Here is a 66,422-nt window from a genome sequence, read left to right as displayed (position 1 = left end):
CATGTCATACAGACGTGGGTGTGTAACCCATTGTATGTGGCGGTTATTTAACTCAGTATTGCGACCGCTACATTTTTAAAAAGGGGGATGCTGTCAAACCTGGCAACCAGCGCACCTTCTTATTCAGTTCCATCACTGAAAGCGGGCCGACCATCTGCTCTTCTTTGTGCAAAAAAATCCCCTACATGGGCGTTTTGTGTTGATATGCTAATTTGGGCGTCTTTATAATAAATGTGGCTTAGAAATTAATTTTAATTAAATTTATTTTAAAAGACCTGTGGGTCCTATTTAAGGCGGCTGCGAGCATATGCTGACATATCCGCTGCTGTGTCTGCATTCATAGTTAAACCCAACACCCTTAAGAGGTTTAAGATTCAAAAACGAGGTACTTTTCACGTCTAACCCCCCCGTGTAAATCCACAGTGGTTTATTTTAAAGGACCTATAGACTGAGATTTCCTCAGGTTGTTGGATGATGCGACATGGATCTACAACATGGGTGCATGTCCAGACTGAGCGATGACAGAACCTGCTGAATATCAGGCTATGATGCAAATCAGTGCAAAGACTAAAACGCCACTGGGTGATGTCATCACCGTGCGCCGCTACAGTCAAAGATGAAGCGACTAAAGGGAAAGAACTGCAACTATATAAACCGTGTACACATGTGAGTGCTGTGGAGTCATGGAAGATGAACTAGAGACTGTTATATTATATGCATCTAGGGGGAGTTTTAGCCTATATTTCACTGTACTTTGCTCATGTACATTAGTTCAATAAATCTAAAGTAAGTGATCAGAAGTTGCTCTGTTAGAAGGGAGTCCAAAGTTTTGATGCTACCTGATGAGATTTAACAAAATTACTGTTTTACAAGACAAGTGACAGCTGGATGTTGCGACAAGCGGAGCTAATTTACGGTGACTCTGCCGTCTGTTGTGTGCCCGGACTTTCAAGTCTGTTCTTTACATCAGTTAACCCCTGTTTAAAAATTATCTAAACTCAATACAAAACGAATTTCTTGCATTATGGCTGGAAAATGTGTTCTGCTGTACACATAGGCTGTCCAGCACCCGGGATAATTTGACTTACGTCTCAGAACTTGTACTATTGGCTAAGGGATACACCTGACTAGTTTGCCGTTAGGATTTCATCAACAGTAAAATGCCTGAGTTTGGAATCTTTTCCCTCAATTCGATCATCTTTGCTCTGGTGGTAAACTATGAGGCTAAAGCTAATAATCTCGCCGTTACAATGGTGATATTTCAATGTATGACAAAAATCCAAAATCGAGGAGGAGGATACGTCTGTCAGGCCGTGAATCGGAAAAATAAACCAGCTACTGGCAAGTTTTGTACATAGTTCTATAAAAAGGTTTTAGGTTAGTATTTTTATCTCAACGTGTCGCGTTTAACTTGCGTCATTTCATGCTGAATTCCTATTGGTTGTTTATTGATTGTAACTGGCTCTTCGGAATTATGTGTACAGTGGGTAGACCACGTTGGATCTTCATGAAAAGGGCTGAGGATATTGAGTCTGGATGTTTGTTTGCTGATGAAATTACTTTGCTAGTACATAACGATGCAAAGCTAATTTGTGCAATTTATCTAATTCTGTCATGATGTTTAATGTTTTATGTCCAAACATGACCCCCTCCGTGATTACCAATCAACCTGTTAACTGTGGGATTCTCAAAAATGAGTATCATTCTTTATGTAGAGATCAATGTACTGATGAAAAAAAAAAAAAAAAAGATTTTTACTCTGTCCCCTTTGCTATTTAAGATCTGATGACTACAATAAGACAACAGCAAGTTTTAAGAAGTTTTAACATTGCAAAAACTTTTCACATGTCCATTCCTTCTGTTCCCTGTTAATTACTCATTGCATCATATATCCTGGCCCACTGGTGAAAAACATCACACCAAATGGGCTTTTAATCCACTGTATTTCCATGGATCTGTGCTGTTGATTGATGAAGTATCTATTGTTAAACCCCATATGAAACCTTAACCGACTGCAAATCTACTTGGACATTCTTTCAGGATTCTTGACCAGTGACAGATGAGGATGTCAGTGTGGTTCATCTTGGACGTGTGACTCAAGGGCCTTTCTGCACACAGAGGTTGGATAACTGCATGAAGACAAGGCCCTGGTCCTACAGGGGAAGTGTGTTATGCCGCAGCTGATGAAACCCTACATTCAGCATGTGCCGCCACTCAGCATCATTTTGGGATACATAAACTTCAGGAGGCTCAAGTGTCTACATATGAAAGTTTATCTCCCATCAGTGCTACAGTAACAGCATGTTTCATACATATACCTAGATGCTGATGAGCAGAAGATACTGATCACATCCAGCACAACCCAATGACACTGACTTCTCTCTCTAGAGACGAAATCTTGTTTCAGCATTTGGTTCCAACCACAACTTTTTTTATTACTCTTCTGCTGCACTTAATTTTCCATCACAATTTTGTAATCTGTTAAACAGTATGAGTGATGTGAGGCATACATGATTATAAAATGTATTATATATTGTGTATATGTATTTAAATGCACTTACACCCTATTGTAATACATGACAAAGCTTTAAATTGATCAACATGTGATGGCTGGTTAATAGTTTTGCTTCTACTTTATTAAAGAAGCTGTAGTTGGTAACCATGATGTAACTTACTTTAGGGCAGTGTTTCTCAAACTGAGGGGCAGGTCCTGTTTTGTTTTGTTTTTTTCTTTTCTTCAGGTTAGAACATGTAGCATGTGGAACTATTTTAGTGTTGGAGCACCCTAGACTCATTTTACGGACGTACAACAAGCAAATCTACTGCCATGGTGATCTGTCACTAGACTAGACAAAGAGTTTAGATTTGGAGAATAGACAAGGACTTGACTGGAAAAGAAAAATGCACAATGTTTCTGTTTTTGCACAGTTTGTACAGTTTGCACTTTAATGTTCTGAAATGTGCAATGGAAATGGGCTCATTGCAGCTACTGATATTATTAAAATGTTCATTTTTGTCACCAAAATTTGTCTTTCTTAAAAAAAAAAACAAAAAAAAAAAAAGGAATTTTATTGTCATAGTTTTAAGATAATTGTGCATTTCCTATTTTTATTTGGAAAAATATTGTCTCAGGGAGCAGTCTTCAGTTTATTTGTATTGTTCAAACAAAAATCAAAGTTATTTTTAATTTGACAAAAAATGACTCAAGGAAAAGCAAAAAGTATTGTTACAATGTTGATGTTTCTTTCAATAAAAGTTATAATTGCACCACTGTTACAATGTTGTTGGGGTTGAGGGGGGCCTGGAGATTTTTCGTCCTCCAAAGGGACAAAAAAAGATTGACAACCACTGCTTTACGGGAACACAGATGCTCTGAGTTTGCCTGGGACTGTGTCATCAGGTTTCCATGAGCTGCCGTTCAGAAGCACAGCAGGATCTTCGTGATGCAAGGACGCTGTTGTTGAGACTGGTTTGAGCTTCTGTGTCAGGTGCCTTGAGCATCTATGTGCTTGGATTCAGGGATGATGGCATACCTCCTGTGAATGCCTACAGTGTAGATTTCCATCTAGTAAAGATTCCAGTGAAAATATACACACAGTTTTAAGCTTTTCTGCAGTTTCTCTGCTAATGCAAAGTTCAACTGTGCCTTTGTCTGTTCAGGATATGTTGACCTGACTTATAGTTACTCAGCTGAACCAAAGTGGGTCTGCCTTAACCTCCCAAGACCCAGGAAAATAAAAGTTTTGGATTTTTTTTACATTAAATAATTACTTTGATTGGAAACAGCATGATGCAACAGTTTTGTTTTCTGTTTTTTTATTTTTTCAGATTAACAGAGGACAAAAATGCATAGTTGGGTCTCTGTGCATATTTAGAAACCACCAAACGTGATTAAAGTGTGTTTGAAATTTGTAATGTTTATGTTGTTTTCCTTTCTTACTGTAATTAGATTTGATTTAGTAACATTTTCAGTAACAATTTAACTGGACATTTTACTCAGAGTGAGTTTCATTTTCCTGTGACAATTACCGCACGATTGAGAATTAAGAATGTTTTATTAATTTATCATGAAACAAACTGAAAGTGACATGTAACAAAATCACATTTCTGTGTTTAACCCATCACTAGGAATAATGAGCAGCCATGTCAGGCACCTGCTGAAACTATAGCACAAAGGCCCATCGGCCAAGAGTTTCAAACAACTGACAAACCTTTTTCATTCAAAGAAACTATGGCAGTGATGGGATTTGAATCCTTTTGGACCATGGAATGTTCAAAGACTGAAAGATTTTTTTTTTATTCAAATTTTTATTCAGAACAGTCTCATAACATTACACAGGGCATCATTGGAACAAAGTACACCATTCTCTTTTTTATTTGAAAGAGAAAAAAAAGTATGTCAGTATTGCTCAGTGAAAGGAGAAAAAAACGTTAAAGCTGCAAGCGGCATTGAAAGGCCCTCACCAAGGGCATGTCCTGTACAAGTATGTCCATCATTCAGCAGGTGGCGCTTTAGCACCAAATTTTAATGTCTTCTGATGAATGGGTGTAGGCCTACGACGACGTATTAGGGCCACATAAGAAAATAAAAACACTTGTCACTACGAGAATAAAGTCATATTTTAAAAAAAAAACTCATTATTTAACAAGAATAAAGTTGTTATTTAACGAGAATAAAGTCGTAGTTTTGAAAAATTCATTATTTAACAAGAATAAAGTTGTTGTTTAACAAGAATAAAGTTGTTGTTTAACAAGAATAAAGTTGTTATTTAATGAGAATAAAGTCATTATTTAACGAGAATAAAGTCATTATATAATGGGAATGAAGTCGTACCCACTCATTGAATAATGTAGAACTTAGAACATTTTGTGAAGTTATACTTTCATTTGGGAGTTAGGCACAAAGGCCAAATACTGAGTCTATCCTCCCATCAACACTTTATCATTAGTCTGAGGACTTTGAAGCGAGTTTGAACACATTTGGGTTTGTTGTAAGAACCAAACTGATTTGTAGCAAATTGCCTCTTTTGTGGAGGAGAAACTGATGAAGTGGTCTGCTGTAGGGCTATCAGCGGAAACACCAGAGAGCTGTACAGGGAGGGTTTGTTGTTTCTGAAGAAACTGTGAGGATGCTACTGCGAGTTTTTGAGTCCAACAGAAGGGAAAGTTGCTGCTTTGCTTGTTGCCTTCGCTGTAAAACAAAAAACTGTCAAATTTTCAAAATATTACGACTTTAATCTCATAAAATAACGACTTTATTCTCATTAAATAATGACTTTATTCTCGTTAATTAACAACTTTATTCTTGTTGATTAACGACTTTATTCTCGTAAAATAATGATTTTTTTAAAACTACGACTTTATTCTCATTAACGACTTTATTCTCGTTGAATAATAACTTTATTCTCGTAGGGACAAGCATTTTTATTTTCTTATGTGGCCCTAATACACCATCAGAGTAGGCCTGGGAGATTGACAACTGACTCAAATTTGAGCCAAATTGGTGTTCGTATGTCCAAACTGATGCAATTTTCGAGAAGGTAAATTTTTGGGGGGCGCTATAGTGTGAAATTTCAATATCTTCTGACAAATGGGTGTAGGCGTGGGAGATTGATAAGTGATTCAAATTTGAGCCAAATCGGTGTTTGTATGTCTGAACTGATGCAATGTTTACTTGGCTTGGTCATCGTACTTTGCAGAACAATAACATGAAGAGTAATAAAGATTATATATGCAAACAAACATATTTACATTTACTTACACACACTCACATTTATCTACATGTATTGTTGTGGATGTGTCCATGAAGCACACACATGCAAAAAAAAGGGTGTAATATAAATAAATTAAATAAATTAAATAAGTAAATATATGGATAGTAATAACAATGATAATAACAAGCTTGACATATAGCCAACCACACTGTTAGGAAATAAGACAAAGAAAATTATATGTAAATACATACATATGTATACATACATAGTAGTATGAATAATCTTAATACAAAGATAAAAAAAAAAAAATGAAAGTGGGTTGAAGGAGCCTTAGTTTTTTTGTTTTTTATCATTGTCAGTTCACTAGATACACAGGACATACAGAGAACTGAGATCCAGTTTCTCTCTCACCTTGCTATTAAATGCCATACAGTTAAAGAAACTAAGTAAAGGTTTATACACTTTTTTGTACAAAAGTTTTTTTTTTTTACTAATTTAAACTCTATTTTAGTTGTGTTTTTTCAGTGCTTGTTTATTATGTTGCACAGACAGCATAGTTAAAAAAAAAAAAAAAAAAAAAAACGGAGTAAAATTCCTTGTGTTATTTTGAAGATACTTGTCGAATAAAGGTGATTATGATTATGATTCTAAACACAGAATAAGAAAAATAAGTGGTATAAAAGACAATTTATATATTGGAATAGAATATAAAAGATATAAATCAAAGTCATTCACAATAGAGGTGTCAGTGTAATACAGTAACTGTTAGAGGTGTGGAGGTGTTTAATAACAAAACAGCAGCAGATGTGACAAAAAGTGCAGAAAATGTCAATTGTTTTGGGTATTTTTCTTTCAGGAAGTGTTCCTGACCATGTGCTTGAGCCAATCCAAATGAAATGGCAGTATCAGCAGTATGTGGTCTGCAGGGGGCGCATCCAGACCTGTTATTCCGTGTTTTCCAGCCTGTTTCCACTCAGACACAAAAGGAAGTGTGCCTTGCTTCACGGCTGCAGGCAGAGATGGCGTCCTGCTCCCGGTGAATAAGCAGAAAAACAGAGGGAGGGGGGAAGGATGCGGGGAGAGGATGATGAGAGGCTGCATCACTCAGAGCATCACATGGCACAAGATGACTTTCTCCGGCGGTGATGCCAGGGTTTTGTGGATTTTTCCGGATGCGTGTTGTTCTGTTTTCCATGCGTTGTGAAGCTGCGCTGTGAGGAGGAGGCGGCGGTGGGGGTTTGTTGTCTGCCTCAGCTGCTCATCCGACGCAGGGCGGAGAGGGCAGAGGGAGGGACGCGGAGAGGGGCGATGGCCGCCGGGGGAGCAGGATGCGGGGATACGGTGGAGCAGTGCCGGGCCGAGGTGGAGCGCCTGTCCCGGGAACTGGCGGAGGCGAACCGGGAGAAGATCCGGGCGGCGGAGTGCGGGCTGGTGGTTCTGGAGGAGAACCAGAGTCTGAAGCAGCAGTACGCGGACCTGGAGGCCGAGCAGGAGGCGCTGAGGCTGGAGCTGGAGCAGCTGCAGGAGGTGGGCTCAGCATGGGTATGACCAGCAGCATCCTCCCAAAAAGTCCAGTGTTAGTTATGACACCATTGCACAAGTCATTTTTGAGTCTGAGTGGATGCACTTCATGACAAAACATAAACTCATTTTCATCACTTACAGACATTCACTCATGTAGAGACAAGGCTACTGTGTTACTATACACCTACAATATAAAGATGCTTCTACATAGGCTTCTGAGTCCTGTAATCCACCCCATAACCCCAAAGGCTGCTTTCAGAGCTCAGGTCCAGGTACTATAAACCAGGGGTCTCAAACTCATTTTCTTTCAGGGGCCACATTCAGCCAGATTTGATCTCAAGTGGGCCGGATCAGTACAATAATAGCATAATAACCTGTAAATAATGAAAACTCCAAATTTTAGTTGAAGTTTTAGTGCAAAAAAAATCCATGAATAACCTGAAAAAAATGAAATTTCTCAAGAAAAATAAGTGCAATTTTAACAATATTATGCCTCAACTTATCATTTATGCGTGTGCATTATGGATCTGATCTACAAAAACAGTAAACACAGAGGAACAGGCAGAAAATTGTTAAAACTGGGCTTAAATTTCTTTAGACATTTTCAGTTGTTCATATTTGTTCAAGTTATTCACATTTTATTGTTACAGGATAGGTTGTAAATGTAAATATCTTCATAATTTAATGTTATTTTTTGCACAAAAACAAAGACAAAACATTTTAAGTTGTCATTATTTATAGGCATAGTGTAATATTTTTTTCACATTAAACCATGAAGAAAATACAGTCATTATTTTATGTAGGTTTTTATGCTATTATTTTACTGTAGATTATTTTAGTCTGTATGTGGAACCTGAACTAAAATAACTGAATAAGGCTGAACTCTAAACTAAAATTCAACAGCCTTGACTGTGGAATTTTTGCACTTTGCAAATTCATCCCACAGCCCGCATTGGAACCTTTAGCAGGCCGCATTTGGCCCTCGGGCCGCATGTTTGAGACCCCTGCTATAAACTGAGACCAGAGGAGGAGCCAGATGTAAACATCTGGGGCATCCAGGAGACATGGACTGCCATAGGTATAACATTTACAGCTATTTAAAACATGTGCAAGATATAATTATGTCCAAACTTTTGTGACATAAATGATTTACTTAATGAAAACGACCTAATTACAACAAACATATTATGTGTATTAAGTGATACAACCAAATTTCTGTCTGTATTCACAATTATGAAAAATATTCACCTTTTTTTGGCTGATTTACTTAGTCACACATTATGTACCAATAAATATTTGTATCTAACACTGATGATTTGTTGAACCACTGTGCATGCAGAGGTGTTAGGGCCCGGTCATCACAACTGCTGCTTGATTTTTAATTGAGATCATACCCACAAGGTTCTAAAATCAAATGTTAGATTGTCAAACTAAATGACAGCAAACATTCAGCTCATTTATCTCTGTGGCAATAGTCTACCAACCCCCTAGCATATAGTAAATAATCTGAAATAGCCATGAGAGCCTGCTGCTTGTTGTGCACTATTTGCAGCATGTGTGATCATCTGTATGACACTGAAAAATTAGACATTACATGGAGTTAAGGTGTCCATGCTAGAGCACCCTCACAGTAGGGATCGTCTTCTTGTTTGAACACAAAATGTTTCATCTGCTCTTTTGCCGAATCTTCACCATGTGGCATCCAACCCAGGACATAATCAACATTCATAGACTTAAGATTTCTTTTTCTTATATCTGTATGGGATTGTATTTCCTCCCAGGCCTCAGGAGTTGATTTACTTGAGCTGAGTCTGATAATCAATCCTAGCCAATGAGCTGTGTCAGGCTCACTTGTGATCAACTCATTTTTCTGATCGATATGCATCAGAGAACAGCATTTTCCAGCATGTAGGGTGATGTATGACTCCGCTCATTCCCCAGTTTGTTAGCTGTAGTACATACTGGAGCTGGACTCCGGCGCTGACCGTGCAGTTATGTGTTGAAGGTCAGTGTGTGTGTGTGTGTGTGTGTGTGTGTGTGTGTGTGTGTGTGTGTGTGTGTGAGTGATTTTGAGGAGTCAGTCCTTAGTGCCAGTTCATACATATGATGTGTCAACAATGTGCTATTTTTAACAGACAAGTCAACTATGGACTCTATTATTGACAGGACACCGGTCTGTAGGAGTAAACAGTAGCAGGAGGGGTGGGGTTGGGGGTGCGTCCAATACTGTGACTCTTGGAATGATCCCAGTACAACTGTAGTGCTGCACTGTTGGACACTTTACAACTGTTGGACACTTTAAAAGTCAGCTGGAGCTGCTTAGAACTTGCTGCATTTTCAGAGATTGATCTCAAGATTTCAATCACAAGCTGAAATGGACATCAGGCATTGGTTTGTGGACTGTTTTTAGTTTGGCAGTGTGGCCGGTACCAACTAGGCTTTTAAACAGGACGTATTTGGACAAGTGGGTGAAGCTGGCAAAGAGCAAGTAGAAACATTCCTCCAAACAGTGATTGCAATGGTTTAATACTGTCAGGATTAACACCACCAAGTAATTTCAGTGACTAGATGAACGTCAACACATACAGTTGTGTTTGATAATGCTGTTGTCTTCCCATAATGTATTAACTCACTCATTAGGTCTAGCTGGCCTCATTAGCAGACTAGCTGACAGACCATATGATCCAGTAAGTTTTGCTAACATGCTGGGTATTATAATTTAGCATCAGAACACTCCATGACAGAATCTTCTGGTTTTCTGAGTGTAGCTTCTCAACCACTACTACAGTAGAGCTGTCTGCCTGAAGACAAGAGCTGAGTTCAAACAGATGCCTCTACTATCTTTGCTTCATAATGTGTTCATGCCATCTCTTAATAACCAGCAGTTATGGTCAAATATGTGTTTCAGTTACAACAACTTTGAGCATTGGCTTCCAAAATCTAATCCATTCATCACTGAGTCCAAGTGAACATTTGTGCCAAATGTGCAGAAGTTCCCTTTAGGTGTTCCTTACTCGATGCGTTTCTAAGAAATGACAGAAATGGCAGTCACAGCCACTTTGACCCATGACCTTTGGCCACCAAAATCTTTTCAGTTTATCTTTTTGCCCAAGTGAAGGCTTGTGCCAATATTCTTTTAACCCACAAAGACCCAGCGCTACTTTTGTGTCTGTTCCCAACAGAAATTGGCTCTATATCTAATCTTTCTTAAATGATTTATCACCATTTATTTATAATATTATCCTCTGTGTTTTTTTATTTTATCAGTACAAATCATATATTTTTTCCTGTATTTAATTTACTGATCATGAAGATATTTATAAAAGATCAGATTAAAGTTGAGGGTTATTTTTTCAAAACAGAGAAAACTGCAGAAAACTAACTTTTTCAGTCAAATATATCATTAACAGAATATAACCCAAGCATTTCCATCCACTGTCATTGATTCAACTCCTTGGGTTTTACTGGTGAATCAGTGTTGTAGAAGATGATGGTGTTTCTACGTTCACTACAGAGCCTTTGAACGTCCAAATGGGTCATATGTGGTGACCATAAAAAGATGATAAACTGCATTTTACTCCAATTATTTACATGTATTGTGTGGATTAGTGGATCAACAGGTATTAAACAGTTTAGATCAGTAGATGCTTTTGGTCGATGATGGATGTTTGGGTCTTTATGGGTTAAACTGTGCTGTAGGTATCATGGTTTAAATATTATGTGAATTAATGAGCAGACACTCACACCTTATAGATACACTGTGGATCCATCTGAAAATATGATTTAGTTAATGAACAGAAGCAGTCATAGCCGACACAACAAAAACTCACACTCACCCATTTGTTAGTCTCAGTGGCCACTCATTCAGGATTTTCTATGACATATTTGTTATTTGTTCCATGCTGTAAATTTTTTTTGTTTTTGCTGTTAAGTTGGGTATACTGTATTTGGGGATTGACTCGGTTTTGGAACCAGCCTCATGTGGCCATTCAGCACACTGCAGTTTTTGACACTTGCACATTGGCTTTATATTTAAACTCAGAGGTTTCCTCTTGTGTCCATAAGTGATGATCGTCCTCACTTTAGTAAATTCTTTGCATGTCTCTTTAATGTGAAGGCCTATCAGCAGTTTGATTTTCCCTTCGACAACATAATTTTCTGTTTCCTACCATAATATATCATATTAGTCATTAATATTCATGTAAACCCAATCTTTAATCAGACTAATGTGTTGGGTTAATTGGCTAATTAATTATAAGTCAAGCTTCATTAGCTCTAGTCTCAGTCTTTGTCTCTTGCCCTGTCACTGCAGTCTTATACTTAAACAGGTAAAATCATGAGGACAGTGGTACTGATAATACAAAAAACAATCGACACAGCTTGTTTCACTTGTTGGTATGGTTTATACTCTAATACTTTAAAATATCCATGCATAAGCTTAGTAACATGTCAGCTTCTTTTCTGAGTAGATGTTGTGCTTTTTTACTCATTACATCTGCAGCACATGAATAGACTAGCATAGTGTGAATCACATGTAACACAACACAGTGAGCTTGCATTTTAGGATTTTTTTTAGCTTCTGGTCCCAGCACAGTGCTGTGAAACATAAAGGTTTCAATTGACTTTTTAATAATATAGATAAGTTCATCTACAACTACCTTTTTACCAAAGCAGCAGGCCACATATTCATATATTGTACTATAAAGTCCATCAGTAATTTTTCAGTCCGACCATCTTTCCTTACTGTATCCCTCTGTGTTGTGGCAGTAATTTGCCTGAGTTGAAAACATAAAGTATAATATGACATATATGAGCTCAGGAGAAATGCTACACAAAGGACACATTGATGTACCCATAGTTAATTAAAGGTTCAATGTAGAAGATTTGTACAGGCTTTTGTTCTTACCTGAAGTTTATATTAGGGTCTGTGTTGTCCTGGGAGTCATTAGCTGATTGCATCTTTAGCCTAACACTATGTGGTTTTGCATATGTTGCAGCTGTAAAGGAGTAGAACAGAGACGCTGAAAACCTCGAGAAGGAGTGTAGTGATTTTTGCAGAAAAACCGACCCAGGTCCTCCACAGAGACAGCGGTGTTTTGTGGTTTGTATCATGGATGTTAGCTTAACTATAGAGTTACTAATAACCAGTTCTAAACACAAAACATAATTCAACCCAAACGTCACATTGCCTACAAGGCCATGTGAATCTTCCATATTGCACCTTTAATATTTGTTATGATTCATCATTAACGCTCATAATTACAGAGGTTAAGTGAACAGTTCTTTTTAGAGGATCCCCTCTATCCTCTCCCTTCCATGAGCTGCATTCATCTGCACACACATCATCTTCATCTATTCTCCATTTCTGCCCTGCTAACTCAATACCTCTCATTTCATCTCATGGCAGTTCATTGGACTGCTATCGATCCTCTCTGTTCAGGGGCATGCTGCTATGGGAAAATGGTTACACCAGTAAGACGGCTAATGCTTCACTAAATTAAGTCATTTGCAGTTTCAAAGAAAGCCTAATGCCACTGCTGTTGAAGAGGTCACAGCTGACTGTTCTGTCCTAAATGACATTAAGTTGGTTTCCACCTGTTTATCATTTAAGAGAAGGAACTGAAACTAATGATTACAAATAGTATGACGTTTCTCCAACCAAGACTTTCCTTAATGGTAAAAATATTAGTGTTATAAGACATTGGCTGGACACTTCTTTAAGTGCTGACCCACTTCTTTTTTTAATGGCCAGCATTTTAGCCAATATAAACATGTTGACAGTCTTGAACCTTTGATTTGATTGATACACTGAATTTCACCATTTATGAAGGCTGTATAGAGAGAAACATTTAACTCCTTTATTTAAACTGTATGGGAAAGGTATGCATAATTAAGGAAGTGGCCACTTGAGGGGACAAGGAGGTGAATGCCACCTATTAGAGCTGCACAATATATCGTTTGAGCATCGTCATAGCGATGTGTGTGTGCGCAATAGTTGCATCGCAGGTCCTGCAATGTAGGAGGCAAATTAACTCAATGTGTTTTCATCTAATTTCAACCTGGGTACCTGACACACACTGCATGCAGCAATTCACCAATCACAATCGTTCTTAATCAGTTTGCTGAAGTAGACCACGCCCCTGCACATGGAGTGAGTCGCTGGTAATAACATTGAAAAAAGAGCAACGAACATGAGAAAATCACCAAAAATGAAGTAACAGTAAAGTAAAGTAGGTAGTAAACAGTAAAGGTTGTAAATGAATGTATACAGCATAAATTCAGAATGTAAATAGCAACGTGTGCAAATGTGTTCAAAATATATGCCTGTGTCAAATCTTATATTTCATAATGATCAAATACTATAATGATTTTGAATGTTATTTATTATAAAAAAAACAGCAGAAAGATGTGTATTAAATATAGTAATGAAACATATCGTCCCTTGAGAATCAGCTGGTTCTATGTCCACTTTTTGCAGAAATGGAGTTAAGCATATCAGGACACTCTAAAACTATTTAAGTGTATGTCCCAAAGTTCTCAGCTCCAAGCTAAACATCTACACACACTCACACCTAGAAACATTTAGTTCTATGTCCTGAGTGGCGCTCGTTTCAAATCAGGTAGTTCTATGTCTAAGAGGAGCCAATCAGGGGCCATACCTGGATCATGTGACATTCGCTCAAAAAAGATGTATGCTCAGAAAATACATGGAGGGGGTCTCAAATTGACTGAGACATGTTTACTTTATGCCGTTGATACCTAAGTAAGGCATTTTGATACTAGGAAAAGTTTGAAATGATTGCTCTGAACAGGGCTTTCGTGTAAATAGTTTTGTTTAATGTTTGATCAAAGTAGTTCAGTGTTCAAATTTGGCATTTTTAGACGGGCAAGGCTGTCCCGGAGTCAGGTCTGAGAAGGTGGCTCATTGATAAACTTGTGTATTTGATAGTCATTTTATATTTGAGTGTATAAGGCATTTTGACACAAAATTTGGCATTTCTGGATAAGTTTTATTTTTCATACTTTCATTCTGTCATACTAGATTTTGGTCAAGTGGCCAATATTGTCTCGGCCTCAGGTTCAAATGAGAATTTGGCTCATTTACAGACTTGTCATTGATTTGATATAATTGTTTTATCTGTGAATGTATATTTAATTTTGATGCAATTTTTTGCATTTTATACACCTTTTTTTCTAATTTTTATTTTTTAGATTCTGGTTATAGATTCTGGTCAAGTGGGCAATGTTGTCTGGTGTCAGGTTCAAATGAGAATGTGGCTTATTCATCGACTTTTATCTATGAGTGTACGAAGAATTTTCAATACTCATCAATCCTCAGTCTTAAAAAAGTAGTTCATGGTGTTACACATCATTTGCCTACATTCCACAACTAATTCTCCTGCCTTTGAGGATTGAAGTATGGCTGGAACATGGTTGTTTGCCATGAAAACTGAGTTAATACAATTTACTCAGGTACTCCAGGTGTCCTAATACATTTATTCACCATTCTACCTTTAATGAAAAAGGATACATACTCATTTTAGTTGTCAACCTTAAATACATGTGGATTGAAAAACACTAGCAAAGGATGGTTTTTTATGTTGCATTTTCTAACATCAGTATAAAATACATGTAATCACTGACTAAAACGTTCTTAGTTTATTCATAACTTTTTTAAAAACAACTCTGGTGGACATAGAACTTCCTGATTTCGATCGTAAGTGACACCTGTAAAGGCACCAGGTCCTATGTTGGACATAGAACATGTTGACCAGGGGCAACTTACATACCTTGGAATCAGAAAGTTCTATGCCCATTTTTGACTTCTGTCTCTAAGCCTATGGAGATTTAGAACATGTTAACAATATGTTTAGGGTACCTTCCACAGTCAACACTATTCCACACAAAAAGATGATTGATAACTCTCCAAATATCAGAGATCAGACAGGTGAAATGTTTAAACTCTGTTTTCTCAAAATGAGGAAAAGTAGACATAGAACCAGCTGATTCTCAAGGGACGATATGTCGCCAAAGACTGATTATTTTATCAGTATCTTAATAAAATCTTTGATTATTATTCTGGTGTATCATCTCACTCACTTTTTTGGATTCTCACTCCATTACCATGAATTAATGTCTTTTAAAACTAAAATAAAAATAATATCCGTTTCATTTTCGGATATAATATACTCTCATATATTAAGAAAAGTGTGGTATCCTAAATATTTGGACTTCCCTTGAGGAACAGCACTTTTTGGTATTTTTTCCAAACCTTGAATAACTGCTGTGTATTTTTCCTCACTCTGTTACTTTGCAAATGATGATAAATTCATGTTTTCATTAAATATTTGGCTATTATTCCTTAATGGCATGTTAAAGTACTTGCTTAGACTATTTGAGCTATTATGGTTGCTGATAAATTAATTTTTAAAAACAGATTTGGAATGATTAGTATTGCTGCACAGTGCTTTCTCACTCCGTTATTCGCTTGGCCAGGCCCTGTACCCAGTGGAACCTTATTTCAGAAAAAGAAAATTACATTACAGTAAGTGGTAAGAGACAAGTTATTTTATGATCCTGCTTAATTATGCCTTCATGTACACATGCAATGTTTGTCAATTAAAAACATAATTTTACAAGTTAAGTTTCAGTTTGTGGTAAAAGTGTTGAAGTATCAGACTGTGAAAATATGTAAATATGATGACTACACACCAGAAACTCAGAGGTAACATCATCATAACTTTCTCTCTCCACAATCTGTTCAGAGCTGTTAAAGATGTCTTTGCAGCTTCAACGTGACCAGTTAGTCAGACAGGAAGAAGCCACATTTTTACACATTCATTCAACAAATCAGTTACCAGCACAGACAGGGTAGTGACCAGTCTGCAGTATATATTACTGCACATAAGTCACAAATGAATTTATATTTTGTGAAAAAATACATGTCCTCTAAGATCCTGGTGAAGATTTGAAGCATAAAGCTCAGCAATTCAGTTTTACAAACCAGGTGATTTTCAAGGACACTTTCTTGAATAAAAACATGAGGTAAACCGTATTTATTGATATTTCAGTGTGAACTCTCTATGAACTGCACAAACAGAGCAGATACATCAGCTGTTTGTCTTAGAGCACAAAATGAATAAAATGAGACTGAGCGCATATCTTAGGTTATATAATCTTTATAAATGATTCACTGTAGCATACTTTCAGTGCTGATGTGAACTCTGTGAACTGTGGCTGACTGAGACATTACTGTTTCATGGACAACTCCAGTCCCCTGGACAACAGAAGCGACTATCTGTGTGTCTCTATATTTATCTCCACCCCAAACAGATGAGTCTGTGACCAAGTTATAATAGCTATGTGCCTGTAGCAATGTTTGTACTTTTGTTATTTTTAAGAAATATGTAAAAAAAAAATTCTCTAGTATTATTTTTATTAAACAAGTTAAAGAAAATATGCAAATTATGCAGCAAGACATGTGAAAAACATATTGTGTGGCCATAGAGGGAATAATGTCATTATCAGAGGAGCTTGTAAATATTTAAAACTATCTTTAAAACTCTGAGACTGTTTACCATCATTACATCATATTTACCACACCTTGACACATTTAATCACTCTCAGATCACATATCTATCAAAGCCCAGTGATTTACAATATTTAAAGTATGTGCCTAAATATGACAGTGATGATGAGAAAAGTAAAGTTCAAGTTTTGTTCTTTCCACTAAACCTGCCTAAATTCTATTTTAGATTTTGTTCATCTGAGTCTCTTCCCCCTCTGATTTATGTGATTTTAAGTAGCACCAATATCTCAAGTCCTCTGTTGGAGCGCCTCCTGAATATCAATCTCTTAGTGTCAGCGTTCTGTTGACAAAAGCGTGGTGTAATACCATAGGGATAAATATCAGTTGTCACAGGTGCTTTGTCTTGACACATATCGAGTGTGTTTTAGAGCAGATTTTGACTTCCATTTGAAGACACTGAAGTAGTTTTGAAGCTAAGCCTCACACATCAGTATCTTTATCTTTAACAGACATTAAAATATATGAAGCACTGAGTTACGTTAGGGTTAAAGGTTTAATCAATACAGGTCCTGACAACTAAATCTTTTATTTTTTTCCTAAACTAATGGTTTAAAAATATGGGTTGCTGATTTCTGATCACAGCCAGAGGTGCTGCAGGTCTTTTCCTCCACAGAGAGCTATGTGGAAGTGGTGAGTGAGAGGGGAGTGACGCGAGGGGTGGTGATGAAAAATGCAGTGAGTGCATCACATGCCGCCGTCAAAGCTAAAAACGGAACGGAGCCAGGCGACCCCCAGGGATGCTCCATTATTCCTCTGTGACGTCACACAGCCAATAGGACGCCTCCTGCTGAAGTTGACACTGGACACTCACATCAAGTGAGCTTTCACCGACGTTTAGGGTGAAGTGGGTGTATAATTGAGCCTCTGTCAATATGGGAAAAGAAAATCATGAAGGCAGCAAAAAACGGTCATTGCTTTGTAATTGTTAATCAAGGAGAGGTTCATAGCTGAGGTGGAACAGATTGTTATGATGTGGATGTGATGGTGCTCTATATTTGCACCACATGCTTTGTCTGGTCTCTACCACTGCGTTCAGACGCTTAAGAGCAGACTGCATGTCTGAAAGATGCATGTCTGCAGACGTATGTGTATGTGCTCACACTGGGAGGACGTGCTACATTATTCATTAAGCATGAGGTGATGATGTTTTCATGAGGCATCTTGAAGACTCCATTTTTCATTGTGTGCAATTGCTGAGACGGGAAAAGAAGCTTAAAGTTGCTTTAACCTTTGACTGCAATGAACATGTAATATATGCAAAAGTGATTGTGTAATATTAAACTTCCATTATGATCAATGAGAAATGGTAATAAGTCACAATATTGAAGTTTAGTAGTGATGCAATTAATGCCCATATTATTGTCTGTTCTATTAAATTTATGACACCACAATAGCAGAGTCTTCTAATCTGGTTATGCACAGACATATAAAGTACATTTCTCTTTGTTTTTTGTTAACAAAAAGTGAAAATGGCAGACATAACTTACATGTAGAAATCCGATTACAGGGAATATTTGAAAATAAATTTCGAAGTCAAAATTAAAATAAACCACTGAGGTGCTATTTCTCTGTTCAGTTCATAGATGAAGAAGAATGGGACACAATGAGATGATGTTATTAAAAGGGAACTGGTCAAACTACATTAACTGTAGAAATAATGATAAAATGTGTTATTTCTGTTAGTTTCAGCAGCTGTTTTTATACAGCTGAGTAGTTTTACAATCATCTGAAATAAGGAATCTTTAAATTATTGTAATATGACGATGACGTAATGAGTGTAACGGGCTGAGATTCATAGACTTCTACGTGGAAGCAGTGCATAGTTGATATGAGCTGTTCCTCAGAGATAAACAGTACAAACATAAAAACAGACCAAGTTTCTTTCTCTACTTTTACTTAAAGGGTATACAGGTGCATTACACAGAAATTGTTCCTAAAATAACTAAGTTTTTGTAATTAAGCAACTGATATATAATATTGTTGTCACTTTAATATTGAAACTTTAAGCTTCATTATTGCTTCCTATTGCCTGTGTCCTCATAAGCTGAGAAGACAAATTGAAATGGTAAACTGAATAATTTAATTTATTTCATTCATTAGATAAAAGAAAATCTGCTTTTACATGTCAGAAAATCAATCACATTATGAATAAAAAGGAGCAGAAAGAATATTATATACAATATTTTATAATATTTTCTACCCATCTTTAACAAAATACTTACTTATAGTAGAAATTTCAAACAAAACTGTGAAACCTCTTAATACAATATCTGCCATTACTTACTGCTGCAATTCATCATTTACAAAAGAAAATGAAATCAAGCAATTTATCCTTTAATTTCCAATTTTCTTCAACCTTAACTATAGACTATAGAAAGAAAAAAAAAACAACGTAAGTAAAAAAAAAGCTTAAAATGAGCATAAAACATGTAAATAATAAACAAAGATAACATTTTATATTATTTTAAACATACACATGAACTTATCAATTTATCAACACATATGAATGTATAAATTCAATGAAGACAGAGAAATTATAAAGTAAGTACCATAACTTCAGTCAGACGGATAATCGTTCTTTGTTTAATGGTTTGTTCGTACAGTTTTGTCAATTATCCGTAGCTGTAGTGAAGTCACAGTGACACTGACACTGACTTGTGACCTTTCAACATCAATATGTAATTAGTTTATCCTTGAGTCCAAGTGAATGTTTTGTGTCAGATCTGATGAGTTTGTGTCAAGCTCTTCCTTAGTTCTTTTTTAAACATAACAGAACTGACTGGCAGGCCGTCTTATAGAGAAGAATGGACGCATCGAAAAAGAAAAGATGAGCTAATTCCATATAGAAATTGAGAATGCATACATATTTCATTTGTACGAGGACTTCTCATATCTGAATATTTCATTGGTGTTTTGTTGGAGACAGAAGTGGAGTAAAATGGAAGGGCGGGGCACTGTGACCAATGAGATGAGGTGAAATGAAAACAAAGGAGCTGTGCCAAAGGATGTGTGCGAAGCGTCATCAGATACGATTATCAACCTCTGTGTCCTCCACCAGAACTGACCAGAATTTGACAGGAGACACTGTTGTGCCCTGGTGGAAACAGCACTGCAGACTCACAGAGAGAGATGGATAGAGCGGTGTGGATATCAATTCTTTTGTCTTGCTCATCCCATAAGGATTACACAATGTTTCCTGGATATGAGCACCGTGTAGCAGCTCAACACACACTCTGTGTGTGATGACACAAGAAAACTGAAGGAGGAGGATGGATTTGCTTACCAGCACACTTGTACTTCATTTGTTCCTCAGAATAACATGACACATCACACTATGCATTATGTCCACTACATCTTTTTAACAGGCCACTTTTTACAAAAAAAACCCCAGAATATTTGTTGCAATTGTTGATGTAGAATATTGATTCTGTGACGTTACTTAACCCATAAAGACCCAGTGTGACTTTTGTAGCAGTTCCCAAAAACTTTTTTCTCTCTATTTAACCTTTCCTAAGCGATTTATCACCATTTATTGTAATATTATCCTCTGCATTTTGCAAATTTTCAGTGAAAATCAAGTTTTTTCTTATATTTAATTTACTAATCATGTAGATATTCATTATAGCTCAGATAAAAGTTGAAGGTTATTATATCCGAAACAGAGAAAACTGAAGAAAAATGGACTTTTTCAGAAAAGATTTCAATAACTGAACATAAAACAAGCATTTCCATCCACTATCATTGATTCAACTCCATGGGTTTTACTGGTGAATCAATGTTGTAGAAGATGATGGTGTTTCCACGTTCACTACGAAGCCTCTGAGCGCCCAAATGGGTCACATCTGACGACCATGAAGAGATAACAAACTGTATTTTTGCCAGTTATTTACATGTATTGATAGGATTAGTGGATCAACAGGTATTAAACCGTTTAGATCAGTAGATGCTTTTGGTGGTTGGTGGATGTTTGGGTCTTTATGGGTTAATGAATAATTCCTTATTGTTATTGTTTATTACCATATTAGGACCAGGCTGTAATGTAAAGTTCTGCTGTTATGGATGAAGTGCTGTTTTTAGCTTTTATACTTTTTCCCTATTTTCTTTTCTTGGTTCGTACATACAGTGTTAACCCCTCTATATGCCTTTGGTCATCTTTTCCTCACCCTGGTTGTTCCTTCCTGCTGCCATCTTTGTCTACGTCTCCTGGTCCCAGATTAAAGAGGACGTTGTTCTCCCACGCCTGCAGGGTTTATATTGATCCATGTGTCTTCAGCTGTGCACACAGATAACAACTAATCTGGAGCGACGAGAGAAAGACAGCGCCCTTTCCTACAAATTAAAGCTGTAATTCTTCTAATTCCCTCAGGGGCTCAATGTGAAATCCAGTCACTCAGGGTGTCACGGGTGTTTTTGTGTTTCTTGGTGCACAGTAATGACCTCCAGAAATCTGTAGTGAGTGATATCATCATGAGATCCTCTGGAGCTGTTCCAGATCTAACAGGAGCTACAGTGATTTTCCAAGGTCATGGTTTGTACTTTGAGGTTCAGTGCTATTATAGGACAAAGTAGGAAACTTTAAAACACTGTCTGTCTCGCCTCTCCTTGAACAAGTAACACTTGTAGAAAGTTACAGGTACAAGGAAATATTCCTTTTTTTCCCAGCAACGGGTTATTTCACATTACATGTTGTACTGAGTATTTGTGGCAGCAAAATAGAGAGGTGTGCATCAAAATGCCATCATTTACACATATGTTTGTCACTTTAAAAGACGTATCAGAGTGGCATCTGTGACATTATCGTAATAATAGTAATAGTAATAATAATAATAATAATAACATTATTGATCCGTTATTCATTCACTCTCACATTCTCCCTCTGGTGGTGGTAAACTACATATGTAGCCACAGTTGCCCTGGGGCAGACTGACAGAAGTGTGGCTACCAATTGGTGCCTCTGACCACCACCAAACATTCATACACATTCATACACCAGTGTGAGTGGCACTGGAGGCTAGGAGGGTGAAGTGTCTTGCCCGAGGACACAACGGACTGACTAGGATAGAGCGGGAGTCGAACCGCCAACCCTTCGGTTATTGGACGACCCACTCTACCACCTGAGCCATAACCACCCCATATCCTCCATCCATCTTCAAATCACCGAAGATGTCTCTGCAGCTTCAAAATGACCAGACTGTTGGGATTTTTGCAGCTTTCAATACTTTTTGATGTTGGTGGTGTATCATGTGTGATTGGAGATACAGTTTACCACAAAACTAGATGTTCCTTTATCATCTTTGCTACAAAGAAAGACTTTCTTGTCTCATAAAACTGCCTTTTAACCCCTTACTGCCCAAAGTTATTTATGATTATATATAAAAGAAATAATTATTTGTGTTGTTGCGGTCAAGCAGATGCTAAATTAAGTGGAGATTGTTGATTTGAATATAGTAAATACATCAGCTGTGATGCAAATTAGTAACATTTGGTATAATTGGCATAATGGTAATTAAACAAATTTTCCAGTTTCAGGTATGTAGATTATTTTATTGATGCTACTATTGATCAGCTATTCCAATCAACAATCAAAACAAAACAAAATTGATCCATGAACATCAGGGATCATTGACAACCAGGTAACATATGTACAATCACAAAGAGTATTGAGCCCCACCTCTTTACAAAAACAGTGGAATATTGTGGTGAATTTGCAACAGCAGTCTACAAAATAGATACATTTCATATGTGTAAATGGTGGCACAATTCAAATGACATCCAAAAATTATCTCTTACCATTGACCTCAGTTTGTATTTTATTCCAAAGTTAGGTCCAATGGGGTGCACTGGAAGAGGCGGGACTTTGGCTCTGTTGTGTCCAGCCAAATTCTAGTGAGTGTGCTATGTCACCAAAAAACCTTCTCCATCAGATTAGCACAGGTTCTTGTTTTGCTTCTGTTCAGGATTCTTGTAATTTTAGTGCATTTCCTTTACTTACCTTTGTTTACATCAGTTTTGAGGGTGACAGTTAAATCAGATGTCCCTTATCACTACAGGATGTTGTACAATAAAGTGTTTTTTTACTCTTTTTTTGGAACCAGCTTTTCAAGATCTGACCCAATGATGCTATTCTTGATGGAATAGATCTCTGTCTCGCTGACGTTATTAATAGTTTAAGGACAACAATGGAGCTGTATGGCACAGAGGAGGAGGATGTTTTCTTTTAGAAGAGTTCATTGAGAGACAAGTAGAGGTGAAACGACTGGACTAAGTCATTGTATATGGACTACTGCGTTTAAGCCTTGAGTTTGTACTGGCTGTCTCCATCTTGAGGTTTATTTTTTCCCAAGTGACCATATTTGTCCATAGCTAAGGTAGAGTAAAGGGTGATGGAATGCAAACTACTATTACAGGGGACTTCATCAAACACTTGCATTAACACAAACATTTGAAGGTATTGTTTTCATATTGGTGCATTTCTAGTATCCAGTGAAGGGGGTTGTTCTTTCCAAACTGTGAAATGTCTTCAGATGACAGACGGAGGTTGGAAAGGTCATTGGATGCCTGGGGTCTGCCTGCATTTTAAATCCCGCTCTCTGCATGGAATGAAGGGCTTTAAATAATAATGTCTGTGTTTCTCTTCCATGTAGTGCAGTGGAATTGGCAGTGAAGTGACCTTGATTCGGAATACTGCCAGTCTGTCAGCATTTACTCACCCAGCCGGGGTCACATACAAACACAGTCTCTGGCAGTGATATTAAACCTGTACTACCTATTCATCTGAGCAGAGGTCTTACTGGGAGGTGAAATGACACAACAGACTCAAGGCCAAAACATCTCGGAAAATCCCAGTGAATATGTAACTTTCTCTGATACTGCTGCTGGGGTGCTGTAAAGGGGGGGGGGTTAACATGACAAATTCATGGGGCCCAGCATTTCCAGGGGGCCCAGTGGATATAACTTAGAAGTTGTGAAAATTTCATGTAAGCTCCGCAGTAAAAGAGAGGCATAGAAGCCGGGAGCCGAGATTAAGTAAATTTTTACTTTCATTTTCATGCCCATTGCAGCCCTATACCTCCAGTTGTTACAGTATGTTCACTCCCATCCTACTCTGACAACAGATTCTGTAATTATGCTACTGTATAATTAAAAACCACAGGAAGTTGGAATAAGACTGTTTCATTATGTTGTTATTAGGGATGCACCGATACTACTTTTTTCCAGACCGAGTGCAAATACTTACATTTGAGTACTTGCTGATACCAAATACCGATATGAGTACTTAATAATACCATTACAGTTCTTAGTTACTTTTGAAAATGTACTTTATTGTCATTGTCATTAGTCTGACTGTAACAAAGTGCTGCTGTTGACATTTAACGCGTTGGAATGAACGTTTCTCAATCAATCCACCAGGGGCGCCACTCTTGATTAACCATACTGGACAAATACCATGAAGAAGAGTAAAGTTTTTGAGAAGAAGAAGAAAGTCAGTAATAACAAACATGGAGACAACAGAGGTAACGCTAATGTGATACTAATATTGCAGCATTTCCGCTGGTAAGGTTTAAAAGCTTCAGGAGGTAGGGAAAAGATAAATGAATGTTAAGTTTTATTTTCACTTCCGCTGGCGGCGGTCCGCACCACTCTGTAACCCCATAGTATTATAAGTAGGACGGAAACTGGCTGAACCCTGGGTAGTTGTCATAAATATGTCAGTAGTTTTTCTCTAACTCACACAGTCGCTCTTTGAACAGATCAGCTACCTCCACTGTTCCCGGTGGTATTCTTCGTTTGGGTACCCATCCGCGAGCACCAGGAAAACGGATGAAATGTACGTGGAGGACGGAAAGAATGCTCTGTTCATATCCGTCTGTGTCTTTAACGTTACTTGCAGTCAGCGTTACTATTGTCACCATCATTTATTTTGAAAAATCTCCACACTGCTGACATTACTCCTCCGCCGAGTACCTGCTGCACTTAAATGCGAATGTCACGCTGCCGTAAGTGGTATCAGTGCGGTTGTATCGGAATACTTTTATGAGTACGAGTACAAGTACATAGGCTGAGTATCGGACCTGATACCTGATACTGGTATCGGTGCATCACTAGTTGTTATATTTTAATCAACGTGAGCAGTCAGTAGAGAACTACATGTACAAATACTTTGTCAGTGTATGTAGAGGAGTCGTTAAGTATTTTTACTTTTACTCCCTACACATTAACACAGAAGTCTGTACTTTCTGCTCCATATATTTAATGCTATTTTATATACACACCATTTATTTTGCAGTCATTTGCAAGATAATAGTATTTTACATGTTTGGAATGGTGCAGTGAAAGAATGTAAAGTGAGAGAGCAAGAATGTGAATAAGATACTTGGGGAAATGAGGAACGACAGGAACAGAGAATGCAGGAATTTCCTAACCCTAAACTAATTGGATTTCTGTTTGCGTCAGTGTGTACTGAATCAGATTAGACAGATTAGATTAAAGGCAGAAGATGCACATGATGCACCACTCTGCTTCTCCATGTTGGTGTCAGATTGAGTTAAGTGTTTTTGACAGGTAAATGGTAAAATGGATGCATCAGAATTCCCAAAAATAAAATAAAATTAAATATATAATTTTTTGTTTTATTGTTTTTAAATTCAGAGACAGCTAATGCTATTACCCAAACATCTTCAGTTGTTTGTTTGTTGTTTTTTTTTTTTTTAACAAAATTAGATGAACAAAACAGTAACCAAAAGATTAAGTCAGTTTGGAAGTGACTAAAAATTGCAGTTCCTGAGGCGGCCAAGTGGGTCAGTCATCATCATGTGCAATACTTTTACTTTGTATGAAAATGTTGTATATACAATGGGCAGTCATTAATGCCAAAGGCATGATTGTGTGATCACTCTTTGACTATTTGCAGTTTTAATCAGTCTTGAGCTGTCATCAGCCTTTTCTCTGGAGTTATGAGGGTCATCTTTTCTGTGTTTCACCGATCTACAAACAAAATGCTTCCAGAATAGAAGAAGTGAGACTTTACTAAACGCAAGGCTCAAATAAGGAAAAAGTTAGTTAAAAGTGCTACTTGGTTGTAGTTTTTAAGGTTGAATATTGTGTCAGCAAAAGAAATGTTTGTCTCTGAGCTGTAAGTTCGACATCAAAACACTCAGCACATTACAATACATTCACTTTTCAGATTCCTACTTACATCTATTATGTAAATATAAATAAACTTATGTAACACTGTATGATATACATTCACCAACCACCACTTTTATTATTTGTTTTCTAGTTCATCTTATCACATATGAATGATTTAATACAATTTGTCGCTGAAGATAATTCACCAAAAAATGTACACCATGGTTATTGTCCTATTCATGTTGGTTGAAATTAGTGTTGGGGGGAAAAAAAATGCATTAAAAACAAAGCTGTCTTGTTTTTAAAGTGCAAGGAGTAGAAAGTACAGATATATGAGTTAAAATGTAGGGACTAAAAGTGAATAGTTATCAAAAAAATATATACTGAGGTACAGTACATCTGCTCAGGTACAATGATCAACTGTTTGTGCTTTGTTAGTACTTTCCACCTCTAATATAGTAAATAATTGGTTTATATTAGCAGGCTAAGATGTTTGGCCTTATTTTGAGAGGATTAAACAGGTGGAATACACTGTGGAATAAAACAAATGTTTATACAACCAATGTACACTGTTGTTAACACTCTCAATACCTGTTACTTCTATATTATATGTATGTTTTCTGAATATTTCTTTGGTTGATTTCTTAATTTTGAGTTCCATTTGGTCCTTTCCTTTGAATAAAATACGCAGAGGCAGTTGTGTTTTTCTCTACTCAGAATATGTAGACAGATCCTTGAATAACATGCACGAGTGATTTTCCTTTTATTAAACCCAAACTCCGTCCCAGTTGCTGCACCATAAACTGACTCAGAGGAGTTGGCCATTGGCTCTGCGTCACTCAGCCAGGGACAGTTTTATGGGAAAATCTTCAGCCGGCTGCATTAGTATGCTGACGGAGCAGCCGACTGAAGACACAGAGGAGACAGACCGAGCAAAATGAGAACAATAAATAGATAGAGAGGAGGAGGAAGGTGAATTAGAGTCAGACAAAGGTTTGGGAGATGACAAAATGAAGTGTGTTTTTGTGGGTGTGAGATTAATCATCAGTGTTTTCTTCCCTTGAGGCTAGTAGGACGCTGTGTGTCCCCGACTCCTGCCTCTGGTTCGGTGGCCCTGTCCTTGTTTCTCTCAGACGGAGATAGGATGAAGTCAGAGTTGGCAGTAAGGCACTGTGTCAGCTATCCAGGACACCGGTCTCAAAGCAACAGCAGAGACACATTCACATATTGCTACTGGCTTGTTCAGGACGCTGTCACATCACCTCTGGCTTTTGAACAGATGATAAAAGATGCTAATTTTTAAGACTGCCCTATTAATAGTGACCTCTGGGGTCAAACAGTTTGGTTGAAGGTAGTGGTCCAAGTTAAGGATAAAGATGAAGCTGCTGAAACTACATTTTTTTGTTATTTTTTATGCCTGGGTGATGATCACATTAATAGTTTGATATAATACATAAATATTTTATCTTAATGTTATTCTCGTGAATCTCTATCAGTGCAACAGTTACTCTATTCTCTAATGTCACACCAGCCCATCTTTGGTTATCAACTGCTTTTATCTCGCCTCATTAATGACTGAGTATCCTAAAACCTCACATCATGGCTTTTATTTTATATGCATTTTTAATATCTGTTGGTATATGGGATTAGTTGGATCTGATGTAATCTGGATGTATCGCCAGTTCATTTCAGAGCTGACATATACAGACAAACAACCATTTGCACCAATGACCTACTGACCAATCTAACGTTAATTAACCCTCACAACCCACATGTGGAATTGAACCCAGGACCTTCTTGCTGTGAGGTGATAGTGCTAACCACTGTATCACCATGCTGCTGAAAAATAGACTTTTTTTTTTTATACAAAGATTATACTGACTGGAGAAACACATTTTCAGTTAATATACTTAGCACCATTAAAAACGCGTGGTCCAAATGTGTAATTCCAGAAAATGATTTTCTCAAGTGCCTATTTTGTATACGACGGGCGACTGAAAAGTTTTGAGCCTAACATGGAATGGATTAAGATATGAAGACCAAATTTGGTCCATGAAATCTGTCACATATCTTAATTCTATCCACTAAATTTCTTGGTCATAGCAATCTTTTTCCCTTTTTTACAGGTCCCTGAACTTTCTGTATCAAGTGTTTCCTGAAAAATGAACAAACTTGAGTATCAGGCTGTCATCAAGTACACATATGACCTTTGCCTTCTTTGGGGTTGGTGACATGGGATGTTTCTATTGTTTTGACTGCTCCTTGGTCTCAGGCTGATAATGATGGACCCAAGTCTCATCCATAGTCACAAATCAGCCCCATACTCAAGTTTGTCCATTTTTCAGGAAACACTTGATACAGAAAGTTCAGGGACCTGTAAAACAGGGAAAAGGATTGCTATGACCAAGAAATTTAGTGGATAGGATTAAGATATGTGAAAGATTTCATGGACCAAATTTGGTCTTCATATCTTAATCCTTTCCATGTTAGGCTCAAAACTTTTCAGTTGCCCCTCGTATGTTGCTCACGAGATGAGTAACACAATTAACAGCTGTATTTTTTTCATTCTTGATGTGTGCAGTGTCGGTATTTGGACTAATCCCTTAATGTTGGACATTGAGTCGAATCTCTTGTACAGTCACACTTAACTGGTAACTTTAGGTGTGGTCAGTAGCTGATATAAAGGCAGCACAGAAAATGCCCAAATGTTTTTGCCAGCTCAAAATGCCACGCTTTATGATACAACAGAGAGAACGTGCTATTGGCATGTTACGAGCAGGTCTGAGCCGTGGTGAAGTCGCTCACCGTCTGCACTGTGTAATAAAAAAAATAAAAAAAACAGGAAAAGAGGAAACAAAGTCGTCTTTTGAAGTCTTTGAGTGAATCCCAGTTATCCAGTTATCACTTATCAGACGTCAATTATTTTTTTCAACTTGGGGGGAAAATACAAGCCAAACAACAAAAAACAACACAACTTGACAATGGGGATGAAAATATGTTTTATTTGACATTAAAATAACATATTAAATGGTTCTCTCTGGGTACTCCGGCTGCCTTGCACCGTGCAAAGACATTGACCTTATAATAGGTTAACTGATCAGCGTGAATAATCCATAGGTGTGAATGTGACAGTGAATGGTTGTTTGTCTGTATATATCAGTCCTGTGATGAACCTGTGTCTAGTTTGGATAGTCTCCAGCACCCCTGAGACCCTCCAGAAGATGAAGCACTTTGGATAATGAATGAATGTATGAATGACATATGAAATCCTGAATTATATTTGTTTAAAACACACAAATATGAAATAAGCTTACAGAAGAGGTCAACTACATGTACAGTTTTTTTTTTGTTGTTGTTTTTTCTTTTTGTTGTTTTTTTTGTTGTCTTTTTGTTATTGTCATTTATGTTTCATTTGTGACTAATTGTAATCAATATCCACTGCAGATATCCATATTTTTTCATATATGGCATATAGGGATGTTTATTTTTATGTATTTATTTTATTTGTTTATTTCGAGCATTTACAGAATACATGCAAATTCAAAATTCAAAAATCATTCATCTACACTCGAAAAGGAGTGGGAAGAAGAAAAACTTATTTAATCCTACCCCCATTCTCATCATCAAATAACTTAACATAATAATGTATTAAATACTCACTCCTGTCCTTAGCCTCCTAAGACCCAGGAAATGTCAGCAAAGTACAAGCTTTTTTTGTTTTTTATTAAATAAGTGCTTATATTGGAAACATCATGATGCAACAGTTTTTTCAGATGCAGTTTTTTAAAATTTTTATGGAATGTCCTTTGTGGTGGACAGTTTTCTTTTCTTTTCTTTTTGTATAAAGTTGTGAAACTCTTGTCCACAAATGTGGACAGAAAACCCATAGCTGGGTCTTAGGAGGTTAAACTTCAAGCCAGAGCAATGAACAAAATAGGCCCATACCCAAGTAGAATGAACTCATTCGACAGTATTAACAGTATATAACCAAAATGTGTGTGAAAAATCGAAACATAGTACATTCCTGGTGGTGTTACCACAGGTAACAGTTAACCGTCAACTTACATTATAATACCAGCAATGGTAAGAACAATATCAGAAGGTAAGGGACAGCACATGTCAACCAGATGAGGAACAACAAGCACACGTTAACATTTATGACAGAATATTAATATAACATAAGTATTAGGACCCTCTGTGTTTATACTGGGACCAGACCATATGTTTATATAACATTTTAAATGTGTGGATATTTTGGCATTGCTTGTGTTAGATGTCCAGACTGTTCCAAAGTTTCTCTCCACATACAGACATACAAAAACATTTACAAATGGTTCGAAATTTGGGTAATGCGAAATCTCCACAGCCTCTCAAATTATGAGTGCTCTCCCGAATTGTGAAGGTTTTTTGTATATTACTTGGTAGTAATTTGTTGAATGTTTTAAATAAGATTATTGATTTATAATATTTTACAAGATCATGGATTATCAGAAATGTCAGTTCCAGAAGTATTTAGTTACAGATTATATTGTACTTTATCTGCTCGATGAAATACAAATAATAAAACTACTCATACTCACTGCAGGTCACTACATTAAGTTCTTCACATGGATTCTGCAGATTACCAAGAAACAACAGACCATAAAGCACATTTATTATCAGTATTTCAGTTCTTGCAGCCTTCAAGAATAGCAGGAGCTCCGATCTGCTTTTTATGATCTCGAAGAACCAGATAAAGCACAGTCATATTCTGTGATGTGACAGCTGTTTGTGCCACATGAAACCAGTCACGCACAACATTTTTTCATTTATCTGAAATAGTAATTTCTTTGTAATCTCTCTGTCTGCTTCCCAACAATAGCGCTGACTCACTGAGGCCAATAAAGGCTTGGTTTCATTTACTGTATCTGTGGAGGGAAAGGCCGACGTGACAGGATATGAGCGGATCCTTTTATCAAACACTCTGTGCTTGGTCATAAACACTCAAGTCCTGTTGGGATGGACTCATCGGAACGTATATATATACTTACTGTGTCTATATTCAGGCATGTATTCAACACATCCTCCCACATAAAAGACAAAATAAGTCAGTTAACAATATGGGGACTCAAAATCCCTTTAAGCTGTTAAAAATACAAGACTATTGTATTTAGACTGTGTGTCTTAGAAAAGGTGGTGGCAGTGATGTTTATGCATGATATTTCACAATATTCACAATTTTTAATGTTACAAATCCATGATTAAGCCATGAAATAAATATAAGACATCCATTGTTGATACTACATCATAAAACACAAAGTAGATGTGTTCATATTACTAGACGAGAATAAGATTTCTAATAATGTCATTTAAATCACTCGAAAATATAGAGTAGTATTTCATAACAAAAATAAATGTTATAGGTTTAAGTGCAAGTGCAAGTTCTCAAGAATGTCTTTGTCACTGTTATTATTGTATAAATACTTTGTGTTATTTTTTCAACAACAGCTTTTCAATTTATGTACGCATATTTTACATACAGTACTAGGTAAAAGTCCTGAGCCAACATTAGGTTTGTTGGTTTAGTACACTTTTAATGTCCACACATATGCATCTCTTGGTTTCTGTATTTGAATACAATCTGTATATATGTGAAGTATTTACAGCATTAAAACAAAGGTTTCGGGGAAAAAACTACTTCTATAAACCAAAGTGTTTGTATTTAATCTTGAATTTCCCTCAGGATTAATAAAGTATCTATCTATCTATCTATCTATCTATCTATCTATCTATCTATCTATCTATCTATCTATCTATCTATCTATCTATCTATCTATCTATCTATCTGTCTGTCTGTCTGTCTGTCTGTCTGTCTGTCTGTCTGTCTGTCTGTCTGTCTGTCTGTCTGTCTATTGTTATGGAAATTTTTGCACTGCTGCTAGTGAATAATGAAATAGAGACTTCTGCCAGCCAACAAGATTTTATTTCTTTGCAAAGAAAGGTCAGTTCTGCACATGAGCAGCGATTGTGAAGAAAAGACAAAGAGTTTCTCACAAGATCCACCTTTTATAGGGTGAATCCCATTTACAAGTGACACCTCCAGTTTCTTCAAAGGGCCTTTTGATTGAGTGATGAGCCCCAGGTTTTAACAAACAGTCACCTTTTGTTACCTTCCAAGAAAATTAACACACACAGTAGGAGGGTTTGGATAAAGGTACGGGAAAGTTAGCATGCAGTGGGGAGGTATTTCGGAAAGAATACAGGAACAGAGATAGGGATTAAATAAAGAAGTTAAAATTGCCTTACACTATCTATCTATCTATCTATCTATCTATCTATCTATCTATCTATCTATCTATCTATCTATCTATCTATCTATCTATCTATCTATCTATCTATCTATCTATCTATCTATCTATCTATCTATCTATCTATCTATCTATCGTGTGACCTCCATTTACACTTCACATGATTTTAACCCTTTGTTCAGACAATATGACATTTATGGTATTAATTTTCTGAGGTTTTATATGCATCAGATGTTTCTAATGGTTTTTGTCTTGGCTTCTTGTCATGGGGACAGGGGTCACACTAAATAGTGACTTTAACTTTTACAGCCCATTTAGTTCAGTTTTTTGTCAGAATCAGAAATAATTTATACACTTTTACCCATAAAGTTGGAATAAAACATTTGGACTTCTTCTCATGAAATAATTGTGACAATGTGATTTATTCTTGGTAGATAAAGTGTAACTGGTATGTAATCATTGTACCTGATGAAAGATGATTAATGATATACTGATATAAATAAAAAGGCAAATGAATCTGAAAACAAAATTATTCCAACTTTATGGGTAACAGTGTTTATACTCTTCAAAACTGCAAAAACAACAAAGCTAAAGGTCGACTTTTGCATAGCACTGCTTTGAACTTATTCATATTTTCTCTGTAACCTGTTTTTGCTCTCTGGAATCATTACATTTATTATAGATAAAAAAGATTTTTCAAAATTGTTCCAGTTTCACATTTTTGACATATGACCATGATAAAATACGCCTGATATGCAAAAATATGATACTATGATGCTTTAGTACTTTTTCCACATGCCTACTGCATAATTTTTTTATGAATTGCTGTATTATTCATTTTCTGTTGTCTATAGGCGCAATCAATAACTAATTTCATTGTAATCTTATAGTTTTTATGTATAAGGAATGTGGGCTCATCACTGCCATGAATCTCAAAGCTTAAATGTTCTTGCCATTGTACCGTACCGCTCATCTTTTCCTGTAGATAGAGGCCCCTCAGGACACTTGAAATCACGAGTTAATAAAATAACGGAGAGGCTCGGCGTGTGTTTTCTACCTGTTTCCACTCGGTCTTCATGATGTGTACAGAATGACCTGCCTTATGTCAGCGGCAGCAGGAAATGACTGAGCAGCCTTCACCGCCGCTTGCAGTTTGCTGCCACTTTACAGCCTTCAGAGAGGAAATATTGTTTCATTAGGGTTATTTTTTACGGAGCAAAATTGCAGACAGGTTTTATTTTTAAAGCATGCAGGCAGTCTTTTCAGGTGTGCTATATGTTACCCACAGATGGATGGCAGTTTAATTCAAGTGCTGGTGATTTTTCATGGTGCAGGTTGAGGTTACACCATGCTTACTGAATAAATAACATTATAGCACCATATGTTAACGTGCATGTTGGTATTGTGTGTCAAAGTATGAAGAGTCATAACCATGAACAGATTGCTGGACCCCATTTGTTAAAGCAGTAACGACTCTCCGGCTTCATTAACTGTAGGGGATTTTTACCATGAGGTAGTTCATAGGTACAATCAATATGTCGTCCCTTACATGTGTCAAGGCTGCCTTATTTCCTGCTGCTGTTAAATTGCCTCCCAGTGGGTGCTTACGTTGCCTTCAAATACAGTAAGTTTACCATTTCTGAGAAGAATTATTTATTTGTTTATTTATCTGCACATCATAAAACAGCAAGAGAAAAAAAAACAACATTCAAACAAGTAACATCATTTTGCAGGACAGGATAGAAGCCAAAAAGGCTTATGTGAATACCTCCCTGGAAATAAACTATACGCAGGGGGAAAAAAAGAGAAAAAAGAAGTAAAAATACGATATAACTGAAATAATAAACTTAAGTAAAAACAATAAAAATGCAAATCAAATTACAAATCATCAAATACAAATCAAATGATATACAGCCTTACATTTTTTCATCTATTAGAGTCCTTTTCAGATTATTTTTAAGCCAGAGAATAAAATGTCATTTACTTCTGAGGCTGAGGGAACTGCAGTGTATCAAGTGGCTTGGAGATCTCTATGGGCATCCCCCAAGGTTCAGTTGTAGTGCCTTTTTAGCTTACCGGCCAACAGGCCGTAAGCTATTGTTGTCATGCGGCGTCCGGCGGCAGCGGTGGCGTCTGTCATCTGTCGTCCATTACAAAATTTCAATCGTCTTCTTCTCCGGAACTACAATTCCGATTGACTTCAAAGTTGGTATACAGCTTCTTTATGATGATGTCAACAAAAGTTAGTGAAATTATTTGGATCCGGATCTGATTCTGGATTTGGTGCGACTTTGAAAAATTTCCCCATTATAAGAGATAGTAAGTGGATCGATGCAATAACTCAGTAAATATAAATGATATCAAGTTGAAATTTCTACAGTCCAGCCCTGATGGGGAGATGACCAAAACATAATGGCCACATGCTGATCAGGATCTTCTTCTAGATCTGGGAACTTATGGAAAATTTAACATGGGCTCTTATGGGGAAAAAATTTCAGTCGTCTTCTTCTCCGAAACTACAGTTCTGATTGACTTCAAACTTGGTATACAGCTTCTTTATGATGATGTCAACACAAGGTATTGAAATTATTTTGATCCGGATCTGATTCTGGATTTGGTGCCACTTTGAAAAATTTTCCCATTATAGCAGATAGGAAGTGGATTGATCCAATAAATCAGTAAGTATCAATGATATCAAGTTGGAATTTGAATTTTTTTACAGATCTGATTGGAATATGATCAAAACATGGGCTATTTCTGTAATATAATAAATACACAGAACTGGGTGATAATAAATGGCATCTCGATACATTTCCCAAAGCTTTTCATTTGGCTGGTAAGCTACAGGGCCATTGGTCCTATTTTTTATTCTTAGAAATAACATTAAGAGGAACCAACTTACAGCTAAACTGCATCTATGTATATGCAGATAATCTAACAATATATTCAGTTGCCTGTTCTCTTTGTCAGGCTGTTGCTGATTTCCAGGCTACTTTTGAACAACTACAGGCCTCATTGTAAACATACATGCTGCACATTTTTAATACCACTCGGCTACATATAGTGTAAGATTCTTTTGAAAGTTAATACTGTATAATTTTGATTAGATTGTCGTTGTGTAAGAGTTATTACATACATATTTATATGGGAAAATACTCAGATATTATAACTGCACAAGACCATTGGACCTTGAAAAAGTAGGTCAAGATTACCTATTTTCAACAGGCTTCTGCTCCATGCCAAGATGCATCCACAGTATAAATTTGGTGCAGTTATGTCAATGCATTTTTCAGATAATGTGATTATGTCGTCGAATGGACAGACATACGGACAGATGACAAAACAATTACAATACCCCTGTTATGGAAAAAATATTACTCTACTAATTCGTCTAAAATAAACAAGGATAAGTTCAAACGTTCAGTGTCAAAGAAATCCCTTTATTTGGAGCTCCATAGAAAGAGATACCCCTCAGACAAAGACTGAGACGGTCTGAACCCAAAAATACAAATCACCCTTTAGTCTTCTGTCTCCCATGAGAAAATTATGATGTGTGGAAAGTGTTTTGGTTAGTGTCAGGAACTTAGAGATAAGACCCCTGTGAGAAATGTTGGCTTGGCCTTCTACTCTGGACACAACACAAAAGAGGTGCAAACTGCTCTGTAATACACAGTGACATGAATATATCTGAAATAGAGTTAGAAGCCTATATGATATATGAAATATATATGAAATATATATGAATATATGGATATAAGTAATTTTGCCATTACACCCCTTTGTCCAGAAGTTGGCCGAGAGGTAGAAACTGGTTCTTAATGCAATGAAAAGCAGATTTATTTAACCTTTATTTAACCAGGAAGTCCCTTGAGATAAAATCTCTTTTTCGAGGGGAAGAGGCACATCAGTACAATACAAATGAAACAGATGTACAGAGCTTAGTGTCAGATCAAACTTAGATGGAAAAGAATCCTCCTGTAAATATTTGGGTATCTGAGTTGGGGATAAGCCATCTTTTAGAGTGCGTATTGAACACCTGGTAAAGAAATATAATGATAGGCAGAAAAAGCCCTGCATCTTCTACATTCTATTGTCTGTATTCTGCTGTTGTCTCACTAATTTTTTTATCTCCTTTTTATTCTTTTTTATCCTTTTTATTCTATTTATTCTGTATGTTGTGTGCTTGTGGTTTAAAGACCTGTGTCTGCAATAAAGTGTATTAATTAATTGCTTTGCTTTTATATCCAGTGCATCATCCAAAACCCCTCACTTTGGACTCTATGATATGGTTTCTTTACTGTCATTATACTTGAGAAGTCAACATCACTTCATTTATAAATCATTCCCAGATAAACTCCTGTCATACCTGTGTAATGTTCTATCACCTGTCAATAGCTGTTATAGCTTTCCTTCCTTTAGACATCTTCTATACAAATTTATCAGGATTTATACATCAGTGTACTAATATTTCTCTCCCTGGTCTTAGAATAACCTTCAGAATATTCTACAACTAAATAATTTTGTCCACTCAAATGAATTTCAAATTCTGTTAAGAAGCTATGTAACTGAAGAGTGTAATTATTGTTTGTAGCTGGATGTTGTCTCATGTACCTTTCCTTCTTTTCCCTCTTATTTTTTATGTGTATTATATTCTATTTATCTTTGTCAAGCTTGAGTTGTTTAAGTTTGTATGGTGTGGTGTGCCTTCTTGGCCAGGTCTCCCTTGAAAAAAATTTTATTCCCAAGGGATTTCCTATAAATAATAAATGAACACTGCTACCAATCCACATAACCTACTATGCCCTTCAAAATGAAATACCTCTCTGCACTAGAACATAATTCATAGGACACTACAATGCAACAACTTTGGCACTGTAAAATCATATATTGGTGTTTTACAGGGCTATAGTCTGGGTCTATGAGCTGAGGAACAGGGGACAGCTGTGGATCTTCCAGCTGACTGTGTTAAAACTAAGTAGTGCTACTATGGGGGAATGCATAGCTTCCATTTGCCTATATACAAATATATGAGTCCCACAGTCACACCTAAGCCAAATTGCACATCGACTAGATTCCCTCTGAGCCTCCACAGAAAAGATGAGAGAAGGATGTGAAGAAGTGAGAGAGAGAGTTTCCCACACACTCTTTCACTGTCTCTCTATAGTTTAAGCTCAGTCTGGCGTGGCTCCGTTCATTGATCCTCAGTTCAATATATGTCTTTCCTCTGTTCAGTGGAGCAGGGAGTGGAGTGGTTTGGTGGAACATTACAGTGAGCATGAGGTCACCGAAGATGGCTCACCTCTCTTTAACAGAGTGGATTTACCATTCGGATTTATTTCTTAGAAGTAAGGGTTGCAAGGGTTTTTTCTGAAGAGTTTTAATAACCATTTTAATCCAAAGAACCAGTTTAGTTCTTCAAGTGTTCATCATCTGTGTTTAACCCATAAAGACCCAAATATGCACCAGTGACCAAAACCATCTACTGATCTAAAATGTTTAATACCTGTTGATCCACTAATCCTATAAATACATGTAAATAATTGATGTAAAATATAGTTTGTCATCTTTTCATGGTCATCACATATACCCATCTGGACGTTCAGAGGCTCCATAGTGAACATGGAAACATTGATTGAACAACATTGATATGAATTTGCTGTTTTTGCTAGTCTCTTCCTCTTCCAGATTTTGTGTGAATCTCCAGACACACACACACGCATGCATGCTTGTATGCATGCACACAGAGGCCACTTTGCTTTCATAACATAGATGGTATTTGAGATTGGGTGTCTTCTAAGGGTATCCAAACACCTTTTTTCCCATTTCTGTATGTATGTCTGAATTGTGTTGAACACCATGGAAACTTTGTAATATAAAAAGGTTCTGCCAAAGAACTTCTATTCACAAGAACTGCAAACCCATATATCGTTCCATTGCAACTGAATTACACAGCAACAGAGGTATTTTAATGCCTGATAGTAGTTCTCAAAAATCACCACACTTTTGTTCCAGCAGCTGTCCAGAGGGTTCCTTCCACTTGGCACTTTTATAAAGTGGAAAGGCTATGAATAGAACCCTTAGAGAAGCTTCTAGGTATGATCATTACACTACAGAAGTGTGTCATTATGTGTTCTGGAATCAGACTGTGGAAAGGATTCAGATGGAACTTTTATAAAAGGTTTTACTAGGAACCAGGAAGGGTTTTCCTATTGGAACAGGCCTAAAAACCCTGCATGTTTTTTGGGGAGGGCAAATGCATTTCTAGTGTATGATACATGAGAAAATATTCTGTGGTTCCTTTTAATAGTCCTCATAATTCCAGTCAGGACCACTTTTGTCAAAGAAAAGTCATTTTATCTTCAGGAAGTTATATTTAGTATGTTTTTGTTCTGGGACATAAAGCCTAAGGCAGGGGGAGCAACAGCAAGACCGCAACAGGGAACAGAACAGAGCAGGAATCAACATCAGCATCATGATATTGATTAAGTCAACACAGTGTGAGGAGGAGGAGTTAGAGGTGGATGTGTTGGGAGGCAGTTTATAGAAAAAGCTCGTAGTTTAGGAGGATAATGCAGTTTAAATAGGATACTTTAAATAAAATAAATGACTGGGATTCATGGAAGATAGTCAGCTGAGTGGGCTGGTGTTGAGATCAGCTGCCTAGAGACACTGACCTAACACCATGACCTAACACTATGCTGAAGTCTGTCATGTTATGTGTTATGTTTCAGATTATGCTTTACCTTCTACATCAGGGGTGTCCAATCCTGGTCCTCAAGGGCCGGTATCCTGTATGTTTTAGATGTTTCCCTCTTCCAGCACACCTGACGGTCATTATCAGGCTTCTGCAGAGCTTGATGATAGACTTATCATTTGAATCAGGTGTGTTCGAAGAGGGATCCATCTAAAACATACAGGATACCGGCCCTCGAGGACCAGGATTGGACACCCCTGTTTTATATCATGTCACAATGCATTTTCAGCAATACTGTCAGCAGTTTGGTCCTATTGGTGACTCCACATGCTTGCAAACTGCATAGAGGAAACATCAGTGTGTCATGGATTGGTTTATGAAGAGGTACTTTGGAATTACCAAAAAAAAAAACTTAAGGGATGAAAAAAGAAAATAGATGGTATTGTGATTTATATCCTTGCTGTAACATAAAATTCACAAGATTCATACAAGATTCTATAAGATTTGAACTGCATCATTCAGCCTTGTGTAACATTTCTTCTTGAGGAATGCCATTTCTTAACACATTAAACATCCTTGTCCTCATGTCTGTCCCTGCTCCGATCCAGGCGTTTGGCCAGGCCTACTCCACCCAGCGGAAGGTGGCAGAGGATGGGGAGACCAACGAGGAGACGCTCCTGCAGGAGTCTGCCACCAAAGAGGCCTATTACATGGGCCGCCTGCTGGAGCTGCAGTCAGAACTGAAGCACAGCAGGTCTACTGCCGCCAATGCACAGGCCGACAATGAGCACCTGAGTACTCTACTACAGGAGCTGCGGGAGGTACGGACAGCACAGCAGTACAGAAGTGTAGGCCCACACCGCTAAGACCAGGACAGAACAGGTGGATGGGACCACAAAGACCAGGACAGAGCAGATGCATGGGACCACAAAGACTAGGACAGAACAGATGGGCAGGACTACAAAGACCAGGACAGAACAGGTGGATGGGACCACAAAGACCAGGACAGAACAGATGGATGGCGCCACTTACACACACCCACAAAACAGTGAACCTTCATGTTGACCAGCTTTGGTGAATTAAGACCTGAGGCCCCCTTATGTGGAAACCTGACTACAGTGGTGAAATAAGCTGCAGATTCACAAAAAAGGTTCTGTAACTGCAAATGATGTGAATTTACTTGCTTGCAGTGACTGACACTATGACTCAAGTGTTAAGAAATATTTACAAAAGCAATAATTACAAAGCTAACAACGCTTAAAGGAGTCGTATGTAGGATTGTGACCAAACCTGGTACTGCAGTCACATTAAAAATATTGCAGAGTGCGGTATCCCCTCCCCCTCCCCCCAGACTAAGGGTTGCCAGATCCAGCATGAGCGTCTAGTACAAGGAGCTACCATTGCAAGTGATGAGTCCTACACTGGTACTTACACTGGGCCCAGTCTCTTCACATGGGCCATGGTCTCTTCTCCCGGGACTGGGCCGCAGTGGTTTTTCCTGGGGCCGGACCACGGTCTCTCACCTGGGAGAAAACACCGTGGCTCGGACCAGGTGAAGACATCACGGCCTGGACCCACAGTCTCACTGAGAACCTGGGGAGACCACAGGAGAGCTGGCTTCGGTTCCTCAAATTCCTCTTCAGCCGTCTCCATGTTTCAAAAGCATCCACTATACATATCCTTATTTTGTTTCTTACTTTGTCATGACGTATTTGGGAATAATAAGAGGCCTTTTAGGTTTAGTAACATCAGACATTTATGATCAGAAATGTTCCAGCTGCAGCTCAGTGGGAACTGGAAACCTGGATGCCCAAACGCTACTGACTTGGTGATTGGCAGATAGGTGATGGGCGGAGCATCAGACCAAAACACAAAATGACAACATAAGCATTATTTAGGGGCTGACACTTAGCTTTTCAAATGTAAATAGTCTGGCTGGACTACTACTGTCAGTGATATCAGTATTTGAAATGAACATGATTCCTTAATGTCTGGTGACAGTCAGGGTCATTTCGTGATTACTGGGAGCATAATTCTTACATACAGCACCTTTAAGTCAACAAAACCCAAGTCATAGTTAAAGTAACATAAATCTAAGACGTCCACTGTAATATTTCGAAATCTCTGCACCATGTGTCCCTTCAGGACAAAGGGTATCAAATTTTATTCCAATTTCTAAAAACAGCGTACAGTACATCATGCTTTATGCTTAATATAAACCGACATTAATCTAAATGTTTTCCTACCCCATGCATGGCTTTACCCAGATATATTACAAAAAAAACAAAGCTGGGGTATCTGTTTGTGTGGAAATAACTGTAGAATGTTGGCTCTGTGGCTAAACAGTCAAATCCAAACACTGTTAAATCTAAGCATATGAGGACTGCAGAAAACTGGGGATTCATATGGTGCATTCTCACCTGCTTTACCACAAATCTGTAGAAAAAAAAATTCTAATACTAAAGCATTATTCAAAAAGCATCTCCTATAACAATCCTGAGGCTTTTCTGAAACCAGCATTGAAAACAGGATTGTCAGTGCTCACTAAAATATTTATTTCTCAGCAAGCATCCAGTCTTAAAGGTAAAGGATACAAAGAAGTGAAGTGCCTCAAGGTGCAGAGGGTGCAACAAGATAATGCTATTATAAAAGTGTTTGTCCAGTTTCACATGTTAGAAAACAATGTGCAAGTAGTAATGAAATTTGACATTTTTAGTTAATTTTATCAGGCTGTTTTCATACAGTCGAATGGAGATAATTATACAAAATAATTGCAGTTAGCTCAAATAAATGTGAATATTTAATAACTTTGACAGTCATAGAATGTTTACTAAATAAGCTTACTGTTAAAAAAGATGATCTAAAACACTAAAAATCACCTAGTGTGCTTGTATAAAAATCTGCTCATATGTGGTGGAATGAACACAAACTGAGAGCATTTCCAAGGGAATATGTCACTGTTGTCTCTCTCACTACCCCAGTAGATTTCCTTAATTATATTGTATATCAGTATAAAACAGTATTCAACCCCAGCTGTCTTTGTGCTTTGTCTCAGCAGAGTAATGAGATGTTGGAGCTGCAGCGGAGTCGGATGCGAGAAGAGATTAGGGAATACAAGTTTCGTGAGTCGCGGTTGCTCCAGGACTACACCGAGCTGGAGGAGGAGAACATCTCTCTGCAGAAGCTGGTGTCAACACTCAAACAGAACCAGGTATTAAATCTGCACAAGTCTCTCGCTGACTAATTGAAATGATCACCTTAACGTGTTTCAACATTTGGCCTTCAGCAGGGCGGATTTACAGGTTGTGTAAATAAAACAGCTTAGACAATCTGCAAGAAAGTTGAACCATTATCAGCTGGACACATGCACTAAGTCCTTAAAGGGGTCATATTTTGCTAAACCCACTTTTATTAGTCTTTGGTCCATTTATTTGTGTATTTGGACCCGAATAGTTCAAAAAGTATGAGTTTGAACCTTCCAGGTGCTGCAAAGTTATTTTTATATTCATTTAGAAAAAAATCGAGTGGAATTCTACAACCTGTTTTAATTCCTGCTTAATTTGTTATGTTTATAACTACTTACATCACAACATTTGCACATATAAGGTCAAGACTTCCGACGAACATTTCTCCAAGTACGACATAATCGTTTGTCAGCAGCAGTGGTTGTAGTCCATACTGAAAATATGTCCAGACTTTAAGCCGATTACCTAAAATGTTCAGTTGTTGGTTGAATGGGACAGAGCAGCACAGCCAACAGCCCGGAGGGGGTGGGGTCATTTGCATTTAAAGGGCCAGCGCTCAAAACGTCCTTTCTTGTGTCATTACTCAGAAATAGGGTTAAAGATGGACCTGTGGAGTTGAATTAATGAAGAATTCAGACCCAAACATAGCATTTACAGTTTATGTAGACCACAGGGAAATGTTTTAAAATGCATAATTTCATTTAAAAAAGTAAAATATCACTCCTTTAATTGACAAAATAACACAAACCACCACAAAGTAAAGCTGAGCTGTCAAATAATGTAATGAACCTCACAGTGGGCTAACTAGAACCAACCTGAGGTCCAGTGACTCGATCTAAGACTGCTGATTCCCGAATCCATACTCGATTTGTAGTAGTAGTAGTAGTATCAACTGTCATGAACATTTGTTCTGGTTGTTAGTGGTTGTGCCAGCACCAGCTGATCTGCTTTTTGATAGCTCTGGTTCAGTTATCTGTGCATCAACTGCATCCATCTGTCTCCCCCTACTTCCCCAGTCTCTCTCTCTCTATTTCTCTCTTTCTCACTCTCTTTCTCTCTCTTTTTCTCTTCCTTTACCCTCTAAGCCCAAATGGTCAAGGCAGACGACCATCCTCCAGGAGTCAGGGTCTGCTCCAGGTTTCTGCCTGTTAAAAGGAAGTTTTTCCTCGCCACTGTCACCAGTCACAAGTGTTTGCTCCTGGAGGATTCTGTTGGTTTCTGTAAATTGTCTTGAAAGTCTGGTTTCAACCGGCTCTATATGTAAAGTGTCATGAGATAAGTTTTGTTATGACTTGGTGCTATATAAATAAAATTTGATTGATTTGATTGAAATATAGAGTAGTACCTTCACCCTCAAAGACCCAAACAGCAGCTGGCAACCAAAAGAATCAACTGATCTAAAATATTTAATACCTTTTGCACCACTAATCCTGTTAATATGATTCAATAATTCAGATAAAATTCAGTTTCATAGCTTGTTTCTGGTATCTGGTATGATCTATTTGGACATTCAGAGGCTCCATAGTGAACGTGGAAACACCATCATGTTGTACACCATTGATTTAGCAGTTAAGCCCATGTATGTTTGACAAATAGCAGTGGCTGTAGATTTGTAGACTTGTTTTAATGCTCAGTTAATTATATATTTTTGCTGAAAAAGTCACATTTTCTTCAGTTTCCTCTGTTTTAACTTGACCTTTTATGAACAACTACAGTAATGACATAAGTTTTTGGACAGCCTTAAAAGTTTAAGCAATCTCAAATATTATCATGACATATTTGCAGAAACATCCTTTTTGTGTTTCAGAAGGTGTGGCTGCATCGGTCACAAACATATGCAAATGCTTTTTTTGTTCATTGTTAACATGAAAAAAAAACATGCTGAATTCTTGACATTTTCAACATGTCATGTCCTAGATGTGTTTCATTATCTGCTGAAACATCCAGTTTTGACCTCAATGAAACAGTGGGTGTGCAGAATTGAGAATGTGGGTTTGGAGAACAGAACAATACTTGGGGTTCAAGTAAGAGTGATTCTTAATGCAATGTATGATAAATGCATGGGGTGTACAAAAATATTTTCCCCCACTGTATTGAATTTAGTAAAAGACCTGATTTTCACTGAGGATAGTACTAAAATAAATGGTGATGAATCACCCAGGAAATGCAAAAATAGAGAAAAAAAATCATTTTGAAGTCACTACAACAAAAGTTCTAGGTCTTAAGGGTAAATTCACAGGTCATATCTTCTATCTTGTGCCTGTGAGCTCCATGTTATTGTCACTTCACTGGTTTCCTGAGTTCATCCACTGAGCTCCATGTCCCTTCGTACCTGTCTCAGGTGGAGTATGAAGGCCTGAAGCATGAGATTAAGGTCCTGGAGGAGGAGACGGAGCTCCTGAACAGCCAACTCCAGGATGCCCTCCGTCTGAAGGACATCTCTGACACTCAGCTGGAGGAGGCGCTGGAGTCTCTGAAGAGTGAGCGTGAGCAGAAGAACCACCTACGCAGGGAGCTCGTCCACCACCTCAGCATGTGCGACGTGGCGTACACCGGCAGCGCCCACCTGACGTTCACCTCTGCCCCACCCAGTGGCACTGCAACCCCAACCACTGTACTCTCTCCAAACTCAGAGGAGCCATCAAGGTTATTTACCATAACTGAACCCTCAAGGACCCAAAAGCATCGACTGATCTAAAATGTTTAATATCTGTTGATCCACTAACCCTGTAAATACATGGAAATAATTGAGCTAAAATTCAGTTTGTCAGCTTTTCAGCAGCATCAGATGCATCCATAGTGTCTGTAACAAACATTTAAACACTATCATTTTCTGCAACACTGATTCACCAGTAAAACCCATGGAGTTTAATAAATGACAGTGGTTGTAGACGTTTGTTTTTATGTAGAATTAATTATATATTTTGCTGAAAAAGTCATGGTTTATTCAGTTTTCACTTTCAAAATTTGATATAATCTTTGAATTTACTCTGAGCTTTCATGAACATCTACATGATCAGTGAATTAAATGTTGGAAACTACATGATTTTCACTGAAAAAATGCAAAATGCAGATGATAATATTTTAATAAATATTAATAAGTCACTTGGTAATGGTTAAATGTAGAGAGAAATTACGTCACCAGAAAAGCTGTGCCTTTATGGGTTAAAGAACAATACCGGTTTGGCAGCTGTAAACTAGATGTCTGAGTTGATAAAATGATGCATATGATAAAATCCCAGTGCACTCTGCTGATCCTTTAGATGTAACGGCCATCTACAAAGCGGGACCGGAGCTGGGACTGGAGCTGGGACCGGAGCTGGGACGACCCCGGGGCCCCTACCCAGATCTAATGGAGACTGCCGAGGGTCTGGACGGAAAGCTGAGGGGGCTTCGACGTCAGACCTGTTCAGTGAGATGAACATAACGGAGATCCAGAGACTCAAGCAGCAGCTGATGACAGTAAGATTCAAGATTCAAGATTATCTGTGTCATTTCATTTAGATACACAGGCTGAAATTAAAATGTGTTGGTCACTGCCTTTTAAAGACGTTAGTAACAAATACTAGAATGAAATTATCAAACGATGATAAGATGAGAAAAAGACTAACCAATAAACAGTTAATGGAGAAGAACTACTACGAGGAGAACTACCAAGAAAAACCAATGAACAGACATTCCACACACACGTTAGACCTAGCAGTCGTTTAGCAGCAATAAACAGAAGGTGCATTATTAACCCATAAAGACCCAAACAGTCACCAGCGACACCAACCATCCATAGATCTAAACTGTTTAATACCTGTCGATTGACTCATCCTATCAATCCATGTAAATAATTGGTGTAAAATACAGTTATTCATCTTTTCACAGTCATTAAATATTACATATTTGGAAGTTCAGAGGCTCCGTAGTTACCGTGGAAACGCCGTCATCTTCTACAACGCTGATTCACCAGTAAAACCGATGGAGTTGGATCCATGACAGTGGATGGACACACTGGGTTTTGTTCAGTTAATGAGAGATTGGACTGAAAAAGACACTTTTTGCTCATTTTTCTCTGTTTTCATAGAATTAACTTTGAATTGACTTGGAGTTTTTATGAACATCTACATGATCTGTGAATTAAATATAGGAAAATACATGATTTACATCAAAAAATGAAAAATGCAGAGGATAATATTATCCAAAAAACTGGTGATAAATTAGTTAATAAAGGTAGAAATAGAGAACAATTAATTTGGGAACTGCCACAAAAGTAGCTCTGGGTCTTTATGGGTTAAGTAAATAAGACCTGCTAGGACATGATGTGTTAGACATATTTTCACCTTGTTTAAGTGTGTTGTTTTAAGAACAACACAAGACTGGAAGACCTGTCTGAAGTCCTGCACACTGTATGAAAGCACTAAGAATAATAAACAACAACAAAAACAAAACAAAAACAATAACAGAAATCAGCATCGGCCTTGGCTAAGAATTATGGAATCATTGCATCCCTATCCAAGAGTATTAGTTGACAGTATGACCAAAATTCATTCTAAAAACAAAAGAAAACATGTTTGCTGCCATGTAATGAACTCAGAGACTGTTCCTTTCAGACAGCTGTAAATAAACTATCTTCATTATATCAGCTTTGAAAAATTTACTTTTGGTTTATCTCTGTCTGGTTTAATGTAAAAAGACAAACAAACCCTTCATATTAGGACAGTTTTCATTGTTTCTTTCAAGTATGTTCTGTTATAATCCAGCAGCAGACTCCTGAACTAAACAAAGCTTTTAATAATTTACTGTAAAGCCACAGTGACATACAGTATCCCCACTGCGCAACGATCTGTTTTTCACTTTCTCCCCTTTTCAACCTCTCATGTTGGCATATATTCTTGTTTTTGTTTTGTTTTTTTTTGTTTTTTATGCCTTTCTTCCCTGCCTTACTTGGGTTTCTGACTTCACCGCTGCTATACAAGGTGCATCAAATCATACTCTAATCGCCGCAGAGTTGTATATTTTGGGTATCTCTATGACTGTGTGTGTGTGGCGGTGTTCACACATCTGGTTGCTTCAGTTCCTGTAGGTGTAATCCCATCCATCCCTGCTGTCTGCAGACTCTCTGATAGGCTGGTCTGCAGGAAGAGCTTATTTATATCTCAGCTGACACACTACACTATCGACCACGCTCCTGTAGCGGGGTGGCTTTCACTGATGCCTTGCATGCTCTTTTTAAATGTTAATGAATACCATCTTTTACTGCAGTATTGTTTCTTTCTTCACTCGATTGAACTTGAAGTATTTACTTATGGTACAGAAAAGTGGCAATCCTGGTGTTTGACTTGAGTTTAGATTTAGTAATGGATGGATTTTAGATAATTATAGATAATAGTATTAAATACCTGAATGTAAAGTATAAAGAATAATTGATTAGCTGTCAATTGTTAAATTAATTAACATTTCGATGATCGATAATTGGTCTGAACAATTGTAAACATTCCATCCTCTTAGATTTGAGGTTTGTTTTGTTTTTTTTTAAATTTTTACTCTTTTGAGAGTAAACTTAATATTTTAGAGGTTTTGGTCTGAATAATATTTGAGGATGTCATTTTGTGCTTTGGGAAACATTTTCACTGTTTTCGGTTATTGCGTAAAAATCTATTGATTTATGGAGAAAATAATAATTATTCAACATTAACCATCATTGAGTGATTGTTTTTGCAGCCCTACCTGAGTGTAATGTTATGTAAAAACAAGTATTTGATTATATTTTTGTGTTTAAACAAATTTGAATTAATCTGTTCTCCAGTGGCGGCACCAGGATTTTAAAAGTTGGGGGGCAACTGGAGGGCAAAGAAAATGTTGAGGGGGCAGACAAAAAAATTTCACGCATAGCGCAAAATTAACACTTTACGATTTAGCGGCTGCAATAAATAAATAAATTAATAAATAATGTATAGCCTATCCGTTACACTTTATATAGAGGACAATTTTAGGTAAAATCAGGTAACACTTAATGTATTCAGGGTATTTGTTAAAAACTACAGCATGAACAACTCAGACTTTCTGTTATGATTATTAATAGGTACAATCTACTTTCACATATTTCTCTAGTGGGGCTTTGGACACTGACCAGCTGGCCTTTGAGAGAACCTTCTATAGATGCGTGCATGGAGGCGGGGGGGGGCTGTCTGCCTGGTTGTATTATAAGTGTATCAAAATGTGTTATGTACGCTTTCATTGACAGATTTTTCATATTTCTTTGTTGCCTGAATTTTCCCAAAGATTTGCCCAAATCTGGGTGGGGGGGCAACTGGGGGTGCAAAGGTTGTGACTTGGGTGGGGGGGGGCATTTGCCCCCCCATGCCCCCCCTTGGTGCCGCCACTGCTGTTCTCTCTAAAGTCTTTTTTTTTTTTTTTTTTTGTTTTTTTTAGATTTTTGCTCACAATTTTTTGTGTGTTTGTGTTTAAGACGTAAACAGCTCCTGGTGACCAAAAGCATCTACTGATCTAAAATGTTTAATAACTTTTGAACCACTGATCCTATCAATACATTTAAATAATTCAGGTACAGTTCAGTTACTTATCTTGTTACTGGCATCAGACATGATTTGTTTGGACGTTCAGAGGCTCCGTAGAGAACATGAAAACACCATCATATTCTGCAACACTGATTCAACAATGGAACCCATGTAGATTTATAAACAGCAGTGGACGTAGATGCTTCTTTTTATGTTCAATTGATGATATATTTTGCTGAAAAAGTCAGTTTTTCCTCAGTTATTTCTGATTTTCACAGAAAAATGCAATGTGCAAAAGATAATATTATAATTAATGATGACCAAGTATTTAGGAAAGGTTTAGGTCTTTAAGGAGAAATGAAAAGGTGAAACAGTCACATAGTTGTAGTCAATTATTATTATCAGTTGATTTTTTAAAAATATATATTATACACTTTTATTCACAAAATCAAGCCAAATTGTGTATTCATCACAGATTAGGGCATTTTTTAAAAATGTAGTTTGACAAAAATAGTGTGACAGAAAGTGATAACACCCACAAAAACCCCAAAAACCCTCAGACTCCTTTTGTCAAAATATGTGTTTAATTTGCTAAGTGTATCTGTAGGCATGAGCTCAGTTGGTTAGAGAGGTGTTTATTAGTGACTGTAAATTTAGATTTTTTTACTAAAATGTCAGATGGTATATTCATTGATTACACTGCCAGACTAAAATAGATTAGAACTGTCTCAGCTGTAGAGGTCATGGGTCACATAAATCCTGCCTCTGTTCAGAGTACACCCCCCTGTGTGAAGCCATAATAACTTCTTGACAGTAATAATGCCATAAATATATCCAGTTGTGACATTGGTGTCACGATTTACACATTTTTCCAATATTTGAATGAGTTAAAGCCAGGTCTATTCAGTTTAACATGTATCTTGTGTTACTTGTTACTGTAAAACACAGTCAAATTCACCAGCTAAAATGTACTTTATTATTAACTTTTAACCAACCTATATATAATAATTTTTAAATAACATCCATGTCATGGGAACCAGTGTCTCCAAACTTGTCTCAAACTGTAGTATCGAATTGATCAATAAAAACACTTGTCATTTATTGTATTTTACTGCTGCTTTGGTTTTATATATCAGCATTTTTCAATACATTCCATGTTATGTGATTGATTAATACCTAACTTAACTGCATAGTGAATTCACTGTGCTTCCATATAAAACAGTATATGACACATCTGTGATTGTTCAGCGTGTCCTCTGCTGCCTCCTTCAGGTTGAGCGTGAGAAAGTCGCCCTGATGACCAGCCTGCAGGAGTCTCAGACCCAGCTCCAGCACACCCAGGGGGCCCTGAACGAGCAGCACGAAAAGGCCCTTCGCCTTAGTCAGAAAGTTACTACCCTGCGCCGCCTACATCGAGGAGCCCACCTGGCCTACGAAGCCCAATGCAGCGCCACGCCTCAGCTCAACCGCGAGGCTCTGATGGACCTGGACCAGGATGAGGAGGAGGCAGGTGTAAACGAGGAGGATAAGAATGCAACTGTAAACAAAAGTCAAGTGTTCTCTTACCAGACGCCGGGTCTGGAGATCCTTCAGTGCAAGTACCGGGTCGCTGTGACAGAGGTGGTGGAACTCAAAGCAGAGTTGAAGACCTTGAGAGAACGGCTGGCTCAGTGTGGGGAGGGGGCGATGGTGGAGAAGCAAAGAGGAGACACTCAACTGAAGAAGCTGGAAGCACAAGTCACTTCACTGGGGAAGAGCTGCCGCGAAGGCCAACGGAAGGTAACGCCACACAGAGATTATGACACTCAGAGATAGTGAAAATGATGAAAAAGAACCTGGATATATTCACCTGTTATTCTCATCATGTATTAAAGCCCTTAAAAATTATATTAATAATTAGATTTTCAGCCAAACTGAGTGAAACTTTCACTGAGTTTTGCAAAAGACAGTTCTAGACGAGGCAAAGACATCCAATATTTCTATCCATTACATGATATTTCATCACAAACCAAAACGCCGGTGTGGATATATACATACTACAGCGTTGTTTCACTGGATTTGTCTTTCTAATACTAATACTACTAATAATACTAATTCTAATACTATCGAATATAGCATTTCTGTCTCCTCATTGATCCAGATGCAGACACACATAATTATTCACTTAACCTGTGTCCATTGCACCTAATCCCTTTTATTGCTAATCAATACACTCACTTTTACACCTCTGCCAAGTGTAAAACCTTCTTCACACCTTTTAAGTGCAAATAGAAGATGCAATAAAAAACAGCTGAAATATCTATGGATATATAGATAGAAAACATATACTTTGGGTCAAGTATGTGTCAATAGATCTACTTCACACAATGTTTTCATCCTGCTGAAAATAAAACAAAACATAAATGAAAACTTGTAAATTAAAAGTTATTTAATGTTGCGTTGAATGAACAGTAAAAAAAAAAAAAAAAAAAAAAGATAAATAAATAAGCACCAAATGAACATGTAATCAACCCAAAAAGCTCCTGAACAGAACTGTTTGGTAGTTTAGAAGCATATTACATTCACAAAACAAATTAGAAACTTATCCTGTAATCATAAGAAGAGATATATTATATCTATGAGATCCTAATCTTATAATTACAAGATAAGGTGTTTGATTTGTTTTTCTTCAGTGAATACACGGTTCCTCTGTAGGTAGAATGTCTCACATGCCGTATCTTAATTTGTTTGGTTTTATTGATGATAATGAGCTGTGATATCAACAAAGACCCTGCTTTCATTTCGTCTCTTTTCTCCTTGTAGATCTCCAGTCTGGAGCTGGAGTTGCAGGCAGCTCAGTCATCAGCCAGTGAAAGTCAGGGGGCCCTGAACGCAGCTCAGGACGAGCTGGTGACGCTGAGCGAGGAGCTCGCCCAACTCTACCACCACGTCTGTCTGTGCAACAATGAGACGCCTAACCGCGTGATGCTGGACTATTACAGGTCTCATTTTAGCTCTGAGTTAAAGTTAATGATCGTTAGAATGTTTTGGATACAATCTTCAGTGCACCACAATATGCCTGTTTTACTGAGACAAATGGTCCCCATCTACAGATATCTGCATTTTGAATATTACAGCACTATTTTAGAATTCATAACAAATTGTTTCACTGACCTCCAGGGGTCTCCAGACCACTAGATAAGGCACAAACCCATAAACAGTCCGGTATTCCTGACAAAGTAAAGTTATAGTCCTCTTTTCTACAACCAAGTGATCAATAAATGTCTAATCAATGAAATGTGTTGACAGTGAAATGTCATATGGAGAATGTATTTCATTGTTTTTAGTGCTTTACACAAAAAAGTTTTACAGTTGGATTTCTGACTCATGATGACACAAGTGCAATGTTGATGCAGAGTTAAACTATAGAACAGTCAAACAATTACATGTTCACAGAATACCACATAACATGCTGTGTAAATTCCCCATCGGCCAGAATGGACAGACAGACAGACGACAAAACAATTACAATACCCCTCTGTCCAGAGTTAGCCGAGGGGTAAAAACTGAGTATTAGAGACAGATTTCTTGTAAGTGCCAAAGCGTTACACTCTCAGCCACAGATAGAGGCTCAGTGTTTTTAGGCGGTGCCATAGGACTTGAATTAAAGACCTAATATTCTTTTAGAATGAATTGCTAAGGTTCCAAATATGAAAAATGTTATCACGTGTTACAGCTGTTACCATTAACAGCTACAAATAAGCTTCAATTCGTTCTGTCCAATATAGAAATCCTACAAATGTGTATTTTACAGCATATAGAAGGACATTTCCTATAGGATTTTCACATCTGTCATTTAAAAATCCTGACAGAACACTGTTAAAAATCCACATATAAGGCTTTGAATTTACAAACATCCTTCTTAAGACACACAGTCCTGCTCCCAAATGTCACAGCTGGTTACTGCATGAGGCCGGAGGCTGGAAGATCATGAGTAAGGACATAACAATCCTGAAACTCTATACATTGTAAATTCTTTTTAGGGTTCTTGACTTCATTCTACATCATATTACTATTCTTCCTCTATGAAAAACTCAAGTTCATTCTCCTATTTCTTCCAGACAAGGCAGGGGTCTCAGAGGCCTCAGTGCCAGTCTCAAAGCCATGTCTACAGACAACAGCAAAGTCCTCCTCACGCCACGCCTCGCCAGGCGGCTGGCCGCTGTCGCCTCTACAACCTCAACCTCTGGGGAGTCACGGAGCCCCTCGGAGTCTCCATCCAAAGAGCCCTTGTCTGGGGAAGTGACCAGAGAGGACAGGGAGGGGGACAGGGAAAGCCTCCAGGTGCCCTCTGACCCAAGCCTGCCACCCTGCACACCTCCAACCCGCTCACCCAGCGTCAGTGCCTCTTCATCATCGTCATCATCATCATCCCCTGCTTTGGAGCCACCCGGAGAGCTGCGCAGGGAGCCGATGAACATCTACAACCTCAATGCCATTATCAGAGACCAGGTAAAATATACTGCTCTTTATGCATTTTCTCAGTCTTTTCTATTGATTTTTTAACTTTTCCTTTCCAGCAAATATACATTATGTTACGCTGACATTATTTCAGCAGTGGCCTGAAAACTAGATGTACTTCACCCACTAAAAACTGATCTCCACTGAAGGGTTCAGCCAATCAAAACCATTTATCTGTTATGGGGCATGTCAGATGTGGTTTGATGATGACATACTGGCCCCTGTGACTGCTGCCTGTTCACCTGTTGGCTTTTGTGACCAACAAAGTGAATAAACATACCACTGTTGGTACCTTTTACTCGAGTTCCCTTCACCTGTTCACTGTCTGCTCTTAGTGTGGCCTTCATTCAAACAGATCAATAAGGGTACATCATTATGATCATCAGTAAAACATTAGAGCACTCCACCATAACAGAAATGTTATAGGCAGATGCAGTTTGTGTAGTGTAGCAGTGCACCAATGGGTGGATTAACCAGGTGTTCAGGGTGTAGTAACTGTGTGTTTATTATCACCAGTACTGTAACACATGAAATTACACTGGGATAACCACATACTGTGTCATCAGCAGCTCTGTTTATGAAAGACCCCCTAATGCCCCCAGGCTTCCCCTACCTGTCTGTGTAGGACATCCACCTCACTCCTGACAGATGCATGACAGGTCAACTCTACTCTGCCCAAATATATTACAGTTATTTCTCTCTGTAGTGAAATAAATCATTACATATGGAACTAGAAAAGCACTCGGAGAGCACAGACCTCCACCAAGGCAGATCAGCCCCCCCCCCACCGATCACCACCAAAGTTTAATCATTTATTCCTTGTGCCAGTATCAACATTTCCTGAAAATTTCATCAAAATCTGTCTATAAATTTTTTGAGCTATCTTGCCAACAAACAAACAAACAAACCATGATGAAAACATAACCTCTTTGGCGGAGGTCGTAAAAAAAGCATAGAAAAGTAACAAAACTGAAATAAAAACATATGGGGGGGTTACACAGCCTGACCAAAAACAACATTGTCCTCTACATATTAAAATGAAGTTTAAAACAGAGTAAAAGTTTTCATTGTTGCTCCTCAACAGAGGTGTTAGTTTGACATCTGTTGGAAGTGCTCCTCTCTGCTCCCCCCTACCTCCTCTGTTCAGTTAGATGGGACACTGTTATAAAAACTGAGGTCTGTCTGTTCCTTCTTATCATGCCTTCTCAGCTGTGCAGTCTCTTCTCTCTCCTCTTCCTCATCCTTTACTCCTTGTCTTCTTCTTCACCCCTTTCTCCTGTCCACTACGGACCTCCAGTATCCAGTAGACTGCCTTGTATCCTCTTATCTCCTCTTGTCCTCACCCTCTTTCCCCTTCCCCTCTCCCCTGTGCTCCTCCAGGTGAAGCACCTCCAGCGTGCGGTGGACAGGTCTCTCCAGCTGTCCAGACAGAGAGCTGCAGCCAGGGAACTGGCTCCTCTGCTGGATAAGGACAAGGAAAGCTGCATGGAGGAGATCCTGAAGCTCAAGTCTCTGCTCAGCACCAAAAGAGAGCAGATCGCCACTTTGAGACTGGTGCTCAAAGCCAACAAACAGGTGAGGAGGCAGACGTTATCAGCTCAAACAAGTAAATACGCTGTTGCCCATGACGATGGAATCATTTTATTTTCATTTTCAGACACATTCCTCTTTTTATTCCTATTTCTACAAATCCATAATGACCTTTAACCAGGTGCAATGAATACATACTGACTACATCCCAGTTAGACTTTATCCATCAAGAATAAATCACATTCTCAAAACTATCTCATGAAAATAAAATCCAAATTTTGTTTAACCCATAAAGACCCAGTGCTACTTTTGTGTCAGTTCCCAAATGAATTTTTCTTTCTATCTAACCTTTCTTAAGTGATTTATCACCATTTATCACAATATTATCCTCTGTATTTTGCACTTTTTCAGTGAAAATCAGGTATTTTCCAATATTTCAGTCATTGATCATGTACTTTAAACAACAAGCTGATATTACATTTGGGGTTTTTATATCAAAAACAGAGAAAACATTAAGAAAAAGTGACTTTTCTAGTAAAACCTATCATTAATTGTTATTTATCAAAGTACGTGGGTTTTACTGGTGGATCAATGTTGTAGAAGATGACAGTGTTTCCATGGTAACCACAGAGCCTCTGAACTTCCAAATGGGTTATATCTGATGACCGTGAAAAGATGAATAACTGTGTTTTACATCGTTTACTTACATGTATTGATAGGATTAGTGGATCAACAGATTTCATACATTTTATATCAGTAGATGATTTGAGTTGCCAGTTGCTGTTTGGGTCTTTATGGGTTAAACTTGATGGGCAACAGTGAAAATGCAAGACTTTGAATATACCAGTTGTAGGTATTTGATGTGATATACGACAGTTCATTGGTACAATAACTAAAGAAGGTGTCCAACAGTTTTAATTACATAGTACTGTGTCGTAGGCCAAAAATACAAATGGTCAGATGATCAGAAGGCTGCAAAGAAGATAATTGATTAGTAAATAGTGCTCTAAAGTATTCACACATAAAAGATGAATTAAAGATAAATTAAGGTATTGTTTTGTCAAATATCCATGTTTTAAATTGTCCCTTTGCTGTAGTAATGTGCGCATTCAGGGTGTGTAGGTACCAGTTGGTACCAAATAAGGTTAATCAGACTGTAATAATTCCTGGAGTAAAATTATTGACTTGCATTTAAGTCAGCTTTCGACCACAACTGTATATAATTTATACAGATCCAAATCAGGAAACAGACTAGGACAGTAGTTAATGTTTAGGATGGACAGTTATGTTTATACATGATGAAGAAATGTATTATTCCAGCTTCAGGGAAACAGAGATACACACACAGCAGATGTTAAATAATGAACCCCTAACTCAAGAAAGCTCCTATCTAATTACACTCTTCCTTATCAAGATGTATGACAGAAGAAAGTTAAAACCTGAGTGGGTACTCACATAAAGCCAGATTTCCAAAGAAATATCATTCAGTACATATCCTGTTGACTTTGTTTTGTACTGCTGTCAAATATCTGTTTTGTGCATTAATTGTGGGATATCATAATGGCTCAAATAGCCTCTTCTGTATTATATTTCACCAACAAATATACAAAATGGTCAAAACCAGCAGAGATCCAGAAGGGTGATTTTTAACAGTAGCCTCTGGGAATGAACTGAACTATTTATTGTCCAACTGTTGTCACAAGATACAGGTTGATTTAGGGACACATCTTTTTCAATCACTATTGTTTTCTTGTTTTGTTTTGGTTTTTTTTGCCTGTTTTACATACCATTCTGCTTAGAAGGCTAGAGCTAACACCATCCATCAACAAAATGTCTGAACATAACTGTCAACTGTTCTACTATGGTTTTACACACTAGAACAGTGGTTTCCAACCTTTTTTGGCTCGTGACCCCATTTTAACATCACAAATTTCTGGTGACCCCAGACATTCAAAACCAAGACATTTTTTTTTCTAAAATTAATTTGTTTTTGATCATGTAATAGTTTGCTATACTATGTTGCAAATAAACGTTAATTTTAGATGACATTTAGTCTATATAATGTATATTATTATGGACGGAGGCAGTAAAGCCAGGTGTAGATTACTGCACAAAGGGAGAATTTTATTTTCCTTGGTCAGGATATGTACAGTCAGTCCAGCTTGGATTTACAAGGGCTGACAATTAATACTGAACAAACAAGAACTCAAACTATGAATTATGAAAGAGCTGCAGCATCTGAAACCAACCACAATGAACATTTGAAAGATAAACAGTACCACAGTGCTTCAGTTTCAGCTTCACAGTTTGTCATGTCTTTTATGGATTGTGATTGTCTCTGTCAAATCAACATACATTTTTTAATAGTACGTTTTTATTTTGAGTTTTATCAATTTCTAGAAATTTCAGGCCACCCCATTTGAATTCCAGGCAACCCCACATGAGGTCCCGACCCCAAGGTTGAAAAACACTGCACTAGAAGATAGCATACCCAATACCATTTAGATCGGACAGGTTTTATCAGTCCTCACCTGTGATTAAAATGTGTGACTTGTATTTGTGTTTGTGTGTTAAAACAGACAGCAGAGGTCGCTCTAGCTAACCTTAAGAGTAAGTATGAGGCAGAGAAGTCCATGGTGACTGACACCATGATGAAGCTGAGGAATGAGCTGAAAGCCCTGAAGGAGGACGCCGCCACTTTCTCCTCCCTGAGAGCCATGTTCGCCACCAGGTAAGAGACAGCACAATAACTGACACATGGGACTTCTTAGCCTCAGTACTCTGCTCTGCTGTCATCAAAACTAGCAATAAATTGATGTTGGTGTCTTCACTAGTGGAGACACATTTGGAGGGGATTTCTTAATGGCAGAGGTGGAAAAAGACACAGTTTTCTCATAAAGAAGTACAGATTTTAAAAAAGACTATAGATGTAGAAGGTGTTTCTCATACTCAAATGTCTGTACTTTTACTGGAGTGAAGTAGTTTGTATTTTTTCCACCTGTGCTCTGACTTGGCTGCAGTCTGAGCGTAGGCTCTGAGTTCTCCTAATCCACTGTCCTCAGGTGTGATGAGTATGTGACTCAGCTGGATGAGATGCAGAGGCAGCTGGCTGCAGCAGAGGACGAGAAGAAGACGCTCAACTCCCTGTTGAGGATGGCCATCCAGCAGAAACTGGCCCTCACCCAGCGCCTAGAGGACCTGGCCTTCGATCAGGAGCAGACCCACCGCACCCGCGGGAGCAGACTGACCCGCGGGAAGACCAGCACCCCTAAAGTAAGTCCCCCAGCCTCGACTTCAGCCTCCGACTCACCCCTGGGCAGTTCTTCAGCTTTGCCCCCTAGTCCCCTCCCCCCTACAAGCCTCTTTAGTCCTACGTCGTTGCTCCCCGACAGCCCCTCTGTGCCCCTCAGCCCATCTGTGGTCAGTGCAGCTGCTGCAGCTCTGGCCTCAGTCCTCACCTCCCCAATGTCACACATGCCCCCTCGCAGTCCGTCATTGCAAGCTGTCGCATCAGCAGCTCTGCCTGCAGCCCCAGAGAGCCCCCCATCTCTGGAGGCCCCCTCGTCTCCGTCAGCCCGAACCCCGCCCTCAACCCCTTTGAGGCTGGCTCATTCCCAGTGGACTCTGGGGGTGCGGACGGTTGTGGTTGACTCTCACAGTTTCAGTGTCAACATCGCGCCCCGTAGCTCAGGCCTCTCAAGGCACTATACCCCAGACTCGCTTTCCTCTTCCTCATCCACCAGGCCCACCCAGCCTGGATCTGCCCCCTCATCTCCATACCGATCCCCCATTTTAGGGCTCAGACGCTCCACCTGGAGCCCGTCACCACGAACTCGTCCGTTTTCTAGCTTCACACGCTCTTCTGTCCTTTACACACCTTCTTCATCTTCTGCTTACTCATCTACCCATTCCCCCTCATCCTCTTATAGCTATTCACCTTCCTACCACAACACTTCTGCTTTCACCCCCTCCAGCTCCTACCTCACCAACTCCAACACCTCCACCTCCCACAGCCACGCCTCTCACTATACTCCCCTCTACCCCAGATCCTACAGTTCTTACCGCCCCCGGCACTGACACTCTAAAACCTTCACCATACGCCTTTCCGCCAGGCTCCTTATTGACACTAAAACTGCAACTCCCATCATCCCTCTCTTTCTGCTACCGTAGAGAGTGGGGGCTCACAGAGATGAGGACAAAGTGGTTTCCTGTTTCCCATTTCCTATTTTCCTGTGCCTAAGCCTTGGCCAATGGGTTCTGAATGTTCAGCGACTATGCTCAGGGATTTGACATAAGGAGCACAAGCGGCCCCGCCTTCCTTTAATTCTGAGACTGATGATTGGTCCACAGGAGGACACTAATAGACTTTTTAATGAGAGTTTTTAGAATTTAGATTCTTCAGGTTGAGACCACAAATGCATGAAGAAATTAAGAACACAGACATTCAGACATTCACTGGAACATTTGAGGGGCACTTTTCAGGTTTGGATGAGGGCCATGACACGTAAAAATACCATCCTCTGTATTCAGTGTATTACCCACTATGTTTTATGGTAGCCAGTCTCATATACTGTATGTGCAAACACTGTAACCCCAATGTCTTTCAAGCTTTGTCCACACTAATACATTTTTATTTTAAAACACTTTTGACTGGCTATTATTAGTCACTGTCTCATATCACGGGACCGTTTCCCAAAAACAAGCTATTAAAGCCATTTTTGTCTTTATGTCTCTACTACTACTGCTACTGCATTTAGCATTTTACCATGTTGCTATATTTATACTTACACATATATAAAGGCAGGTATGTTATTTTCATGCTGTGACCATTTTCTACACCCTTCATGTTTAGGATGTGAGGCTCAAGGATAATGCAACAAAACAGAGGTTCAAATCATTATAGTTTCACTGCTTCCTGATTGATCTACAATTGAAAATACATTAGATGTACTGAAAATCCAGAGGAAAAATGGGCGATATTTACAGGTAAAACAATGTATGTGATAACCAGATTACATAAGCATCCATCCACTTTTTAGCTAATATAACTATTTCATTATTTTTACATGATATAACAGTAAAGGGATAAATTGATTCTGAAATATAAAAAAGAAAACAGCCTGTGCCTTTATTTCAGTCAAGGTCAGTAACACTCTGATTAAGTAATGCTATGTGACAATATGTTACTATTAACTGAAACAGGATGATTATGATGATGATGTTTACATCCACCAAGACAGTTATCATTCCATTGTGGCTTATTATATTAAGTATATTTTCCTTACAGACTTAATTACATACCTACGGGATCATGTAACAGTACTTGAATAGTTATCAAATGCAGTGTTCTAATTGTAAGTGTGGCCCAAGGATTGTCTTTTCAGTTTTTGATCAAACTGAACGCAGTGAAATGTCAAAAAAATGTGTCAGATTCTCTGGATGTATAGGAACTAAACACAGTAGTATGAACTGGATATGAATTTTAGCTTCATTTTAACCCTGAGCCTTATGTCAGAGGAAAATGGCCACCATGTGAATCTGACCAATGGAGGATTACCACTGACACTGTGCTAAACCACTCGTCTGGACAGATATTTATTCTGAGATGTTGTTTTAAAGTGAAAACCTATTAGTGTGGAAGTGTAAGCATTCTTTTTGTGTCATTGAGTTATTTGAATGTGCTCAGTATGCTTCAAACTGTCACAGAAAGAGACAAATGAAGATAAAAAAAAAAAAAAAAACAGTGTCTAAAAATTGTTACATTACAAAGTGTCACACACTAGTAGTGACAAAAGTAGCTGTGTGAAAATAGATGAAAAACACATGGTCACAAAGTGATCAAACAGTCCCCTGCCTATTTTCATAGCAGTTATACAGCTCTGGAAGAAATGAAGAAGTACTAGGGCTTTACTCTGTAACTACTAACTACATTTTCCCAACTAAAACTAAACCTGCAGTGATGATTGGAAGCAACACAGTCGAGAGGTTTCATCACAGCCGTGTAGATGTTTTCAGGCCTGTTCTCCTATTGGATCTTGTATAAAGGAGTTATATATTACCTGAGTCAAAAATACAACAGGAAATGGCAAAAATTACTTCCTGTTTTGCTTACTGTGTGGCTCCAAATGGCTTTTTTTGTGTGTTTTTTTGGTACACTCTAATGCAGGGGCTTAACCTAACTTACCATAGGAACACTATGGAGCCATTTTGGCATAATCATTTCTAAGACCCATAAAACATACAATTTTTTCTATCTCTGACACTTGTGCAAAGTTTTCTGACTTATGTTTATCACCTCAAATACGTGATTTGTTTAGGAAAAGATGAATAACCCTTTCAGTTTCAAGAGAGATAACCACTAAAAAAGAACAAAATTTTCAGACCTCAAATAGTACAAGCACGTTTATTTTCATGCTGAAGTGGCACAATACTAGGAAGAATTCACAGATCAATAGCTCCTGGAATGACTCTGGTTTTCAATCATGTCTTTAATGCATCTTGGCATTTCCTGTTGCTGTTGGCAGGTTGATGCCACTGCTGGAGCTGAAATGGAGCTCTGTGTTTGATGGCTTGTAAACATCCATCTTCCCCTGGATCCCATTCCAGAGGTTTGGAAGTCTTGAAATTTGGAGAGGCCTCGTTCATTTTTTCCAGAGTGGTGGAGAAAGGTGTTTCAGACTTTGAAGCATACTGACATCTTCTAATGTTTCAGCTTCGATTTCACTCTGTGCAGGTTGTCTTTGGTTCACTGTACATTTTCTGTTGCACTCCAGTACAGCTAATTCACTTCTTTTCTTATTGGTTGGCATTAGTTGGACCCCTACAGTTCTTCTGTACCTCTAGCACCATCTGATGGTTTCCTCAGTTATAACCTTGTACCCAGCTATGCACGGTCATGTTTGGATGCTCTTAAACTTTATCCTTCCATATGGCGGGTGTTATCAACGGTTGTGACAGTGGAGAACCCTTTACACCTGGGACAAAGCAGGATAGAGAGCCTTCCAACATGGCATATGGCCAGTACGGAGTCAGCTAAACGCCATGGTGTAAAGTCATTGAAAAACTAAGCAATATGACTCGACATTAGTTCTGTCATGTGTGAAATAATTTGAAGTTGCTTTCTCTCCATAAAATTAATTAGATTTAAATTATAACATAAATTATTACCATTGAAAACTGCTCAAATTCAGCCAACCAAAGTTCTGTAATGTATCACCTACTTCAAACACAGCAGGGTTTCTTAGTGAGTAAGTCAACTGTTTTTCAGCTGCGTCCTGCTGAAGTGCCTTTGAGCAAGATGCAGATACCAGCTAGATGTCTGATGCACCTACACTGCTGTAGTTGCAGTTACAAAAAGTATCAAATGAAAGAGTTTTTTTGCAAGAAAAATTGGAATCGTAGAGTAATTTCAAGTCCCTTTCTTTGGCCTGACACCAACTTAAGTTTTGACCCTTGCACAGTAGATTATATCCACACAGCAGATATTTTCCACTGATGTCACACTGGTGGAAATGATGCTATCAGTAGAATAGAATTAGATATGGTCAAGTCATATAAACACAATATCTGACAAATCATTATCACATTGATAACCGCTGACTAATTGATTAGCAACTGAAAAGACAATGGATAAAGAGGATCTAGCATAAAATCATCTAATAGTGTCAGAGAAGTGAACATACATGTTGTCTAGTGGTAGTTAAAGGGTTAAATATGTTGTTGAAATCTTGAAATTTGTCCTGATGCCTATCCAGATTTTCTCTATTCATTGTCTTTTGTTGCTGTTAATGATCCCGCAGATTCCATTTATTAATAGGACATAGAGCAGTATGGGATTCTTCTTTCAGAGGAAAATGGCTGCTGTGTGAATATGTTCTACTGTCCTAGTTGTAATTATCACTGAATATAGACTAGAGACACGTACCCTATAGTGTACAAATACTTAGGTGACAGAAAGAGGAAGCAAATCCTAGGCAAGACTGACCTCAGTTTTGTTGGTACATGTAGCAAACTGTTGTATCTGTGAGGCCAACAGTTCATCTGGAAACACAGAATGAATGTATTCATTATGTGAAGGTTCATTCATGACACTGCACCAAAACTCAGGGAACATGGCAACACTTCATTCACCAACAAACCACAATAACTTCAACCATAATAACATGAGGAGAATCTTCAACTTTGGATTTCCCTTTAGGTTGAAGTTCAGTCAAAGAAACTGTAAAGAACTGTAGGTACTAAGTACTGAGAAATATGATTCTTTTCATATTATCCAGAGTCACTTGAGAGATTGATATGATTTGGGTGTCCAGTAGAGGCGGAGGTCTGAGATGTGTGCAGCATAGTCAGCCCAAAGACTGGAAGCAGAAACTGGAAACTACTGGATTATGTTGCATTCATGCAGTGAATGCAGAAGGAGAAAAAAGCTCCAAGTGTAAATCCAGCCTGGGAGCATTCAAGCATTATTCCATGATTATACAGGCCCTGTAGAAACACATTATTCTAACTATGCTCTTGTTTAACTGTGATTTGTTAGTTACACCAGATTGACACAAACAGCACAGCTCCCTTTTAAGAACCCAAAACTGGAATAAACAGTATTATTTGATTTCATTTAAATGTTACTGTCAGTAATGGTGAGATTATATTTACTTTTTTTTGTGGGTTTTTTCTAGTATGTTAAAACTGTTCTGTCAAATGTGTGACATGAACAGTTTTCCCTACATGGATTATTTTATTTAGGGTTTACACACTTACAATAAGGTGCTAAGTAGAACCACATAGGAGATATCCTTTTATGAAGGTTCCACCCAAAACCCTTTCAAAGGGCACAGAGAGCCCAACATTGAGGATTGTACTTAGAATCATCAGGGGAAGGTTCCATTCAGAACTCACAGGACAGTTTCTGCAGAGAAACCCTCTGTGCTGTAATGGTTTTACCCAGAACCCCATCTAATGATCATATGCATCCATCATAGGATCTTACTGCACTCATGGTGTTATGTTTTCAATAATCTAACTTTGAAGTGAATGAAACACAACATGTAAACAGAAGTGGAAGCATAACAAAGCAAAACATAAGAATGAGTGAAACAGTTTAGTTTATATTCATGGACTGAGCTCTTGTAGAACCCGGTTTCTCCCTCACTAAACACAGCGCCCATTTGAATCAGGAGTAAACATGTGAAGATTTGAGGGTTGGGATCTTGTAACACCAGTCAACCCTGTTTCTTCTAAAACAAGGTTATATGCATTAAATGAAACCTGTAATTTTAGAAAGAACCCTTGAGGAAACCTTTTTTCATGAAAGGGTTCTTCAGAATCACATGGTTCTGGGTAGAACCTCAGCCCTTAAGGAGGGGAATCCTTATTTCTGAGAGTGTAGATGATATGATGTGAATGTGGCTCCATCAAAATTGATGAACCTGGCAATAGACGCCAGAACATCCACACCTCTAACAGCTGACATGGAGTTCCTCATTTGACCTGAGATGCCAAACAAAACCTAATTTCACTTTTAACTGTTGGCAAACTTCATATGTGACGTCAGTTCAGCACACATGATACCGCATTCCCTGTGTCTGTGTGTGCCTTACAGCACCTATTACTGTATATCTACTGTACACAGTATAGCCTCATAACAGATACCTGCTCTGGCTGACAGTTTTAATGTGCTTTGTTTTCTTTTCTTTTCCATACCTGCACATCAGACTTCAGTTGGTGGTGTCTGTAATGACTCAGCATTGTCGGATAACTCTTGTAACTGTCAGTGGATGTTCTTGTCAGACTTGGCCATTACTGACCCCTGTGCCCTTCAACTTCTCTGCAATGTACTTTCCATTTTTGCCTTTTTCAGCTTTTAATTCGCACTCTTCTTCTGTCCTTCCTTCATTACCAATGCAGACGATTGTTATTTTCTTTTGGTTATTGACTCTTGTCTAATACAGTAAACAGTTGCACCTTTTGCCTGCAGGACACAGTTTTTATATGCAACATGGGGCAAAAACTCATTTGACAGGCACCGTCTTGGTCTGGATGATGATCCACTCCGATGATAGTTGTTGTTGCCTTTTTTTCTACTGTGGAAACTGGAGCTCCTTTTTGACAGTGTTATTGTAATGGAGCGCTGTCTTTCCTTTTTGTATGCTCCTGCTAGATCAGTGATCTCCGAAGGCATCATCATGCCTAAGCAACAACATACTGTAGGTCAATTTCAATTCACTCCCAAAATGACTTACGATATATGCACAATATCAACGAGACTCAATGACAGTGACTTGAAACTTTTTAGCACTGATCCATGACCATTGTACTAGATATCATGATTTGCAACTCTCTTTTCTTGAATTTTGACATTTTAGGTACTAAGCAGCTCATAAAATCACACCAGATGATAGAAAGCCAAAATAACCAAGTCTAAATGCAGTTAGATGTTATGGCTGAGCTGTAATCAGACAGGGTGTTTGTATGATTAGTGCCCCTGCCATTGGTGAATGTCAGCGTCTTTGCTGATAAGCTGATGGCAGTCAAATATGTGAATACTGCCCAGTACCAATGTATGTGGGTGCATCTCTATCCTGTCCATAGTACTGTACTTGGTTGGTGTGTTACAAATTGAAAAAATGCTCATATTGCAAGAGGTAGAAATGAAGGGCTATGATGTGGTGCATAAATGTTTTGAGTAAGGCCAAGACATCTTGGAGATACTACTACAGAGATTCCAAAAATGCAAATGCACCTTTATGTCTGTCACACATAATAAAATAACTGGCAACTAATGGCTCCTTAACATATAAAAATCAAAGGATCAAGGATTATTTATTCAAGGATTCAAGGAAAAATCAAGGATTTCAATAGATATTGGGCTAAATTACTCAAATAGTTCTTTAGCTACACCATCACTTTAATGATGAATCAATGTTGGGATCAGTGTCTTAACATTTTGACATCTAAATTTACTGGTGCATGTCTTCATTTCTCCATAGTTGAAGCAAAGACTTTGTGTGAAGCATTAGCTAAGAAAATGCTAAGATATTTGTATTTTAAATGGGTGAAACTTTTCCTTCGGCTAAGGAAAGATAAAGGAAACTATTGTGACCTCCTCTCTGTGATCCCCTCGCTCTGCCTAAAAACACACACAACTATAACACACCAAACACGACAAAAACATCACCCTGTTCTGCAACATACAAACATGATGCACAATTGCGCTAAATTCGGCTCATCTTTTTAGAATCCAAAAGTCTGTCAAATGTTGATTTCTGCCCCATGGTTCACTTGGAAGTTTATTTGTGTTCTGCTTACTGATTGTTTTAAGGTTTCTCGTCTGCCTGGGTTTCTCACAAATTATTACCTAGAAGATGTTTCGACACTGACACATTTATATCACTGGGTGCAGTTGTTGATTTTGGCAGCCATCCCTGGGTACAAAAATGTAGCGCAGATCATTTATAGCCAATAGATTAATCATGACGGGTTCCTGAGTTCTGGAAGACAGCGACAATATTAGACTGAAGTTCAGGAAGTTACTTTACTATACAGACATTTCACAGAGCAAGTCCTCAACACACCTTTCATTGAGTAATTCTGATTTTGAGAACATTTTGTCAATTTACATATCCAAGGTTTTGCCCATGGAAGGTATCACTGATTGAGAAGTTTAGTATTTTCAGCCAACCCCTTACCACGGGATTCACACTTCTGT

The 66,422-nt window shown here is 38.0% G+C and overlaps 1 protein-coding gene across 2 annotated transcripts; it reads left to right on the top strand.

Moving 5' to 3' along the window:
• Positions 1 to 7,022: 7,022 nt before the first annotated feature.
• Positions 7,023 to 59,824, top strand: LOC115429952 (protein bicaudal D homolog 1-like). Of its 2 annotated transcripts, none has more exons than XM_030149791.1 (11): positions 7,023 to 7,241; positions 39,546 to 39,758; positions 41,996 to 42,148; positions 44,524 to 44,828; positions 45,446 to 45,644; positions 49,961 to 50,467; positions 51,491 to 51,669; positions 52,789 to 53,179; positions 54,569 to 54,763; positions 57,298 to 57,449; positions 57,781 to 59,824. In XM_030149791.1, the coding sequence occupies exons 1-11, from the start codon at positions 7,023 to 7,025 to the stop codon at positions 58,793 to 58,795; spliced, it is 3,528 nt and encodes a 1,175-aa protein (XP_030005651.1). In that variant the 3' UTR covers positions 58,796 to 59,824. The 2 variants fall into 2 exon arrangements, with proteins under 2 accessions (XP_030005651.1, XP_030005650.1); XM_030149790.1 differs by having other exon boundaries at positions 41,993 to 42,148.
• The last annotated feature ends 6,598 nt before the right edge of the window (positions 59,825 to 66,422 follow it).

This window comes from Sphaeramia orbicularis, chromosome 12, assembly GCF_902148855.1.
Source record: "Sphaeramia orbicularis chromosome 12, fSphaOr1.1, whole genome shotgun sequence".
In the NCBI taxonomy this organism is placed as follows: Eukaryota; Metazoa; Chordata; class Actinopteri; order Kurtiformes; family Apogonidae; genus Sphaeramia; species Sphaeramia orbicularis.
The sequence above is the reverse complement of the archived record's forward strand: the minus strand, read 5'-3'. Positions and strand labels throughout refer to the sequence as shown.

Bases quoted from the DNA above. Each gene is read 5' to 3' on its own strand.
- LOC115429952 (XM_030149790.1), top strand. From the start codon at position 7,023: ATGGCCGCCGGGGGAGCAGGATGCGGGGATACGGTGGAGCAGTGCCGG. The intron at 50,468-51,490 runs GTAACGCCACAC...TTCTCCTTGTAG, and splicing joins GCCGCGAAGGCCAACGGAAG to ATCTCCAGTCTGGAGCTGGA. The intron at 53,180-54,568 runs GTAAAATATACT...GTGCTCCTCCAG, and splicing joins ATGCCATTATCAGAGACCAG to GTGAAGCACCTCCAGCGTGC.